This window comes from Gavia stellata, chromosome 34 (genome assembly GCF_030936135.1).
Source record: "Gavia stellata isolate bGavSte3 chromosome 34, bGavSte3.hap2, whole genome shotgun sequence".
In the NCBI taxonomy this organism is placed as follows: Eukaryota; Metazoa; Chordata; class Aves; order Gaviiformes; family Gaviidae; genus Gavia; species Gavia stellata.
In genome coordinates, this window is record NC_082627.1 from 2,583,472 (window position 1) to 2,654,138 (window position 70,667).

Consider the following 70,667-nt stretch of genomic DNA (forward strand, 5'->3'; position numbering starts at 1 on the left):
TTCATGGGAAACTGCCCTGGAGGACTGTGCTGGTTTTGGCTGGGATAGAGTTGTCTTCCTTCATAGTTGCTAGTATGGGGCTATGTTTCGGATTTGTGCTGGCAACAGTGTTGATAAAGAAGGGATGTTTTAGTTACTGCTGAGCAGTAACACAGCCACTTGCTCACTCCCCCTCGGTGGGGTAATGGAGAGAATTGGACGAGTAAAGTGAGAAAGCTCATGGGTTGAGGTAAGAACAGTTTAATAATTGAAATGAAAAGAAATTAAATAATAATATTAATGAAAATAATAATAAAAAATGTAATGAGAAGGACAATAACAACAACAACAAAATAAAATCCAGGTAAGACAAGTGATGCAAATGAAAACAATTGCTCACCACCATCCAACTGATGCCGAGCCTGTCCCCAAGCAGCGGTCCCCCGGCCAGCTTTCCCCCTAGTTTATATACTGAGCATGACATCATATGGTATGGAATATTCCTTTGGTCAGTTGGGGTCAGCTGTCCCAGCCGTGTCTCCTCCTAACTTCTTGTGCACCGCCAGCCTCCTCGCTGGTGGGGTGGTTAGAGAAGCAGAAAAAGCCTTGACTCTGTGTAAGCCCTGCTCAGCAGTAACTAAAACATCCCTGCTTTATCAACATTGTTTTCAGCCCAAATCCAAAACACAGCCCCATACTAGCTGCTATGAAGAAAGTTAACTCTATCCCAGCCAAAACCAGCACATTCTCCACCCCTTATTCCATACCATTCATGTCATGCTCAGGTAGCACACTATCCAATACATTCTCATTACCTACCATCATCTTTCCCATCCTTTGATATAGTACACAGATCATTCCCTTAGTCTATGATCACCCCTGTGAAATGTCTGTAAAATGTCCACAAATGTTCACAAAATGTCCATTGAGTTCATTTAGTCTTTGACTTTGGGCTCCATCTCTTATGGTGGTCACTCAGGACAGGAGAGGTGGTGTGTTGCGTGGAGTTATTGGGCACCAGAGCCAGTTCAGGTCAGGTCACTGCTGCACTTGCACTGCTTCTTGTAAGGCTTGTCCTCCATTGGTTCAGGCAGTCCCTGTTATAGTAATTTCTATAACATGCAACTCCAATCATGGGTTACAACAACTTAAATGTATTTCCATGATAATCTCTACCCCTGGTCCCCTTGGGCCAGGTTTTAGGGTTTAACATTGCAATGAACTCTTCCCCTTGCCCCTGCTCCAGCCTGGACTTACCCACAGACTGCAGTCCCTTAGGGGTGTACCTGCTCCAAGTGGAGCCTTATCTATGAGCCACAGTCTCTCCAGGGTATACCCGCTGCGGCATAGACTTATCCACAGCCACAGTTGCTTTGAAGTGCACCTGTTCCAGCGTGGCCTTATCCATGGGTCACAATGCCTTCAGAGATATAGCTAGCTGCTCCAGCGTTGCCTTACCCACAGCCACAGTCCTTTCAGAAGTAAAATTGCTCCAGCGTGGCTTTACCCATGGCTGCAGTCCCTCCAGGGATGTACCTGCTCTGTCGTGGGCTTATCCATGGCCACACACTTTTGAGGTGCTCCAGCATGACCTCATGCACAGCCACAGATGCTTCAGGTGTACCTTCTCCTGCGTGGGCTTACCCTTGGGCCACAATCCCTTCAGAGGTACACCTGCTGCGGCACAGACATAACCATGGCCACAGATGCTTCGAGATGTACCTGCTCTGATGTGGACTCATCCACGGACACAGACGCTTCGGGGTGTCCTGCTCCCACGTGAACTCATCCACAGGTCACAGTCCCTTCGACTCCAGTTCACACTGGAGTTCCAGCCTGTCCAGTACAGCAGCACAGAACCAGCAGCGATGCCCTGGCCATCTGCCAGCCCAGGCGCATGGCCATTGCTGTTATCGACATGTTCCCAGGCACAGCAGAGGGAGATGTTCAGCAGTATGGCAGTACAGTGAGCAGCAAAAAGCAGCCACTAACGAGCACTAGACTCCAATATACAGTGAGGCAAGCAAGCCCCATGGCAAGCCCAGGAGCCTGCCGCTTAATAGCTGAACAGCAATAACAGCTATAAATCCGATCTAGCACATTCCAATCGAACCGGTCGTTATCTTGAACCCTTCGGGCCCTACGTTGGGCACCAAAAAGGACTGTCGTGGTGTTACCCCAGCTGGCAACTAAGCACCACACAGCCGCTCACTCACTTGCCCCCAGGTGGGATGGGGGAGAGAATCGGAAGAGTAAAAGTGAGAAAACTCATGGGTTGAGATAAAGACAGTTTAATAGGTAAAGCAAAAGCTGCACAGGAAAGTAAAGCAAAACAAAGAATTCATTCACCACTTCCCATCGGCAGGCAGGTGTTCCGCCATCTCCAAGAAAGCAGGGCTCCATCACATGTAATTGTTACTTGGCAAGACAAACGCCATCACTCCAAATGTCCCCCCTTTCCTTCTTCTTCCTCCAGCTTTAATTGCTGAGCATGACATCATATGGTATGGAATATCCCTTTGGTCAGTTGGGGTCAGCTGTCCCAGCTGTGTCCCCTCCCAACTTCTTGTGCACCCCCGGCCTCCTCGCTGGTGGGGTGGTGTGAGAAGCAGAAAAGGCCTTGACTGTGTAAGCCCTGCTCAGCAATAACTAAAATGTCCCTGCTTTATCAACACTGTTCCCAGCACAAATCCAAAACACAGCCCCATGCTAACTACTGTGAAGAACATTAACTCAATCCCAGCCAAAAGCAGCACGGTCATGCACATCTCCTAGAAGTTTTGGTTTTGGTTTTTTTTTAAATGTATTTATGTCAAATGTGTCAAGTATTGTACAACTCAATGCAAACATCATACCAGGGGATGATGATTTTCAGGCCCTTTAATTTTCCTAAACTGATTCCATCCAAGGACACTCTGGATAGTCACTGGGGTCTAGTAAATGATTTCTCGACCTGAGAGTAGTCATCATCTCCTTGGATGTGTCCCCCTCTAATCGCTCTTGACTGCTTTGACTATTTTCCTTTAATGGTATTGGCAGCTTGGGCAGACACAGCTTCAACAAGCTATTTGCAGTCAGCTCTCCAGGGGAACTGAAGATGTTCTGAAGTATGAAGATATTTAGATGGAACTATCAGAGATGACAGGAATGCCCCAGGAGACCTGTCCCCTTCCTGAGGAGGATCATAGCCAGGCAGGACATTGATTTTGTCTGAGCTAGTATGAGACAACCAAATACCTTGTTGGGACTTCTGGTGCTATTTAGGCATATTTCACATACTCTGCAGTATCACTTTCTCCACAGGAGTCTCTTCAGGGCACGTCTCACTTCCTTATTCTTTAGACTATAGATGACAGGGTTAAGCATGGGGGTCACAATTGTGTAAGACAGGGCAAGGTATTTGTCAGTATCTGCAGAGTCACCTGACCGTCGTTTAAAGTACACAACCATGACCGAGCCATAGAAGAGAGTCACCACGCCAAGGTGTGAGGAGCAGGTGGAAAAGGCTTTGTGTCTGCCCAGAACTGAAGGCATTTTCAGCATAGCCCTGACAATTTGAGTGTAAGAAAAAACTATCAAGGAAAAGGGAAGGACTGCAAATACCAGGATAATGGTGTGTAGCATCACTTGATTCCAGAAAGTGTCTGCACAGGCCAGTTCCAACAGAGGGGGGACATCACAGAAGAAGTGATGAAGGTCACGGGATGCACAGAAGGGCAAAGTGAACACCTGGTAAGTCTGCCCTACTTGTACTGGTATGACAGCCACCCATGACCCCACTACTAGTCTGACACAGAGCCCCCCATTCATGATGAGGGTATAGTGCAGGGGGTCACAGATGGCTACATAGCGATCGTAGGCCATGGCAGCCAGGAGAAGGCTTTCGGTGCTGCCCAGCAAAACCAGGAAATACAGCTGGGCAGCACAGCCAAGGAAAGAGATCCTGCCATCTTCCGTCAGGAAAGCCAGCAGCATTTTGGGCAGAGTGATTGATGTATAGCAGATTTCCAGGAAGGATAAGTTCCTCAGGAAGAAATACATGGGGCTGTGGAGGCTTGGGTCTACCCCAGTGATGAGCACGATGAGGCCATTCCCTACGAGGACCATGAGATAGATGAACAGGAAGACTGTGAAGTGCAAGTCTTGCAGGTTGGCATGGTCAGAAAATCCCAGAAGAAGAAATCCATGTCCGGCTGTGTGATTCTGCAAGCCTTGTCTTTGGGGCATTTTCTGTCTACAGAGCAATCGAAACAACATGCTCACTGGACAATGGCAGTGGCCCATCCACCAGGACACACCCCTCTAGCCCAGTGAAAGACTAAAGGCATCAGCACAGGTGTGACTGCGGTATTAGGAAAGCCCGAACAAGATCTGCATGGCTGTATCGGAGTCTAACACCAGTTGCTTGTTGACAAAAGGCTTCTAAGAAGAAAAGAGAACAGAGCCCTTCAGTTGAAACGATGGGGTTTGGTTGTAAGGACCAGAACAATTTATTCTTCCTTCTTCAGAGGAGGCTTAATAAAAGCCAATGTCTCGTGATAGATGAGGGAAGGCAAGGCAAGGCAAGGCAAGGCAAGGCAAGGCAAGGCAAGGGAAATGCAAGATTTCACTCTTAGATTTTAGTGAGAGAGGTTCATCTCAGGTCTTTTCAGAGACAAGAACTCATCTCCTGAAGGTCTGTCCAGACACAGAGAGCAGGGAGACATGCTTTTGATCCAAATTATTCATTTTCATATGTCTGATGGGTGAAGTCTATCAGAAAGAAGACAGATTTCTATCTGTCAGTGAATCAGGGACATTCATGCACCTATGGGGCATTTCACCAAGGCAGAGAAGTTGCTATTTGTCCATATATCACAAGCTTTCAGGGTACTGAAAGGAGGCATTATGCAAACAATCACAACACCATCTCAAAGAGTTTTCAAAGCGTCTGAAGAGGACGATGATTAAAGGTGGAAGAGTGGGTGATCTCCCCAAGATACCTAGTTTTCCTGAAAAGTCTTTTACAGTTTCTGAATGACATCTGTCTAGTTCCCTGTTCCTGACCTTGATGCTCTGTTGCATGGATTTATGGCAGTTTACAAATGAAACCAAGGGCCGCTCTGAAGCCAACCCAGTAATGTTTCCAAATCCCCTGCAAGCCTGAGAAAGGAAGGGAAGGGAAGGGAAGGGAAGGGAAGGGAAGGGAAGGGAAGGGAAGGGAAGGGAAGGGAAGGGAAGGGAAGGGAAGGGAAGGGAAGGGAAGGGAAGGGAAGGGAAGGGAAGGGAAGGGAAGGGAAGGGAAGGGAAGGGAAGGGAAGGGAAGGGAAGGGAGAAGAGAAGAGAAGAGAAGAGAAGAGAAGAGAAGAGAAGAGAAGAGAAGAGAAGAGAAGAGAAGAGAGAAGAGAAGAGAAGAGAAGAGAAGAGAAGAGAAGAGAAGAGAAGAGAAGAGAAGAGAAGAGAAGAGAAGAGAAGAGAAGAGAAGAGAATATTTCAGTTGGAAGGGACCTACAAAGATCATCTAATCCAACTGCTTGACCAATTCAGGGCTATGCTCTCATTGTCTGGGAAACTGAGCCTTCCCTTTTGCATTTCCCATTTCCCAGAGCACAAAGACTTCTCGCGGATCACACTTGAAGGATACAAGCCATTAGCTAGCAGCTCGGCGATAGCAGGTAGCTTCTTATGAATAACAGACTCAACTGAAAGGGTTTTTAAAATCTCAGTTGAATGTGGAGAAGATATGTTCTCTTCCAGGCAGAGAGAACTGAGGATGCTGGCTGGGTCTCTGCAGCTATCGCTAACTGCCTTCGAGAAGTGGTCTTCAACTCTAATGAATCAATAATGAGAGCAGCTGGTTAGAAAACATGTCATAAAAGCATTCACATTAGCCAAGTGAAAAACACAAGATGTTTTTTTCAAGAGAACCCTTGATTTCACAGAGACATGCAGTCTTAAGAGCATGATTTTTTTTTTTTTTTTTTTTACTTTTTTCCTACTATTCCTGCCTATTTCTGTAAGTCCTATCTTTGAAGTTCTCCTAGAGGTGCCATTCAAAATCCCCAAGATAAAACTAGGGTTTATGTGAGGGAAAAGTGACCATGATCTGTTTCTTGATCTCCCAATTTAAGCATGCAAGTGCGTAGGAAAAGGAAATACTTTTATTTCCATAAGTGCTGTCAGAGACTTGCATTTATTGTACACAAATTTTTAAATGAAAGCAACCGTTTATAGGAAGGTTTTCCATAATCAGCATTGCCTGCTTGTTTAAAACTCCCCCCAAACTGACAGCATATTCTTTTTAATGCCCAGATATGTTAGTACTTCACAAGATCACAGAGTGCACAGGTTCGACTAGCTTTGCTTGTGGGAAACTGCCGGAGTACTCCTTACACAGTGACTGTCTTATCAGCAGCATTTCTCCAAGCTGAATAAAACCTGCTCCTCTGAGCCCAGCCAAGCCACACAGATGCTGACAGCTGCTTTTGGCAGTGGTTGTGCTGCCATGGTGTCTCAGCACTTCAAAGCATGCCGAAAGGGATTTACCATTGTCAGAAGCCACAATGCAGGAACGCGCTCCTCAGTCCATGATGCTGCAGGAGACGGTAGTTAGCTCTTTTCCTCTCTGTCACTTCCCTGGAAAACACCTGGATGGGGTTCTCTGGACACGTCTCCTCCACTCGTGTTCCTACCTGGTTATAAGTCAGTTAGTGAGCGATCCCAGGAGAGAAGACAGCAATGCTAGTGCTACCAGTGCTCCTCCCCAGACACCCACAGCACATCCAAAGCTGTTAATGAAACAGCGATGGAAAGACTGTCAGAATAATGGGCATTTGCATGATTAGCAGGGTCTGAGCAACTTCAGGAATATGACTTTCGAAAATAGAGAAATTGAGAAATGAGATTTAGCTGCTCAGAGGAAAAACACTAAGCTTGTGAGAGAAAAAAAAAAAAGGGAAGGAGGGAGCAGAAAATTCGCAAATTCGGTCTGTGTTTAGCTTTAGTTTGCATCAACAGAAAAGGCTGCTCCACAACACCTCCTCCCTGGGTCTCCATCTTGGCTGTGCTCCACATTAGCTCCAAGGTGGAGGTGGCCTTGAGAACTCAAACTCCAGTTGCTCATACTGTCTGTGCTCAGGTTCACATCCGAATAGTGCCTAGAGAGAAAGCTCAGGTTGGAGATTCATGGGAAGGTAAGAAGGCCTGTGTCCTGTCACTCCACTGCAGATACCCATGTTTGTACAGATTAATACGACCCCAATGCCTAAAAAATGGATGACTGAATCTGATCAAGGCAGCCTTCGGTGGCTTTATAGCCAATAACTCAAAAAACCTTTCCAGAGGAGAGCATCTCCTGCCCTTGTTCATGCAATCCTTGATTGCTTACTCTGAAACCTTACACATAATCCAACAGCCTCTGTCTTTTAAGGATACCCAACAAAGGCAGGATCAGGACCACTTATGGTCAAATAGTCAGAAAGGCTACAGAGAGTCAATGCTGTGAGTTGGAGCAATCATGGCCAAATCCAGGCACTGCAGGGTGATTTCCATCTGTGAGAGCTGTAGGATCATAAATACAGGGAAAGATTAGGGTGAGTAGAGCTACTCCAATAAGTCATGGCATGAGAAGTGTCCCATCTGCAGCCTGGATATCTTGGTAAGCAAGATCCTGTTTGCATCAACAGAGAAACAGTCAATATAGTCTATGAGACTGAAAGACGCTTGATCTGACCCAAGAGTCTGACCTGGGTGACACACAGTGGTGCCTACAGTGCTGCCAGGCCTTGAACCAGCACTGACAAGGTGATGACAGGATGCTCACGTGTCTGTCCCGGTTGTGCTACCTCTAGATCCAGATTTGGTTTTTCTGATGCTGTTACCACAGTAGGCTTGCCCTTATGATATTATGATATTACAGATTTGGTTACATTGGTGCTGTTGGCTTTGCAGGATGCGTTAAAGCAAGGGTAAGGTATGAGTTAGTTAGGGTTAGGGTTGGAGTCTGGATTAGAGTTTCCAAGGCGTTCAACATCCTCTTCCGCATCTTCCTAAGAATATATTGGTTTTGAGCAATATTTGATTCCCCATTGATTAAGGATGGAAATGTTGGACTCTGTTTCCTTGCTGTACCAATGTGCCAGCTGTTCTTCTCAAACCAGTGCTCACAAATCTCTATGTGAGCTATTCACCAAACCCTGTTGACCCTTGACTCCAGCTCTTCTTTACATGGAACCGAAGAACTTTATAGTCCAGGCACAGATTTTTATTGTCTTCTTTTTTCATGTTTCCCTTTAAAGGGATGCTGTTAATACCTCACTTGAAATTATGCATTATAGGGTGAACTTTTTTCAGAAAGCAAATAAAGTGGTTGAGATCTTGGTACTAAACCTGATTAACCTGATCTCCTTCTACGACAAAGTGACCTGCTTAGTGGATGAGGCAAAGGCTGTGGATGTTGTTTACCCGGACTTTAGTAAAGCCTTTGACACTGTTTCCCACAACATTCTGCTGGAGAAACTGGCTGCTCATGGCTTGAAAGGGCGCACGCCTCGCTCCGTAAAAAACTGGCTGGGTGGCCGGGCCCAAAGGGTTGTGGTGAATGGAGTTAACTCCAGTTGGCGGCTGGTCACAAATGGTGTTCTCCGGGGCTCAGTACTGGGGCTAGTTCTCTTTAATATCTTTATCAGTGATCTGGACGAGGGGGTCGAGTGCACCCTCAGTAAGTTTGCAGACGACACAAAGTTGGGCGGGAGTGTTGATCTGCTTGAGGGTAGGAAGGCTCTGCAGAGGGATCTGGACAGGCTGGATGGATGGGCCCAGGCCAATTGTGTGAGGTTCAACAAGGCCAAGTGCCGGGTCCTGCACTTGGGTCACAACAACCCCATGCAACGCTACAGGCTTGGGGACGAGTGGCTGGAAAGCTGCCTGGCAGAAAAGGACCTGGGGGTGTTGATTGACAGCCAGCTGAATATGAGCCAGCAGTGTGCCCAAGTGGCCAAGAAGGCCAAGGACATCCTGGCTTGTTTCAGAAACAGTGTGGCCAGCAGGACTAGGGCAGCAATTGTACCCTTGTACTCGGCACTGGTGAGGCTGCACCTCAAATCAAGTGTTCATTTTTGGGCTCCTCACTATGAGAAAGACATTGAGGTGCTGGAGCCTGTCCAGAGAAGAGCATGAAGCTGGTGGAAGGATCTAGAGAGCAAGTCCTACGAGGAGCGGCTAAGTGAACTGGGGTTGTTTAGTCTGGAGAAGAGGAGGCTCAGGGGAGACCTCATTGGTCTCTACAACTACCTCAAAGGAGGTTGTAGTGAGGTGGGTGTTGGTCTCTTTCCCCAGATAACAAATGATAGGACAAGAGGAAACGGCCTCAAGTTGTGCCAGGGGATGTTTAGATTGGACATTAGGAAATACTTCTTCATGGAAAGGGTTATCAAGCACTGGAACAGGCTGCCCAGGGAAGTGGTTGAGTCACCATCCCTGAAGGTATTTAAAAGAAATGTAGATGTGGCACTTAGGGACATGGCTTAGTGGTGGACTTGGCAGTGTTAGGTTAATGGTTGGATTCAATGATCTTAAAGGTCTTTTCCAACCTAAATGATCCTGTGATTCTATGAATAAGGTTAATCCAGATGAATCCCATCCTGAGTTTGCAGGACACTCAAACAGGCACAAGGTTATGTCATCCTTAATTAATCCACAGTCTAAAGTAGAGTTGTCTAGATACAGGTGAAGACTTTGATATGAAGAACATGCAATGCTTTCAGGCCCTGAGTTGGAGCAAGTCTAATTCCTCAACCAAAGCGGTCAGTACTTTTTTAGAAAGTTCACAAAATACTTATTTTAAGGCAAAAAAACCCCAAACCCAAAACCCCCCTTGCCACCTTTCAGATTTGAAGGGCCTCTGGCAGCACTAAATCTGAGTCTAAAGAACTCCAGGTAGACCTTCAGTCCCTTAATGCACAACACTGCAGGATATGGGACATGCAGGATCATGCGACAGGGAGAACCCTCTCCCAAGCTGTGATGCGATCATCCCCTCATGTCAGACTCTGGGACCTGAAAATGAATCACAAACATCAGCTGTGTCTCCATCACAAGGGTGGCACATGAGGTGCTGAGACCACGCGGGACACTGGGCCAGACCCAGTCTGAGCCAGCACCGTGCAATCCCCCAAACACCGAATGACCCAAAATCTCAGCTACTCTTTTAGTTTTGATTCTCTAGTGAGAGCAGAGCGCTGGGCAATTCCCTAGGACACTTCACCCTATTCAAACTGTGCTTCTAAATGGATGGATTGAGTAATACTCATCTGATTTTTTTCAGAAGCATGCACATGAAGTATCAGGACTCCTCCTGTGTTTCCTCTGAAACCCGACAAGAAATGATGAAGGAAACAGAGAAGAACTACTCATCAAGAGCTATGTCATCACCTAGGGCAAAGGGAAACCAAACCACTGGGCATCAGCTTCTTGTAGTATTGGAGGATTTTCCAATTGTTCCTTCTTTTGAGTCTGATCTCTAGACTCTGTTGCCAGAGGCAGAGTAAAAAATCATCTTTCAGGTTTTCCTGAAAAAAGTAAAAGCAGTAAAAGATATGCCTTCTCAATTTTGTTTGGGTTTTTTTGGTTTCCTTTCTATCTGCACATGAAAATGACATCACCCAGCCTAGTACTGATAGCTACACTTCCAGCTGAGCATCACGTTTGCTGTCACTTTAAAAGCACTCCACAAAGAACCACAAACTTCTCCACCATAATTTGCCTGAGCTTTTTAGACTTGTACCTTCATGAAAAGATAACTGAGTCCTCGAATATCAAGATAGGAGAGATGACGCATCAGGTGTCCAATCCCAAAGCACTTTTCTGGTCTTCTTTTGACTGCTAGTTTCTGAGAGATTGGGAAAGAACACCTCTAGAGCGTAGCAGCAGCGTGAAGAAGGAAAGAGTTGACTTATTAATCCAAAGGGAGTTATTCTTCTCTGGGGCATGTGGGCATGGTGGAAGGCAGCCTTTGTGGTAGGTCTCACTCTCCCCGGCTTTGTCAGTATTAGCCCAGTTATGTGGATGGCTCTGGTATGTGCATTAAAGCTTCAGAAATTCAGGTCCCAGTGATCCCAGAATCACATCTCCTTGGTGACCCAGTGAATATCAGCCATCATCTACTTTCACAAGCCGCTCTCCTGAGCTCGGTGTAATCCTTCCTTAGCTACTCTCATGGGGTTCAGTCACATCCAGCCTCTCGGGGCTGTTTCGTCTTCTGTCAAGTACGTTCTTTCTCATACTTCAAACCCCAACATGAACATCTGCTTAGTGGCTGAGAGAGCTAGATGTGAAAATGAGCTCCAGCACGGAGACAGCATGATGAAGCAGGTAAGTTCAAAGTTCAAAGAAGACAGAACGACCCTGTGATTAGTAAAATGTTGGGTAGGATTTGGTTTGAACATGTGCAATGTATAGATGTAATGGAGTAATTTCTGTTTCCTTTGTAGCCACTGGAGGACGTCTTTAAAAGTCGGATTTCTTAGACTCATCCCTCCGTACTTTTCTGAAACAAATGGACATTTCCATTGGAGAAAACCATGCTCTTGGAGATATTCTCCGCTAGAAGGGGTTATTTGTGCTGTAAAGCTGTGGAAGCAGAATAAAATCTCCTGGCTGAAGTGTTGGATAGCTCAAGTATTAGGAATACAAGGGTGTATCATGCACAGACAAACATTTTTCATTTGCAGAAAGAACAAGACCGTTCATGGGTTATTCACTTGTGTTCGCACTCAGAAAGAGTGTGGAGAGAAATCTCATGGTTGAGAAGAGTGCATGGGAAGGTAAAAAAGGACCTTTTCATGTCACTATGCTGTCTGTCTGAGAAATGGATGACTGAGTCGGACCAGGGTAGCCTTACACCACGTTATAGCCAACAGCACAGAGAACCCCTTCCAGAGGAGGTAATTTCCAGCAAGATGATTTTCTCCAATGGAAGTGTCCATTTGTTCAGCTCGTTCAGCCTGGAGAATAAAATGGCCTTGGAGTTACATGCTGAGGAATCTTTTTTTATCAAATACTTTCATATTTGATTTTTATTAAATTCAAAATCATGAATTTGATTTGCGATTGAGATGAATATGTTTCTCGGTGTTACATAGAGCCACCCAAAAAGACAGGGGAGGGTGACCTAGCAGACAGTTGCCTCACACAGCAGATAGCAACCTGTCCAAGGCCGGTGAGATAAATCTGACTGGGATGGTGGGGTTTGCTCCTGGGGTGCCAGAGAGAAATGTCAGGGCTCTGTCAGGTGTGCGCATCTGAGCTGGCCTCGTGCACTCCTCATGCACCCAGGGGTGATGAGAGACAGGAGTCCTTCCCCTGCACATGCAAAGGCAGTACACTGCAGCAATTGTAGTGTCTCTCTGGCTTCCTGCTGCCATTCCCAGAGGGTGGGAGGCACCTCAGCCCTGCGGTATGTCACCCTGCTCTGCACTCGTCTCAGGTACCCCACGGCACAAGGAATGGACACGGGGTCCTAGATGCAAAGCAGCACATTCCCGTGGTGGTTACCTGGGGGATGTTTCTCGCAAACTGCAGGGGCCTTGGGAAACCATCTGCCCCACACGTCTTCAGGGCACCCCGAGGAACAGCTGATGGCACTTCTGTTCACTCAAGTTCATCTCATCGCACGCATGAGATGTGCAAGCAAAGTCTGTGATGCAAGAACAAACTTCTGACCTAGCCTTTCGGTGTCGCTCTGCGGAGGGACAAACCACCTCTCTGAGCCGGGGCGAGCGGCCAGTGCTGGCACGAGGGGCTGTTCTGTGACAGTTGCCCTGGGGCAGCTTCCCCGGGGTGTCCAGGGAACCGACCAGGTCCTGCTCTGCCGGTCCTCGTGTGTCTGCCAGGAGGCCTGTGACACACGGCTGTGTGTCCCCATCCTGCACACTCACACAGTTGACCTCTACACTGGTGTTTTCCTCTCCTGAACACTTTCCAGCCCAACCCCTCCCCAGATCTCCCCCACCCCTGCCCTTACCCCAGCTCAGCCCAGCAGAGCAGCCCAGTCTCGGCTGGCCCCCCAGCAGAGCCCCCCATAGGGTGCTGCAGATCTCTGGGCACTCACCGCACAGCCCCTCTGAAGGGCACAGGAGCTCCTGGGGGAGGGAAGAGGAGGATCAGCCTCCCCATCAGCCCCAGGGGTGGAGGTTGGACATGGCCCAAGGAATTGGTTCGATCACTCCTGGTGTTTCCTACTCTCCTTTCCGGAATAGCCCTGAGGAAGGCTGTGCTCCTTCCCCCTCGCCGTGCCCCGGTGACACAGGAGCTTCCCTGAGCTGGTGCACAGAAAAAACATGATTGCCCTTCCGATGTCTTGTTTCTCACACACACATGGAGTCCCACTCTTCTCCAGAAACATCCCTGCTCTCCAGAGAGCCTTTCCCCAGGTGAGCATGTCCGTGCTGTCCCAGCTGGCTGTTCCTGGTTCCTTGCCCATGGTCCCTGCAGCTCCCGAGATGGAGGTGCTGCTCTGCAGACCAAAGGGTCTGTTGTGGCCCGGGACCACGGGGTGACCCCACACTTGCCGTGCTGGCCAGATGACTTCTCCTGAGCCCCTTTCCATCTCCCTGATGGGGCTATGGACGAGGAAGGTGCTTGGTGGGACCGTGGGGCATTTGCAATGTACAAGAGGCACAGGGGCATTGCACTAGCGCTGGCATGTGGTGTTTCAAAAAGGGTTGCTGAAGCCCTTCAGGGAATTACAAAGCCAGAGGACCTGCAGTCGCTGCTCCAGAGAAGTTATCTCCATCCCTGCTCAGAGGGGAAGCTCAGAAGATCTGCGCATAGGACAGCACCATGAAAACAAAACACAGAAAGAATAAAAATGTGCAAACCACAATAACCCCAACTTCCCTCAGGTAGTCTGAGTCTGAGCAGGAGAGCTTGAGGATCTGGGGGATTTCACAGAAGAACTGGTCCACAAAATTGCCTTGGGAGAGGGGTAGTGAAAATGCGTTGGCCATGTGCAGCAGAGCACAGAGAAACCCACTGCCCCAGGCAGCTGCTGCCATGTGGACACAAGCTCTGCTGCCCAGGAGGGTCCCGTAGTGCAGGGGTTTGCAGATGGCAACATAGCGGTCGTAGGACATGACAGTGAGAAGAAAATACTCTGCTGAAATCAAAGAGAGAAAAAGAAGGACCTGGGCAGCATACCCAGAGTAGGAAATTGTCCTGGTGTCCCAAAGAGAATTGGCCATGGCTTTAGGCACAGTGGTGGAGATGCAGCCCAGGTTGAGGAGGGAGAGGTTGAGGAGGAAGAAGTACATGGGGGTGTGGAGGTGGTGGTCGCAGGCGATGGCGGTGATGATGAGGCCATTTCCCAGGAGGGCAGCCAGGTAGATGCCCAGGAAGAGCCAGAAGTGCAAGAGCTGCAGCTCCTGTGTGTCTGCAAATGCCAGGAGGAGGAACTCGGTGATGGAGCTGCTGTTGGACATCTCGTCCCTCTGGGCATAAGGACCTGTGCAAGGAGAAAAAAACACAGACAATTTCGTGGAGCCTTCTCTGAGCATGTCTGACATGGGGTTCCCTTTGTTCAAAGGAGGAAAGCACACTCATAAGTTGGGGCTGCTCTGAGGATCTCTTTCCATTCCAAGTCCCTGATTCCTCCCCTCCACTCCCCCTCAAAGACGCATTGGCTTTTGTCCTTCCTTTCAGGACCTTCATTCATCTCCCTGCCTTGGGCTTTTTCTTTGTGCTGGCCAAGTGTGTCGTGAGGAGCAGGGCTCTGCCCAGTAGTTCCTGAGGAGTCAGCTCTGCTCCTCAGCAGTTGGCACCTGGGAACGGGCCTGACAGCTTCTGAAATTCACCATTTTCCTCATCCGTAATCCACTTTTAATGAAGAAGGGCTGCTCAGCATCTTCCAGCAGGAGAACCCCAGGGATTCTCCTGAACAAGGGCAGCACGGACAGGAGAGGAAGATGGAAAAATGCCCCAATGTTCCTGCTGAAGGAGGACGGGGACACACAGAAAGCACTTGGGAGTTTCTCCTCTTCGGAGCTTGGATGCTGAGGAGGCAACTCAGCCCACGCCTTCGCAGTCTGGATAGCAGAAGTTCAGCTGGTTCGGAGAGGAGACCAGGGCTTTTCCCAGGGAAAGGCATCTGCAGTGCAAGGGGTGTCAGGGAAGGGACAGAGCATTTCTGGTGGCAGTTCCGTCCCGGTCTCTGCCCATGTCTCTGCTGCCTGGAGCTCTCCCTGCCAGGAGCTGTTTCTCTCTTCCCACATCTCCTCTTTGTCACCGCTCACAGACCCCATTCCACCCTCTGAATGCTCAGCTCTGCCCTGAAGAAAACTCCGGGCAGCAGGGTACTGCCCGAGGGTATCTCTGTGTTGGCAAGTCCTAAGGATCAGGTCAGCTGAACCCTGAAGAGACCACAAAGGTGATGTTGGTGCTTTCTGTAGGCTGAGCTGCACGAGAGGACTTCACCAGGTTCCTTGAAGAGCGATTGATTAATGCTGTAATGGTGAAGTCTTGGTCTCTTGTCCAAACCTGACAGCTCCATTACCATTCCCCCCACAACCACAGCAGGAAACTGGAAGTACAGATCCTGCAAAGCACCTTTCCTTCCAGGTTACCCCTGCCTTGATGTCCTTGAAAAGTGCCCTTGGAAATGTCCTGGGATGATCTGCAGCTGTGAGCAGCCCTGACCCACACAGCACCCAACAGCAGAAGAACCGCCCCTGGCTAGCGGTCACTCCTTCCACCCTGAGCTTCTCCCCGCAGTGCCCTGGGGAGCTCCCTGGGCAGGCTGAGTGCTGACCCTGGCAGGCAGCGGAGTCCCTGCCCCGGCTCACAGTCCCCTGTGGTGCAGGGACCCTGCTCTGAAGGACAGCCCTGGGCACCCCTGGATGCACACCCACCTTTACACCCCTGCAGCCATCCCCGGGAGAAGGCAGCCATCATGCCCTGTCCCTCGGACAATGCAGGGAGGAATCCCTGCTGTGGAGCACATCCTTCTCCTCTGCACTAGAGAAACTGAGAGTTTCTCTCTGTCCTTGCAGCTGTGGGATGTGTCAGCTTTAGGAGATCCCTCCAAGGACTGCAGCTGCCTTGCTCTGCACCCAGAGACATCCCTTGTTGAGCACTGTGAAGACTTCTCCTGCAGTGAGCTCTGAGCATCCTTCCACTCCCAATTGCCTTTAACCTCTCTCTGCCTCGTTCCCCTCCCCTCAGTGCCTACGGGCAGTGCCCTCAGCCCTCTGCGCTTGGCAGAGGAGCTGCTCCTCGGCAGAGCTGTCTCTCTTTAGCACTGCCCAGTTGCCAGGAGCTCCCTCCATCCCAGGAGCCGGCTCAGGTCAGCAGCAGAGGACCAGCCCAAGGCAGCACTTCCTCTGCTCCCTCTGGGCTCTGGGGGAACCTGCTGTGAAACAGGCTCAAGGAATCACTGATGATCCCTTCCTCATCTGGGGAGAGACGCTTCTTTCTAGCAGTGCCATTGCTCCTATTAGAAAAAGAGTTGAGCATAAGAATTCCTTCTTTTGTCCCATATTTAGGCAGGACACCAGGAAGGTGACAGAGAAGGATCTAATTTCTCCCAGATGGGGGGATGTCTTCACTTGAGTGAATTTAGTCATTTCATTTTGCATTTGTAGTCCTAGGGCTAGAAAGACATACAGCTCTCTCCTGTCCATGCCATGTCTCTGCTCTGAAGCAAAACCTTTGACCGTAGGGGTCTGGGACACGGTACCACGTTTCTTTGTGGCAAGAGTGAGCTTGCTTCATTCCACAGCTGAGATGCTTCAGCCCAAACATGCAGCAATGCCCTCAGCCAGGGGCACGGACTGGATGAGCTGGATGGATCCATTAATGTCGGCAACAGAGCTGTGACACTGATGGAATAAACTGCGAGGGCGCGGTGGCAGAGCTCAGTACAGCTTGTCTTCAAGGACAGCGTCCTCCAAGCACAGCAACAGTCCAGGCTGAAGGTCAGTCTAAACTTGAAAAGCAATTCAAGGGCACCATAACGCGTGTTCACTACTTCAGGAACAGTTAAGGAAGCGACATTGTGGCCACTGCTGAATTTAGTAAGAGCGAGTGTAGGTAGATCTGAGAAGCTCCATGCCCTCTTTGCCTCGGTCTTCCCCAGAAGGGTCTCCCAGAGCTCTGTGACTCAAGGCAGAACTCCAGAGGAGAACAACCAGCGGTGGATGGGGATCAAGTCAGGGGTTCCTTGAGCAAACACAATCCTTTACAGCCTATGGGACAGGGGGTGCAACATCCCAGGGAGCTGAGAGAGAGGGCCAATGTCACAGTGAGGCCACTCTCCATCATCTTTGAAAGGTGATGGAGATTGGGAGAACTCCTGGACGATTGGCAGCACCCAGATGTTCAAGGTACCTTTCAAAACTGGCCAACAGATGAGCAGGGGAAGGAAAGTCTGTGCTCCACAGCATTTCCACTCGGATCCAATTTCTGGGTGTCTGAAAGAGAAAGTGGTTGGATTTACCCAGGGGACATTGTGTCTGGCCATCCTTTTGGCTTTCTGGGATGGACGCAGGAAAGCAGCAGTGGTCTTTTACCTGGAAGTCATCAAGGCTTTCAGCATTGTCCCCCACAATTTTCTTGTGTCCAAGATAGGATATTATGGTCTGCATGGGTGGATGGGTAAAAAACAGCTGGACACTCGTCCTCGGAGTGACGCGGTTAGTTCATGGTACTCTGGCTGGAGGCGTCTAGCTAGTAGCGCCCTGGAGGGGTCTATCCTGTAACTTGCCCTGTCTAACGTGTCTTTAATGACCCAGAGAAGATGAGAGAGTGCTTTTTCATAACATTTGCGGATGACATCACATTGAGGAGAGCAGACACTGCACTGGAGGGCAGGGTTGCCATCCCAAGGGACAATGATAGAGACTGCGGGAAAGGCTGTGGTGGTCCTTGGTTACATTAGGTAAAACCTGAGCCAGCAGCAAATAAGGCCAACAGCATCCTGGGCTGTATGAGCAGGAGCACAGTCAGTCTGCTCAGCCCATTTTACACCCTATCCAGAATACTTCCCTAGGTTTTGACACCCTACAATGCCAGAGAGACCTTGACAAACTGGAGCCACTTCAGTGGAAGGCCACCAAGCCCAGTGGGAGAACTTGTGCTGTGAGAAGAGGCTTAGAGAGCTGGGCTTGTTCGGACAGGAGTAGAGAAGATCTTGGGGGGAACACGTAGCAGCATTGCACGGTTCCCAAGAGGGTCAAGTGACGCTTACGTCCATGGTGGAAGGCACAAGGACAAGAGGCAATGGGCTGAAACAAGAGATCGTCAGGCTAGATATAGGGAGAAACTTGTCCAGCTTAAGGATAGTCAAGCACTGGAAGCTATTTCCCAGGGAGTGTGCACCGTGTCTATCCTGGAATGTGATCGAGGCGTGTTTGAATAGAGCCCTGAGTATTCAGGTCTGACCCTGCTTTGAGCAGGTGGTTAGTGAAGACACCTACTGAGGTCCCTCCCAGCCTGAATGCCTTTAATCCAGGAATCCGTATGCCGTGTCTCCTGAGATTCCTGGGAGGATCTTAGGGAGACCTAATCTTTCTGTCCAGAGAAGTGTGATTCCTCTTTAGGTGCCCGGGTCTACGTCTCCTGGCCCATGCAGTGCTTTAGGCTGTGAAGATAGTGAAACGAACCTTTTGACTAGGTTAGTTTCATTTTCCATGCTAAATGCAGGGCAGATGAAGGGAGCTCAGAGCTTCCAGGCTCTCTGCTGCAGAGCTAGCACTTCAGAGAGGGGAAATGCAGGTAATGGTGTGCACCATATGAACCACTGGGTACACCACACAAAAATTCTGGCTTCCTTTGTGCCTTTGCACTCACTTGGGATCGGTCCTTTGGTCATCTTTGGCTAAAAAAGAAACATTTCCTGTATTCCACCTCCCCCTCCTCCCAAAAATAGGGAGAAAAGACAGAACAGGGATCACGTAGGGGCCAATCTGTCTAAGAGGTGTAATCTTGAAATGATAACAAAGAGGTAGCAGTGAAAGGAAAACCACTGTTCTAAGAACTTCATGCCAGAGGCTAGCTACTGAGAACTTGTAGCTATTTTGTCAATGTAGAATAATAACTGTTGGGAAGGAAATGAAAGAGATTTAGTTCATCATCATCATCAACATCAAGAAAAAGAAGGCGTTCCCTTACAACACTCTCCTGTTACTGCTATTGGTGATAGTACCACTAATTCCAAAACGTCCTTGAGAGTTTCTTTACTTCATCTTGGTTCCAAAGCTCAGCCTGGTCAGACCTTGAAAGGACTGCCTCAAAAATCTCTGCAACCCAAATCTCTCCACCCTTCTGTCAGCCACGCTCTTTTAACCCAGGAGACTTCTCCCCATCGCTTCAGCACACTGCCCGGTCTGCTTTTAGCTGTGTGAAGTCAGGGTACTCCCTTGCACAACCTCCCCTACAAAAGTCTTGTCTATGTGCTGATCCCACTTGTATCACCTCATCTGCTCCTTCTGCAGAGCTCCACGGGATGGGCAGTTTTCCTGTTTCTTTCACGCCCATTCACCTTCACAACCTTTTTGTGTTGTATGCATACCAAATACTGTCTGAAGCGACACAGCTTCACCCATTTCCAATTGCAGGCTGTGTTATTTCCCCTCTTGGAGCACACATTCTGAAAAGCTGCTCCATATCTGGAAACACACTTCAATACTGCAAACACAGCTGGGTTTAAAAAGAAAAAAGCCATGCTGGGCTAGTTTTTCAAAGAGACAGTTTCAGAGTGGCAAAGCATATTCAATTCATTAATTCTGAGGGCCGAGTTACAAAGAGAGAGGAAAAAACCGGTGAAGCTGTATTGTCCAAACTCACAAGTTCTCTGTCTTTAAAGAGAACGTCCCACAGCCTCTGTTATGTTTTCATTAGTTGGCCCCATAGTAAGTTGGGTTTATTGGACCTCTTGGCTAAAGCCTGCTGCATTCACGTTTCTAGCAAGGGGAAAACCTCCAGTTCAGTAGTTAAACATTTTTCTTGCCCATCCCGCCTGGATATCCAGGGCAGTTGTGTCACACAATAGCCAGTGTCAGGGGGAAGATGGAGGTACTGTGAATTTAATACATTTGGCCTCAAATGGAAGCTCAAATCCTGAGCTGGCAGGACAACATTGGCTGCAGTTAGACATAACTTTCTTGACATGACTGTGAGTTCAGACCTAGTTGATGGTTTTTCTCGCACATATCAATGAGGAGGGCAGTGTGTCAGGAGACAGGGAGAAGAGTGCACGCTTCAGCTTCCCCAATCCCATGACAGTGCCCAAACCATCCTTCCCTCAGCCTCTGGCATCTCATTTCTTGAGATGCAAACCTCGTGGGTCTTCTGTCGATAAGGCATCCATAATCCTTCAGGTGTTTCTGTGATTTTCCTAAGAATGGCAGTATCTATGGAAAAAAAGAAAAAGTAGCAGTCTGCTTCTGTAGTAGCAACTCTGGGCAATGCCAATTAAATCAGTATTTGCCATATAAAGCATGATAGCCCATCCTGAAGATCACAGCTAAAGCAGTTCAGATGAAGGGTGGTCTTGCAAATGTCACCCTCCTTGTCCCCACGGTGGCATGGACACTGCTGGTTTCCCTCTCCAGAGAGTGGCAGAGGCTGGATCCCCTGCTCAGGACAGAGTCCTTGCCAGGAAGGCACAGCTGTGGGTGTAGCTCGTCAGGTTCTTAGAACATTCCACTGGGCATCAGTTTTGATTTATTTGGTGCTTTACTGTGACTACTCTTTCTGCCCAGAAGATCATCAAAAGACAACCGTTTCCTAAGAGATGGTCATAAAGGCCCTGTTATGGCCATGAAAGCTCACCATGAGCTCTGGAGCGAAGAGGAGGAGGAGGACAAAGAGGTTTGTCCCTGGAATAAGGCCAGAAGAAGAGCCCATTTTGTTCAAATCATGGATGATACAGCTGTTTCCATCGTGTGTGCATGACTCAGCCTGGCAGACGGGGAATGCCCACTGCTGGGGGTGGCTGTGCTTGGTCATACCCCATGAGCTGATGTTGCTCTCTTCCCCTCCTTCACCCCCACACTTGGATGGACCTCAGGAAACATCCCTGAGCCTGGAGGATGCACGAACCTCCTGAGTGAGGTACCATCACGTGAGAGCTTTGGCATCTCATGTAGCACTACAGGCCTGTATTTCACCAAGAAATTGAGTAGCTTCTATGAATTAGAGTAGGCAATGTGGGGATGTTCATGAAATCACCATTATTATAATCAATGGCGAACTACTAAACCCGGCTGGTGAAAAAGAGAGAAACTTTGATCTCCTTAGGGAACATGACTCCATTGGATCAACTGAATCCCTGCGTAGGCTGCCCAGAACATAAAAAAATAGGTACAGGTTCAGTCATCCTAAATGTGGGCATCTGCTGTCATTTCAGTCAGCCAAAGGGATTCCCCACCAGCCTCCAAGACAGTGCCCCCAGATGCTGCCCTGTCTCTCAGCACTGCTCCACTAGAGCATGAAGATAGCTACACATATCTTGGACCACCTCTGGCATTTCAAATGTCACCAGGTGTTTGTGTCTGAACAGCTCACGGCTGCCATCCATCACCATTAATTCCCAGGGGAGCTGAGACAAGGAGCTCACATGCAGGTGCCTGTTTTGTGCACACCTGAAGTGAAGTGAGAGGAATCTCACCTCCTGTGGGTTTGTGGTGTGCATGGGAAGGAGCTGAGTCCCCTTCTAGCCCCAGGACTGCAAACCTGGGATGTGATGCCGCAAATGAGTCAGCCGAATCCCTTCCCTCAGCAAGGGTAAAGGAGATCCCTGCCCGTCACTGTCTGGGTGTCCTGCCTAATGATGGGTTGAGGAAAGGTGATTATTAGTCCTGACTGTTTTTCTGATATGAGAAGTTACATTGCTGGAATGAAGTGTCTCTCCCCAGCTGAGGAAGGGAACATCAGTGATTCCTTCAGCCTGTTTCACAGCAGGTTCCCCTGGAGCCCCAGGGACACCTGGAGGGACCCCAGAGGGGGCAGAGAAAGTGCTGCCTTGGGCTGGTCCTCTGCTGCTGAGCTGGGCTGGGCTCTTGGGACAGAGGGAGAGCTCATGGCAACCAGGCAGCTCTGCAGAGAGACAGCTCTGCCCAGGAGCAGCTCCTCTGTAAAGCACAGCAGGGCTGAAGGCACTGCCTGCAGGCGTTGATGGGAGAGGAGCGAGGCAGAGAGAGGTTAAAGGCAGTGTGGAGTGGGAGGATGCTGAGAGTTGACTGGAAGAGAAATCTTCACAGCCCTCTACATGGTAAGTCTCTGGACGTAGGGCAAGCAGATGAGTGCACAGAGGGCTCTTCCAATGTTGGTAAATGTCACAGCTTATAGGACCTTTCAGAACTGCTCTCCCGATTTTTCTGGTGTGGAGAAGGATGACATGCTTCCTAGCCAGGCTTCCTTGCTGGACCGTCAGAGGGACAGGGCATGACGGCTGCCTTCTCCCGGGGATGGCTGCAGGGGTTTGAAGCTGGCTGTGCACCCACGGGGCTGTGTGCCGGGGCAGGGACTCTGCCGCCAGCCTGGGTCGGTGCTCAGCCTCCCTGGGGAGCTCCCCATGGCGCTGTGGGGAGAAGTTGAGTGGAAGGAGCAACCCCTGACCGAGCAGGGCAGAGCAGGGTCTTTTCACTGTCAAGAGGGTGCTGCGTGGGTCAGGGCTGCTCACTGCTCCAGATCACTGCCAGGACATTTCCGAGGGGACTTTTCAAGAGGAAAGTCAAGACTTGGGCTGCCTGCATCAGCGTGTGCATTCCTGAGTCTGAGCTTTCATTTTTATGGTCTTTGGAGAGGAGGGAGTGGTAATGGATCTGTCATGCTTGGAACAAGGCTCTGGGGAGCCGTCCTTCTGCGCTGTGAGATCCTCGCTCCAGCTGACCCAGCTTATGTTTCCAGAGGAGACCTTCCTAAAGGAAGGTCAATGAAGTTGCTGCTTGAGAAAAAACCTTCCTTTCGGAACCTCTGTTTTTAATTTTCTGCCCTTTGATTGGGAAGGGGGAAGTGAAAATGATTGAGACTCCTAAACCACCTCTGTAAGAGATCTATAGGTCTGCAGGGAACCTCGGCAAGTCCCTCCCCTCCCTCACATGTAGACAAACCAACCTGACCGTTCAAGCTTCAACAAGGCTGTTTCCACATACCTGCAGATTATCAAACACTGAGGTGCCTCTGGGCAGTGCCCTGCTGCTGTGGGGTTTCTGCAGGGCAGAGCTGGTCACACAGGGGCTGGGATGGGGTTTGTGAGCCCTGGCATGGAGGAGACGTGGGGACAGAGAAACAGCTCCTGGCAGGGAGAGCTCCAGGCAGCAGAGACATGGGCAGGAAGGGATGAAACTGCTGAGGGAAACCCTGTTACAGGGGGGATATGGACACCTTCTGGCCATTCCCTGCAGTACGGATACGTTCCCTGAGCAATCCCCCTCATTTGTCCTCTCCCACCCAGTACAGCCCTTGGCCCACACATCTGCAAAATCCTGGGCATGAGCTGCCTCCTGGGCAGCCAGACCCCCAGAAGAAGAAATGTGTGCTTCTCCTGCCACGTGCCCGTTTCGCTCTGCCCAGCAAAGGGCTGAGAGCAACCGCTCGGCGATGTCGCTGCCTGGGAGACAATGTGCCCAGCTGGGCAAGGTGAAATCTCTTCTGTTTGCCTGTCTGCCTCACCTCTACCCTCACCTGGCAATACGATCATGGTATTTTTACTTTTCATTCCACCTCACCGTGTTGCTCTGACTCTGAGGCTCTTGGGTATGTCAGTGTGGAGGGGTGGAGGGGATGGGGTTCAGCTGAAGTTCAGACACTGACCCTGAGGGTCCTGCAGAGGTGCCCAAGACCCCTCCAAACGTGTGGGGCTCTGGGCAGCGCAGTCAGTGGTGCTGGGAAATGATCTGGCTCTCCCTTCCTCAGTCCTGATCTTTAGGGCACTTCACTATCTCCCAGAGGTGTCCTTACAGGCATGATGCTGCTGACCAGAGGGGAACATAGGATCTCTCTCATAGGCTCTTTGAGATACCCAAGAACCATTTTGAGAAGCCACAGAGATGCTAAGGCTGTGAACAGCCTGCTGGGAAGCTTCATATATATGCAGCTGGTAGGAACCCTGGCACATCGTGAAGTCCTCGGTGTGCTCATTGGAATGAGGAGCCAGTTCCTGCCCCACCAGGAAAGGTTCATTTTCCCGTCTACAGGGTGTTGCATGGGTGATGGCTGCTCCCAGCTCCAGCTCACCCATGTCCTGAGGGGATCTTTCAAGAGGATGGAGAAGGCAGGGATTACATTAGCAGAAGGATCCTTCCAGAGGCTGTGCTTTCAGTTTCCTAATTGCTGCAGGGGAAAAAGAGAAATACATTTTTGTCTGTGAAGGAGGTGGAGACTGCAGACAGCTCCAACTTCACCTCTCCAGCCTCTCCAGGGTGGGTCTGAGCAGCTCCTGCGGTGCCTCAACCCCCGAGATGCCCTGGGACAGTGCTATTCAACCAGGAGGTGTCTGCAGGGCAGCGCTGAGTGCTCAGTGTATGGGATGGGGTCTGTGAGCACTGACAGGGAAGAGACGTGGGGGTAGAGGAACAGCTCCCAGGTGTGACTCCAGGCAGCAGGGATGTGGTCAGAGGGAAAGGGAACTGCTATGGTATGCTGGGGCAGGTGGGAGCATCACTTTGTCCTCTCCATTGCAGATGCCTTCCACTGAGCAAACCCCCCTTATCTCTCCTCTCCCACCCAGCAACGCTCTCTACCCTCATGGCCATGGGATCCAGGGCAGCCAGACCCCACTGTTGCAGAGGTGCTTTTCTCCTGCCACGTGCCCATTTCCTGCTGCCCGACAAAGGGGCTGAGTGAAACAGCCCTTCGTTGTCACCACCTGGGAGGTGGGGGGCACAGCTGGGGAAGGTGAACACTTTCCAGAGTGCCTGGCTGTCTCTCTTCCCTTTCCTCCCTTAGGAAAAAGGGTCTTGGTATTGCTCCATGTTTCCCCACCCATCCATCCTTGTCCTTGTGTCATAGTTGTTCTTCAGAGGGATTCCAGACACCACCCCTGAGGGTCCTGCCGTGCGGGGATCTGTGTGGGAGCAAGGAGTCCAAGTCCCCTTCTATCCCGTGAGGCTCCGAGCACGCACTGTGTGAGGGGTGGGGAACGAGATGGTTCTCCCTGGGCTATCCAGTCCAGGGGCCAGCTACCCTCCCGAAGGCCACAGCACTCCCTTGTGATATTTACTTGTAGCTGAATGTTGCAAAGATATGATGCAGAGGTGTAAAGGTCATGGAGATGCTGCCAGGCAGCTGTACGTAGGCAGCCTGAAGAAGTGCCGTGGCTCCTTGCAAGAATGTGAGTGCTGAGACCTCCCTCAGCTGTCAGCACCCACATCCCAGAGCCTCCTTGGTCTAGTCGTTGGAGCCAGGAGGTGTGTCACCCTCTCTCCATCACCCTCTGCACGCGAGGGGCGAGAAAGAGGAAGGAGCTTGGGGATCTCCCTTGGAAACCACAACCTCCCACCCTCCCAAACATCCAGACAAGTCATCTCTCCAGACTCTGCAGTGAGGCGCAGAGCATCCATCCATCTCTCGGGACTCACTAGTGTATTCACCAGTGTTTATTCTGAGAGCAGTGGAAAAGCCAAGGCTTTCTACCCCTTCAAAAAACATGCTCCCGGTGTGATGGGAACATCTGAAACCTACGTAATTGCACCAGTATGCAATGACTGACCCGGTGTTGCAGCCCATCTTCTGAAGAATGGGCTATGAAGCTATGGAGCAGCCCTTCTGCGTGATGGGTGCACTTCACCTAGGCGAGGAGGTGTTCATAGTGACAGTGCTGTTTCCTCACCCTCCACCCCCCTCACTCATACTACTACGCCTGGAGATGCAGTACAGGTGACAGACTGAGGTGAGAAAGGGTCTTTCTCAGTCGTTACTGACTCTTGGCTGTGCGAGAGGGTGAAGGTGAAGGAGATGAATCCCTCACAGGGATCTTGTCTCTCAGGGGCAGATGAGCACAGGTCCCAATGTCATTTTTCACTATAGGGCTTGGAGAGTATTCCCAGATAGTCACTGCTACAAATCCTCTTCTCTCGCCTCAGAGCGTCCGTCTGCAGGAGCCATCCCCAAACCATGAGCTGTTTGCAGCCTCCAGGTGTCCACTTCTGTAGAGCAGGGCTGAGTCCTCAGAGTTAGTGCGCTCACCCAGCACAGAGCAGAGCTCAAGGCAGGGAGCTGCAAGTGTGTCGTCCTGAGAAGGAGACACTCAATCTGTGTGCAGGCTGTCTATGAGAAATGGAGAGGGCTTTGCTCAGAGACCCTGTCCTGACTTCTCTGTGTCTTTTCCTTCTTGGACAGGCCTCCATGCACATGTCCAATGGCAGCTCCATCACCGAATTCCTCCTCCTGGCATTGGCGGACACAAGGGAGCTGCAGCTCTTGCACTTCTGGCTCTTCCTGGGCATCTACCTGGCTGCCCTCCTGGGCAATGGCCTCATCATCACCACCATAGCCTGCGACCACCACCTCCACACCCCCATGTACTTCTTCCTCCTCAACCTCTCCCTCCTTGACCTGGGTTTCATCTCCACCACTCTCCCAAAGTCCATGGCCAATTCCCTGTGGGACACCAGGGCCATCTCCTATGGGGGATGTGCTGCTCAGATCTTTTTCTTTCTCTTCTTCATTGTAGGGGAGTACTGCCTTCTTACAGTCATGTCCTACGACCGCTACGTGGCCATCTGCAAACCCCTGCACTACGGGACCCTCCTGGGCAGCAGAGCTTGTGTCCACATGGCAGCAGCTGCCTGGGGCAGTGGGTTTCTCAATGCTATGCTGCATGTGGCCAACACATTTTCCCTACTGCTCTGCCAAGGCAATGCAGTGGACCAGTTCTTCTGTGAACTTCCCCAGATCCTCAAGCTCTCCTGCTCAGAATCCTACCTCAGGGAAGTTGGGGCTACTGTCGTTAGTGTCTTTTTTGGTTTTGGATGTTTTGTTTTCATTGTGCTGTCCTATGTGCAGATCTTCAGGGCTGTGCTGAGGATTCCCTCTGAGCAGGGACAGCACAAAGCCTTTTCCACCTGCCTCCCTCACCTGGTCGTGGTCTCCCTCCTTACCAGCACTGCAATATTTGCCTATGTGAAGCCCCCCTCCATCTCCTCCCCATCTTTGGACCTGGTGCTGGCAGTTCTCTACTCGGTGGTGCCTCCAGCAGTGAACCCCCTCATCTACAGCATGAGGAACCAGGAGCTCAAGAATGCCATTAGGAAAGTGGTTGCATGGATGTTTTTCAATACTGATAAACTTCCAATCTCTGTTCACAAATGAATCCCAAATTATCACATACCAGGCCCATGCTTTTGTGGTATTTTTGGCTGTTTTTTCTCTGTATTTTTTGGTTTTTCTTGTCATTAGTGATAATGTTATTTGTGAATTTAATAATCCTAGAGAAATATTTGGATTTTCTTCACTTCACCCGAAGCATGAACCTACAATATCTCACCTGGAACCCATATAAAAATGTGTCTAACACTGAGTCAGAGCTGAGACCCCCCTCTAGCATCTGTGGAATTATTGCTGGAGGTGACTTGGAAATTAAATTTATATTTGCATTTTAAGGAAAGGTACAGCATTGAAGGAACTTTGGGGTGGAGTATGGCAGTTACAGAAGGGTTCCATCCCACAGAAGCTCCCCAGGCAACCTTAGGTGTTGGCAACACCAGGGGAGCTTGGTGTGCTGACTCTAAGAGAAACTGTACGGAGGGTGGAGCGGAGTGAAGACACCGCGGCCAGGCTCTGTGATAAGACGGGAACTGGAAGGTACTATGGAACATGGAGGTGGAGGCTCACTCTGGTAACTAGGATACGTACCTGGTCAAAGACAATGCTACTGTACAAGGACCTTTCGAGTATACAATAACCTATTTAGTGTGTGTAATGGTGTGTAGTGAACTATATTAGAATTTGATAAATGTGCATTGATTTTCCTGGAAATGGGCCAACAGTCTGTCATTTTTTGAAAAAATACTATTCTTTGGGTGAACTTGGCTCATTATAATCTCATTATAATACCGAAACACACCTCCATCCCAAAAGCTACCCGCCTCCAAGGTGCGACCACCCCTCACTGAGCCTGCGCTCTGAAATTTTGCTAGTCTATACCTTTAAAAGCAAAGCAAGAAACTTTTACACCACTTACAACAAAGATATGTATGACTAGAGTCACTCAAACTCCACCTGAAATGTGAAAATGGTAAAAAATGCCTTAAGAGGGGAGGGATGACCGGGACACAGACCACCTTTGACACTTGGGATCAGTCGACAGGCTGAGCCTCTCTTACCCCACAACAGGGACACCTTTGGGTAAGATCTGAACACTTGGTTATACCGAGTGCTTCCCCGGCAGACAGAAATCTCTATAGAGTTGTTCTGTAACTTAATGCATTTGTAGCCAGGCTGTATTACTCATCTTCTTGGTATGTGCACATGCTTTGCAGGCAGTAATTCTATCACCGGCAATCCAAAAGAACTTGTGCATCTGTTGCTTCAATGAACTGCACTATTCATTAATCTAGCCGAGTGAGTTCTCATTGAATGCAACCAAATTCCTTAAGTGTGGCTGTGCTAGTTCATGGAGTGCAACTAGGCTGAAAGTGTATGGTGTTACGAGTGCATCCATAATCGTGAGAGTTCAATACATTGAATGCGACTGGGATTGTAACACTGAATTGGGCATCACTCAGAATCTAAGCCCAGCCGCCCCCAGCCCCTCTGATACCTGAGGACAAGCTGGAACGCAGCGGGGTTTCTTTTCTGCCAAATTGCTTTGCCCTTTAACGCAACAGCATCTCGGTAATAAAAAGGGATCTCCCCATGTACTGCCTGATGGCTGGGCTCCTCCTCAAAACTTGGTGTCAGGAACAGATCCAAGGAATTGCGTCCCAGAAAGGGCCCTTTACTCTCTGGGTTCAGGGGCAAGAAGCTCATTGTCATGTTGTGACCTCTTAGAGATGGAGGTTGGATTTAACATTCAGCTGTTGGTGTCTAGTGGCGATAGAGCTGGTGACTGCTCACTGAAGTACGTACCCAGGTCTCTCCCACATGGAACATGGCAGCCGATGTCCTTCAAGAGAGGAATCCCGAGCCACCTGGAGAGCCTGGGGGATCTCCATGGACAGCCTGTGCCTAGCGTGGGAAGAGAATGGAGCTCCCCAAAGTGAGAGTGTGTCCAGGATAGTGTCACCCAAAGGTAAAGTGTTAAGTGCCCAGAGCACTGCAGCACTCTGCGGTCAGCACTGCCATGGGGCTAGGGGAGTGGGGAGAGCTGGGGAGGTATTGGGCTGGGCTGGAGTGTGCTCAGGAGAGGACAATGCTGGTGTAGAGCTAAGCTCTGTGAGTGTGCAGGGTGGGGCACAGAGCAGGGTGCTCATGGTGCAGAGCAAGGTGACACGGTGAAGGAAGCAAGGCACCATAGGTGCAAAAGAGAGGGTCCCCGTCGGTGTCAAGTTCCCTGGACACCCCAGGGAAGCTGCCCCAGGGAAATTGTCCCAGACCAGACCCACACACTGGTCATTTCCATCATTTCCATCTCTGACCATACACGCTAGCCCTGAGGAGGGGACCTTTGCTGCATGGTCACCTCTGTCATCCTTCGGGGCTCAGTGATACCCAACTCAACCACCATTATTAAGAAAAAGGAAACTGGTTTCCTACTGACTCTCATTACACGCCAAGTCCCAGAGCTCGTGCCACAGCTGGTCTCTCAGCCAAGCCCATTCCCAGAGAGCTCCAGCTAGATCAGGTGCTCATGCCTTGTCTCTACGAATTTTGAAAAACTCCATTGACTGAGATCCCACCAGTCATCCTCGGTCTTTGCTCCAGTGTTTGGCTCTGAGGGATTTCTCAAAACCCCAGCTCTCTCAGCCTCTCCTTGCACATAATGTCCTCCAGGCCCCAATCACCCTTCTGGCCTCTGCAGGACTCGCCCCAGTCTGTCAGGGTCTTTTTTGTGCCAGAGAGCTCCCTACTTGATACAGCAGTCCCAGTGCTGTCCTGTAGTGGGTTAACTTTGGCCAGCAGCCAGACACCCACCTGGCTGCTCACCCACTCTTCGTACTCAAAGGGACAAGGGGAGCAAATAAGACAGAAAACATGATGGGCCAATGTAAAAAAGGGAGTTCACTTAGTCATTACTATAATGGGCAAAGAAGAGTTGACTTGGGGAAGGTCAATTTAATTTATTGCCAATTAAAAAAGATTTAGTGAGTTAGAACTATGACAAAAATCTTAAAGACCATTCCCCCAGCCCACTCCTTTTGCCCAGGCTCAAATTATTCCATTATTCCCAATTCTACCCATCCCAACCCAAAGAGGAGCAGTGGGGATGGTGAATGGGGGGTTACGGTCAGTACGTAACATCTCTGCCATTCCATCGTTCTCACAATTCTCCTCTGCTCCAGCGTGGGTCCTCTCCATGGGATCCCATGGCATTTGTGTTCAGGACTATGTGTTGTTCATTTCTTTCAGTCTTACTATTCTCCTCCATACTCAAAGAGTCACAGAATCATTGTGGTTGGAAGGGACCTCTGGAGATCATCTAGTTCTGAGGCAGGGTCAGTGATGGCAAATTGCTCGGGACCTTGTCTAGGTGGTTTTGGAATATCTCCATGGATGGAGACTCCACCACCCCTCTGGACAACCTGTTCCAGTGTTTGACCACCCTCACAGTCAAAAAGTGTTTTCTTGCATTCAGATGGAATTTTGTGTAGTTTTAGCTGTGTCCGTTCCCCCTTGTCTTGCCACTGGGATCTACTGAGAAGACTTTGGCTCCCTCATCTTCATGCCCTCCCGGGTATTTATACACATTAATAACCCCTCCCCTTAGCTTTTTCTTCTCCAGAATGAATATTCCCAGATCTCTCAGCCTTTCCTCCTGTGAAGGATGCTAGAGTCCCTTACACCAGCTTTGGGGTCCTTTGATGGACTTGCTTTATCAGGTCAAACGACTTTCTTGTACTTGGGGGCCCAGCACTGGACACAGCACTCCAGGTATGGCCTCACCAGTGCTGAGGAGAAGGCGAGGGTCACCTCCCTCAATATGTCAGCAATGCTTTTCCTGATGCAGCCCAGGAGGCTGTTGGCCTTTGCTGTGGGGGTGCATTGATGGCTCATGCTCAGATTGTTGTCCTCTGGGACCCCAGGTTTCTTCTCTGCAGAGCTGCTCTCTAACCAGTCAGCCCCCAGCATGACGTCCTCCCCAGTGACTTTCTCAGCAGCAGCCGCTTGTCGTTGGAGATGGGCTTCGCCTCCGTCACAGCCCCCACGGTGCTGCAGAGTCACCTGGGACAGCAAAGCCCTCTCCTGCCAGGGCTGCACAGCCCAGGCCTGTTTCTCCCTGGCCTTGGGGACTGCAGATTTGCTCTCTCTGTGGGAACCTCATTCCTCATTAAGTTGCCACCTGCCGTCCTCTCCGGCATGCCTCTGCTCTGAAGCAAAGCTTTGCCACACAAGGAGCCCAATCTCTTGGTACCAGCTTTCCATGTGACAAATCTGCCCTTGGCGCTGATGCCACATCTGAGGTACCGCAGCCCAAATGGGCACCAGAGCCCGCAGCCGGGGGCACAGAGAGCAGGAGCCCTGTGTGCCATAACAAAGCTGTGATGTTGGTGGAATAAGAGCTGAGGTGGGAAGGACAGCTCACACAGCTTTTGTGGTGGGTAGAGATGCAGCATCTTTCGGAGAGACCAACAGGGAGGACAAGGAGGGCGGGATGTCCTGGGTGACGACAGGGCAGCTCAGATATATGGAGCTCCTCTGTGGGACAGGCAACGGGTTAGGGGGGAACTTCTGTGGGTGGGTGTGACTCTTCATTCCACTCCTGCTTAGACTGTGGCTAACCCAGCTCGTGCTAAGGCCTGATGTATGCTGGGAGCAGCGCCATTAGGTCAAAGCGAGAGCACCACGGAGGCAGGACAGGTGGCCAGAAAGAGCTAAAAGGCCACGATGCAGCCATTATCACCTGCATACTGCTGTCTCCAGCAGCCATTATCTTTTGTCTGGCAGTTTCCTCAGAATCCACTAACTTATAGAAATGTTATAGACCAAACCTCCAAGCTGGAGGGTATAAAACACCCTCTTACCCCAAAAAGGTTTTGAAGTGGATCCAACAGCAGCTGGACTGCTGAGGCTTTCATGCTTCCCGATGCAATACAGGGGATGCCCACACGGTGACGGACAAGGAAGGATGAGCAGTCTTACTCAGCTAGGTAACTAATTCTTTTCCTTTTGCTCATAGGTGCATGATACTAAGAGTTACAGGTTATAAGTTTTATGACTTGAATGGTGAATAAGTGAACTGATGTGATAGACTAGTCTGGTTGAGAGGCGATTGAGACCGTTTGTCATGTTTGTTTATCGTATTTCCAAATGAGCTCATGAAATAAAGTTTAAATCACAGAGGACATTGTCCTGTAAATTTGAGAGACCCAAATGGACTGTAACAGTGGGTCAAAGGAGAGGCCAGAAAGGATGACACTGTGGTACATATTCAGTTTGGTTTGAAGCCAGCCAGCAGCTAAGCACCCACAGAGTCATTTGCTCCCTCCTCCCTGCCCCCACCACCCCCAAAGAGATGGGGGAGAGAATCAGAAGCACACAAGAGAGAAAACTCATGGGTCAAGACGAAGACAGTTTAATAGATGAAGCAAAAGCTGTATGTGCAAGCAAAGCAAAATGAGGAATTCAGGGGCTACATCCCATTGGCAAGCAGATGTTTCGCCATTTCAAGGAGAAGGGCTTCATCACAGGTATCAGTTACTTGGGAAGACAAATGCCATGACCACGACTATCTCCCCTTTTTCATTTCTTCATTGAGGGTTGGGGTTTTTTGTGTTTTGCTGAGGCTAACATCATAGGTATGGAATATCCCTTTGGTCATTTTGAGTCAGCTGTCCCAGCGGTGCCCCTGACAACTTCTTGCATAGCCCCAGCCTACTTTCTGTGGGGGCAGAGTGTGAGAGAGAGAACGCCTTCACGCTCTGCAAGGACTGTTCAGCAACAGCAAAAACACCGGTGTGTTATCAGCACTGTTTATAGTAACAAACCCAAAGCACAGCACCATATGTGCTGCGATGAAGTAAATTAACTCCCTCCCAGCCAGATCCAGGACCGAGTTACAGCTCATAGAGTCAGGGTGAGGAATGAACAGTGTCTTATTTAAATGACCTGAGGAAATCTGTGGATCGCAGAACCTGGCTTTTATGGGGGACTCCCATTGGTAGTCACTGGTCAAGTGAGACGGCAGGATGCAAACCATCCAGGAGGTTTCTTGTGGTGTTTGCAGAAACGTTCTTAGCACAGCCGCCAAACGGTCCTTTCAGTCTTCTGCTCACCGGGACCTGGTAGTCCCAAAAGAGGAAGAGATGGTCAGGGCTGTGAAGAGCAGTGTTCGCCTTGACTGTGGTGACCATGAAATTGTGATCTCCCGCATCCCCGGGGATGTGGGAAGGAGAGTAACAGAGCAGAGACCCTGGACATCAGGGAATGAGACCTTGGCCTATTGGGGGCACTGGCAGGTGGGATCCCATGGGGGCAGTGCCAAGGCCCTGAGAGCATCCATAAGGCTTCATGACCCTGACCAGCCTCACCTGTGGCCTCGACCCACAACTCCGTCCATGGGCCCAGCAGACCATTTAAACCCAGGCCCGAGTTTCAGCCCCAGCTTGTTCTATGCTGTAGGTGTACAGACACAGCCACAGACACAGCCTTGCCAGACCATGGACCTTGTTGTTTTGGGCTTGGAGACTCACTTCCCAGCTTGGTTCTTTATGGGATGTTCAATGACATGACACCGTGGCCCTCCAAGTGCCAGACTCCAGCTGATTGGGATCCTAACATCCAGGCTCAAAGATTGTTATTATCTGAATACCAGCGACTGATTTTGTATGGTGTCCGGAATGCAATTCCAAAACCAAAGAATTGGTCTAAATTGTATCAGGTCATTCAAGGAAAGAATGAGGATCCCTCTTCTTTCTTTGAAAGATTCATGGAGGCTGCGAGAAAATATACTGATTTGAATGCAGACAATGAAGCAGATGTTGTCTCGTTGATCCGCATCTTTATGGAACAGTCTAATGCGGACATAAAATGGAAATTACAGAAACTAGAGGGAGCAGACGGTCGTTCATTGGATAAAATGTTAGAGCATGCCTGGAAAGTGTATAACAACAGGGAAAACGTGGAGGAAGTGAAGCAGAGAAAAGAAAGGCTTAAAGATAATAAGATGCTGTCAGTAGCCATAGCCCAAGAAACTAGCAAATTCACAGTCCCTGTAAAGGGAAAAAGATTTCCTGGTGGATTGCGAAGGGTTGAAGTACTGCTGGAGGTGGATCAGTGTGCTTACTGCAGGCAAAAAGGACGCTGGAAAAGGGAGTGCCCGCAGCTGAAAAGACAGAGTCATAAGGAGATGCCAAATCAGGCTGCTAAAATGATGACAATAGATTCAGACTGAGGGAGACTGCGGGAAAAATCAGAACCCGCCCCAACAGAACCCCTGGTTATAGCAAAGTTGGGGAATGAAAACGTAAAATTTTTAATAGATACGGGGGCTACTTATTCGGTATTAAATACATGTGAAGCTAATTTGAGTAATCAGAGTACTTCTATTATTGGTGCCACACGGCGGAGAGAAAATCGGCTGTTTTTCCAGCATTTAAAGTTTAAAATTGAGAAAAGGGTGTTAACCCATCAATTTCTTTATATCCCAGATAGCCCTGTGCCGCTATTAGGACGAGATTTATTAAGCAAATTAAATGCACAAATTACTTTCAAAGAAGGAAAAATCCAAGTTCATGTTCCTGAAAGTAAAGGATTGGATGCTCAAGTTTTTATGTTACAGAAGGAAGTTGAGAGTGTGCACATACCAGAAGAAGTTGAACAGGCTGTAACACCTCTAGTATGGGCTTCAGGAGTACCAGGACGATCCCTAATGGCGGAACCAGTAATCATTCAGTTGAAACCAGATGCCAGACCGGTAAGACGAAAACAGTATCCAGTTAAATTAGAGGCAAGAAAGGGATTAGAACCTTTAATAGAACGATTTATAAATTTTGGATAGTTAAAGGAGTGTCAGTCAGAATACAACACCCCAATAGTGCCAATTAAAAAACTGCATTCAGAAGAATAAAGACTGGTCCAGGACCCAAGGGCTATAAACCAAATTGTACAGGATGTTCACCCAGTAGTGGCAATTTCACACACTCTCTTGACCACTTTGAAGGAAACAGACAAATGGTGCACTGTACTGGACTTAAAAAATGCTTTCTTTTGCCATCCACTAGCAACCGAAAGTCAAGAACTGTTCGCTTTTGAGTGGGAGAGCCCTAAGGCAGGTAGAAAGACCCAGTTGTGTTGGACAGTATTACCACAAGGATTTAAGAACAGTCCTACAATCTTTGGAAATCAATTAGCCAAGGAATTAGAGGATTGGCAAAAGATGCATAAAACATCACCTCGCTACAATATGTAGATGACATACTGTTAGCCACAAGTGACAAGAAGAATTCCATACGAATGACTATAGAGCTCCTAAACTTTTTTGGGGTCAGCAGGGTACAAGGTGTCCCGGAAAAAGGCACAAATCGCCCAGCAAGAGGTATTGTATCTAGGGTACACAATTTCCCAAGGCCAACGTAGTCTTGGAACTGAAAGAAAAGAGGCCATCTGCCAGATCCCCGAACCAAGATCAAAACAAGAGCTTAGAGCATTTCTGGGAATGGCCGGGTGGTGTCGCCTGTGGATAATAGACTTTGGACTCACTGCCAAACCCTTATATGAAGCTGTACAAGGGGAAGGAAATCTCCTTGTCTGGACTCAGGAGTGCAGAGATGCATTCATAAAATTGAAACAGGCCTTAATGAATGCTCCAGCTTTAGGCCATCTGAATTTGGAAAAACCATTTGAACTGTTTGTGCATGGAAGGCTGCATATTGCCTTAGGGGTATTGGCCCAGAAGTTGGGATCATGGAAAAGGCCCGTGGGGTATTTTTCAAAACAGTTAGATAATGTTAGCAGAGGATGGCCAGCATGTGTCCGAGCAGTGGCAGCTACATTATTATTGATCCAAGAGGCCCGAAAAATTGACACTTGGGCAGAAATTAACCGTATTTGTACCCCATGCAGTTACAGTAGTACTGGAACAAAAAGGAGGACACTGGTTGTCACCAAGCCAGATGCTGAAGTATCACAGAATCACAGAATCACTAAGGTTGGAAAAGACCTGTAAGATCATCAAGTCCAACCATTAACAAAAAAAAAAAAAAACAAAAAGCAAAAAACCAAAACCCTACACCCACCACATACCACACAGCACCATGCCCATCAAGCCACGTCCCACAATGCCATATCCACACACTCCTCGAATACCTCCAGGGAGGGTGACTCTACCACCTCCCTGGGCAGCCTATTCCAATCTTTCACTACTCTCTCAGTAAAGAACTTTTTCCTTATATCTAGCCTGAACCTCCCCTGGTGCAACTTGAGGCCATTTCCTCTAGTCCTGTCACTAGTCACTTGGGAGAAGAGACCAGCACCCACCTCTCTGCAACCCCCTTTCAGGTAATTGTAGAGAGTGATGAGGTCTCCCCTCAGCCTCCTCTTCTCCAGACTGAACACCCCCAGCTCCCTCAGCCGCTCCTCATCAGACTTGTGCTCCAGACCCCTCACCAGCTTCGTCGCCCTTCTCTGGACACGCTCCAGCACCTCAATGTCCTTCCTGTAATGAGGGGCCCAAAACTGAACACAGTATTCGAGGTGCGGCCTCACCAGAGCCGAGTACAGAGGCACGATCACCTCCCTGCTCCTGCTGGCCACACCATTTCTGATACAGGCCAGGATGCCGTTGGCCTTCTTGGCCACCTGGGCACACTGCTGGCTCATCTTCAGCCGGCTGTCGATCAACACCCCGAGGTCCTTTTCTGCGGGGGAGCTTTCCAGCCACTCATCCCCAAGCCTGTAGCGTTGCCTGGGGTTGTTGTGGCCGAAGTGTAGAACCCGGCACTTGGCCTTACTGAACTTCTTCCAGTTGGCCTGGGCCCATCGATCCAGCCTGTCCAGATCCCTCTGCAGAGCCTTCCTACCCTCAAGCAGATCAACACTCCCGCCCAACTTGGTGTCATCTGCAAACTTGCTGAGGGTGCACTCTATCCCCTCATCCAGGTCATCAATAAAGATATTAAACAAGACCGGCCCCAAAACTGAGCCCTGGGGGACTCCGCTTGTGACCGTCCGCCAACTGGATTTCACCCCATTCACCACAACTCTCTGGGCTCGGCCATCCAGCCAGTTTTTAACCCAGTGTAGAGTGCACCTCTCTAAGCCATGAGTCGCCAGCTTCTCCAGGAGAATACTGTGGGGAACAGTGTCAAAGGCTTTGCTGAAGTCCAGGTAGACCACATCAACAGCCTTCCCCTAGGCAGGTCACCTGGTCATAGAAGGAGATCAGGTTGGTCGAGCAGGACCTGCCTTTCATGAACCCGTGCTGGCTGGGCCTGATCCCTTGGTTATCCTGCACGTGTCCCGTGAGCGCCCTCAAGATGAACCTCTCCATAATCTTCCCCGGCAAGCTGTTCTGGAACAAGACGATGTGGAGCTGAAAGTAACCACAATTCTGAATCCAGCGACCTTCCTAACTACTGATCCTGGTGGGGAAGAATTAGCAGATGACTGTTTGCAAACTGTGGAACAGACATACTCCAGCAGACCAGACCTGAAAGACCTACCAATGGAAAATGAAGACTGGAACCTGTTCGTAGATGGTAGTAGCTTTATGCATAACGGAACACGAAAATCAGGTTATGCAGTAGTAACTGTTAAGGAAGTAACTGAGGCTAAAGCTTTGCCATCTAATACCTCAGCCCAGAAAGCAGAAGTCATAGCCTTGCTGAGAGCTTTAGAACTGTCAAGAGGCAAAAGTGTTAATGTCTGGACAGACTCAAAATTTGCCTTTGGAGTGGTCCATGCTCATGGAGCCATTTGGAAAGAAAGGGGACTTCTAACATCTCAGGGATCCCCAATCAAATATGGGCCAACAATCCAACAAGTACTGCAGGCAATTAATTTACCTGGATTTGTGGCAATTATGCATTGCAAGGCACATCAAACTGGAAATAGCCCAATGCATATAGGGAAACGTATGGCAGATAAAGCTGCCAAAGAGGCTAATTTTGCCAGAAAAAGTTCAGAACTTGGGACCTAAAAGTCCACAATATACACCAGAAGGTAATCAATTAGCTGACCTACTGAAGGCAACCAAAACCCAAGAAGGATGGTGGGTAACCCCTTCACACCAAGTAATAGTTACCCAAGAGATCATGCGTGAAATAGCCAATAGAAAACACCAAGAAACTCACTGGGGAATTGAAACAATGGTCAAGGCATTAAAACCACAAGTGCTAAGTGTTCGAATGACTGCAATAATTAAGAGCATTGTAAAGAAATGTGAGTTATGCTTAAGGAATAATCCTCACTTACCCTGAAGGCCTTTACCAGGGGTGACTAAAAGAGGAAACAGTCCAGGAGACTTCTGGCAAATAGACTTTTCTGAATTACCGCGGCAGAATGGGTACTGGTATGTTTTAGTAATGCTAGATACTTTTTCAGGGTGGCCAGAAGCTTTCCCTTGTCACACCAACAAGGCAAAAGAGGAAGCAAAAGTGCTACTTAAGGAAATAATACCAAGATTTGGGGTACCCATAGGACTATCTTCAGATAGGGGCCCACACTTCATAGCAGAAGCTGGTCAAAGTCTAACTAAGGCATTGGGGATAAAATGGGATCTCCATACCCCATGGAGACCTCAATCAAGTGGAAAGGTAGAAAGAATGAACTGAAGTTTAAAAAGACAAATCAGTAAAATTTGTCAAGAGGCTCAGATAAAATGGCTCGAGGCTTTACCCTTAGCTTTGCTACGGATGCGCATCCAACCTAGATCTAAAGAAAAGGTCAGTCCTTTTGAGATCGTGTATGGTAAACCTTATCAAATGACTGAAACAGGAGTTAATCCTGACATTGCAGAGAGACATTATTTAAAAGGATATGTTATGTCTCTGGGAAAAGTTTTGTCCTCTCTTCACAGATACGTCTCTGTGAGGGCGCCACTATCTTTGGACATGCCTGTGCATCACTACCAACCAGGGGACTGGGTGTAGCTGAAGACATGGTCAGACGAGCTGTTAAAAGAGAAGTGGAAAGGACCTCTTCAAGTTTTACTCACCACCTACACTGCTGTCAAGCTTGACGGAGTCGCTCCGTGGATACATCACAGCAGGATAAAGCCAGCTGCATCACCACAATGGACAGTTACACAAAAGGGACCTTTACGTTTAAAATTAACATGGGAATCCTGAAGTTCTGGGTTATATCTCTTGCAGCGATGTCAGGAAATGCAGAAATCGATATAGATGAAGAGGTCAATACAGATTTGGATGAAAACCTCCTTCTAACTTTAATACAAGGGTTTGGCAAAATGCATAATCTTGCCAGTGTTACAGCATGCATTCCGATCCCTCACTCGGCCAGTCAGCCTATTCCACGGGGCACTATACCAGTGAATTTATCTTTACTAGAAGACTATGACAATATCACAGGAGCCTTTAAACAGGCCAATGTTTCTTATTATTTGGACAAAGACAATAAATGTAGACAAAGAGGAAACGATGTTTTACAAGATGCTACTTCTTGGAGATCAGGGGACAGCAGAACAGTATTTGGGAGAGGCTCAGAAAAACAATATCACAGGAGCCTTTAAACAGGCCAATGTTTCTTATTATTTGGACAAAGACAATAAATGTAGACAAAGAGGAAACGATGTTTTACAACATGCTACTTCTTGGGGATCAGGGGACAGCAGAACAGTATTTGGGAGAGGCTCAGAAAAACAATGTCCCAAGGGATCGCATCCCTTAGATGCCCAGTTTCTCCAAATAGCATTGGCAGCCTCTGGTGGGCAGGCTGCAGGATTACTGAAACTTTGTGTCACTAATAAGAGGGTACCCAATGTAACCACTGTTCTGGAATGCAACAACCTTAGAACAAAACTCAAAACTTGGACTAGACCTTTGGAGGGATACTGGAACTATACAGGGAGTGTGGATTGGTGCTTTAATTGGGGAACGAAAGTCACTTATGTTAGCCGAACCAATTGGATGTGCTCCAATGTTTTAAATTCTAGTAAAATATCAATCCTAAATTCTACCTTAACAATGATGAAACATTGCAAAAGTCAAAATTTTTCGATTAATGATTGCAAACAAGATATTCCTTCCCCAGGCTACACAACCTGGATTACATCAGATGGATATTGGACTACCCAATTACGACTTAGTACAACAACTAGACAAATAACTTTAAGATTACTGACCCTATGTCCCATACGGAAAAAGAGTCCAATCAAAGCTCAATATTGGGGATGAGTTAAAAGAAATACTGAGACAGAAGAAGATTCCGATATTTGGACGCAGCCTTCCACAGCAGTGCAATGTGAATGGGGACTTCAAAGTTACCAGGGCTGATGGCTTTAGAAAATCAAATGTTAATAGAAAATCTAACTTGGCAGGTGGAAGCCTTATCGAGAGCCACTCAAAAAAGATTCCAAACTGTAAACAAGCAAATTCAAACTAACACTAAAATACCACTCCAGAATAGACTGGTCTTGGATTTACTATTAGTCAAGGAACAAGGAGTATGTGGATATCTTAAGTTAGACCAAGGACACTGCTGTATCAACATCCCTAATATCACTGGAAATCTGCAAGAACAATTAGACAAAATGAGAAAGGTAGCAAGAGATAGTAGCGCAACAAGAGAAGTAGCTGAAAATAATTGGTTCAACAAAATTCTCCAAGAATTAAGTGGGTGGTCTTTGAAAGGATGGTTAGCTACATTGTTAGAAGGAGTAATATAGGTGATCGTGATTGCGATTATTATAGGGATCTGCATAGGCTGTACTAAAAGGGCCATTGAAAGAAACATATGGAAATAGTGAAAAATTGACTGCTTCAAAAGAGAGGATTGAAACCTAAGAAAATTTGACTAACCCAAAACATGACTACTACAAACAATCACTTTGACTGCATCACAAAACTGATATAATAATACCAGAACGTCAAACTGAGCTAGTATCTGAATCACTGAAAATTTCCATACTAACTATGTATAAGATAACTGATTTTTCCATAAAATGACTTCTACAAGGCTCTTTAATAAGATAAGAATATTGATAAGTAATAGTATTTGACAAGTGTTAAGAAAATCGATAGTGATAGTATTAATGGTATTATTGCATGTTTAATGAATTAGGTTAAGAATTAAAGTATTTCATATTCTATTAGATTATAAGAAAATGAGATAGATCTAAGACTGTGTGGTAAGATTAATCATCTTCTAATTGATGAAATCTAAGTAAAAAGTGAGACTTATGAGATTATAGAATATATCCACAAGTCTCAAAGAGGGGAAAGTTACAGGACATCTTGAAAAATGAGTGTTAAAAGCAAGCAAGAACATCTTGGGAGAGAGTGTGAGAACGTCTTGGGAAACAAGTGTCGAAAACAAGTAAGAAGAATGTAGAGAAGATGCTTCATAACAACTGCACCTGCGATTAGAGATAAAGACTGCATTCACTAACTCTCTGCTAACATGCAATAATGATTAACACAAGGACAAGTCTTAGAAAAATAGAATGGACTGCCAAAATAGTGCCCTAGAGTAAACTTGGTTCATTATAATCTCATTATAATGCTAAAGAACACACCTCCTAGCTAGAAAAGCCCCCAACCCAGTTAAGCCCCCGACTCTCTGAGCATGCGTGGTGAATTAAAAGAGAACTGTAACTTTAAGATGAAGTAAGAAAAGTATTAACCAATAGTTAATTAAGGGGTAGAACCAGTAGGCATAACTAACTTTGTTAATTGTTTAAATACCTGTCATGATTTTTACCCTGGTGTGCATATGAGGAGGAGAAATCCCCCATGCACCCAGCGCTGCGATAAACCAATGTCGGCTTTCTAAACTATCATTTGGCTTGGACGGTTTTCTTCGTTACGATTTTCGGTAACACCACCACACCTTGGCAGTTCTTCCATCAATGTGGCACTTCTGTGATGGCACGCGGGGCTCCAGCTCCTCCTGTCTGTGCCCCAGGCTGAGGGCATTGGTACACATGTGGGCTGCTGCACCTCAGCTGCTGCCCGCTGGGGCCCACCTCAGACTTGTCACAAACTAAACTGGAACTGAGTCCCAAGACCCCATATATGTAAAGGCTTTGCTACATGGCAGAGATGTGCTCGGAATGGATTGCAGATGGCAACGTAAAAGATGATATGAGATGTAGGTGCAGCTGTAGATGTAGATGTAGATGATGAGAAAAGCGACATGAGGTGCCCACAGAGTGAGCAAACCCTGCTGCCACTGAATCCAGATGGAAGAGGGCCTGGGCTGCGCAGCCCTGGCAGGAGACCATGAGACACCATAGTCATCACCATACATCCAGGTGATGGAGAAGAGAAAGAGAGAAACTTAGCTCTCCTGGTGCAAAATAACTCCACTGGGGCAGATGAATACCTCTTTAGTCTGCCCTGTCCATACCGAGTGGGGACAAATTTCATTCTCCTAAATGTGGCCATCTGCTGTCATTTCAGTTGGCCAAAGGAATTTCCCAATGGCCTCCAAGATGGACATTGCCCTGTCCATGAGAATTGCTCCACTAGAGCCTGCAGTTTCCTGCACATACCTTGAGCCACCTCTGGCACCTCAGATGCCACCAGGTATTTGCATGTGAAGCACTCACTCCTGCCCTCCATCTCCATTAATTAGCAGGGGAGCTGAGACTAAAAGCTCCCATGCAAATGTCCATTTTTGCACACCTGAAGAGAGGCAAGAGAAATCCCACCTCCTGTGGGTTTGTGGCAGTCATGGAAGGGAGCTGAGACCCCTTCCAGCCCCAGGACTACAAACCCAGGATGAGATGCCTCGATTGCCTCAGCTGAATCTCCTCCCTCAGAAGTGGTAAAGGAGATCCCTCACGCTCACTGGGTATTCTGCATACTGATGGGAGAAGAAAACGTGATATTTAGATTGAACTCTCTCTCTGAGCAGGAAAACGACAGTGCTGGAAAGAAGCGTCTCTCCCCAGCTGAGGAAGGGAACATCAGTGATTCCTCCAGCCTGTTTCACAGCAGGTTCCCCCAGAGCCCCAGGGACACCTGGAGGGAGCCCAGAGGGGGCAGAGAAAGTGCTGCCTTGGGCTGGTCCTCTGCTTGCTGAGCTGGGCTGGGCTCCTGGGATGGAGGGAGGGAGCTGATGGCAAGTGGGCAGTGCTGCAGAGAGACAGCTCTGCCCAGGAGCAGCTTTTCTTCAAAGCACAGCCTGGCTGAGGGCACTGCCTGCAGGCACCGAGGGGAGAGGAGCGAGGCAGAGAGACTTCAAAGGCAGCGTGGAGTTGGAGGACAGAGGAGAGTTCACTGGAAGAGAAATCTTCACAGCCCTCTATATGGTATGTCTCTGAGCTGCAGGACAATAATAATGAGTATTCTGCAGGGGTCTCCTAGACCTGGTTCATCCCATAGCCTGTGCGAACTCTCAGGAGGACTCTCACAGATTCCCTAGTATAGAGGAGAAGGATGTGCTCCACAGCAGGGATTCGTCTCTGCACTGTCAGAGGGACAGGGCACAATGGCTGCCTTCTCCCGGGGACGGCTGAAGGGGTGTAAAGGTGGGTGTGCATCCAGGGGTGCCCAGGGCTGTCCTTCAGAGCAGGGTCCCTGCACCCCAGGGCACTGTGAGCCAGGACAGGGACTCCGCTGCCTGCCAGGGTCAGCACTCAGCCTGCCCAGGGAGCTCCCCAGGGCACTGCGGGGAGAAGCTCAGGGTGGAAGGAGTGACCGCTAGCCAGGCAGGGTCCTTCTGCTGTTGAGAGGGTGCTGTGTGTGTCAGGGCTGCTCACAGCTCCACATCACCCCCAGCACATTTCTGGAGAGGATCTTTCAAAGATGACAGTCAAGGCAAGGCTTTCCTGCTTCAGCTTGTGCATTCCTGAGTCTTTGCATTAAAGATTATACTAGTTGGATGGGTGGGAATGGAAATGGATCTGTCAGGTGTGGACAACCCTCTGAGACACCTTAACTGTTACACTGAGAGATCCCAGGTCGAGCTCACCAAGTGACCCTTTCCAGAGGAGACTTTGCCATAGGAAGGTCAATGAAGTTGCTCTTTGAGACAGAGTTGCTTTCCCGACCCTCAGTTCATGTCCTGCACTGCGGGAGAGGAGAGAGGGCAGGGAAAGAGTAATGGAGGTGTTGAATTTGGACAAGACACCGAGACTCCCGGAGCATTGCACTGAGAGATGGGTAGGTCTGCAAGGAACCTCATCTAGTCCCCTAAGGCACTGCTCAGCCTACAGACAGCACGACAGCATCACCTCGGTGGTCTCTGTGGGACTTGTTTGAGCTGCTCCTTAGCTTCTGCACAGACAGAGATGCCCCTGGGCAGTGCCCTGCTGCCAGGAGGTGTCTGCAGGGCAGAGCTGAGCACACAGCGGGTGCGATGGGGTCTTGAGCACTGGCAGGGAGCAGACACATGGGGACAGAGAAATAGCTCCTGGCAGGGAGAGCTCCAGGCAGCAGAGACATGGGCAGGGAGGGAGAGGGAGCTACTCTCAGAAACACTGTGGGAGGAGGAACTGGGTACCTCCCTGCCATGCCCTGCAGTGCAGAAACCTCCCCTGGAGCACACACCACCCCCCATCAGGTCTCCTCTCCCATGTAGGTGAAGCACAGCCTGTGGCCCCAAGGCCATGGGATTTCAGGCTGAGTCACTCCTTCGCAGCAGGGCCCCTCATGAGGAGAAACCCCCAGGTACCCATTTGTCTATCCTGATGCTCTTGACAGGAGCGTTGGGGCATTTATCCATGTTTCCTCTCCTGTCCATGCTGCCTTTGTTCCCACCTCAGTTGGAAGCTCTGGGCAATGAATTTTGTGGGGCTGGGAGAGAGCCAATGCTGCTTTTGATCGCCTCATCTTTAGGACGTTTGACTCTTTCCCTGGGGGGTCCTGCTGGGCTGCAGGGTGCCCTCCAGAAGGGCACAGCTCACCCATGGCATCTCTGTGTTATGCAGGAGCCCCATGGAGAAGACAACTCAGCCCTAAGGCCACAGAAATGCTGCTGGGTGGCTCCACCCAGGCAGCGGCAGTGAGCCCTCTGTGCCTCTGGCTGGGAGGGGAGAGCTGAGCTCCTCCTTGGGTACGCTGAGGCAGGGTGAGGGATTTGGAGGTCTGCACTTGGAAACTGCATTTCTTTTGCTCTCAGCAGCGTCCAGTTTCATTTGGGGAGAACACTTGAGTGCTATCGACCAGGGACACCCTCAGCCAGCACCAACCAGAGCTCACAGAAGGGACCTGCCAAACATCTTCTTGATTAGGGACGGGTGGTTTGGGGATTTCTGTAAGAAATGGAATATATTTTGCTCAGAGAAAGCTGTCCTAACTCACTGATTGATTTTCCTCCATGAACAGGCTCCCATGCCATGAAGGACCAAAAGTCCAATGGAAGCTCCATGACTGAGTTCCTCCTCCTGGCATTGGCAGACACACGGGAGCTGCAGCTCTTGCACTTCTGGCTCTTCCTGGGCATCTACCTGGCTGCCCTCCTGGGAAATGGCCTCATCATCACCACCATCGCCTGCGACCACCACCTCCACACCCCCATGTACTTCTTCCTCCTCAACCTCTCCCTCCTTGACCTGGGCTGCATCTCCACCACTGTCCCTAAATCCATGGCCAATTCCCTGTGGGACACCAGGGCCATCTCCTATAAGGGATGTGCTGCTCAAATTTTTGCCTTTTTCTTTCTGATGTCAGCAGAATATTTTTTTCTCACAGTGATGGCCTATGACCGCTACGTGGCCATCTGCAAACCCCTGCACTACGGGACCCTCCTGGGCAGCAGAGCTTGTGTCCACATGGCAGCAGCTGCCTGGGGCAGTGGGTTTCTCTATGCTGTGCTGCACACAGCCAATACATTTTCTCTACCGCTCTGCCACGGTAGTGCTGTGGACCAGTTCTTTTGTGAACTTCCCCAGATCCTCAAGCTCTCCTGCTCAGAATCCTACCTCAGGGAAGTTGGGCTTCTTATATTAAGTTCTTTTTTAGTTTTTGGCTGTTTTGTTTTCATGGTGCTGTCCTATGTGCAGATCTTCAGGGCTGTGCTGAGGATCCCCTCTCAGCAGGGGCGACACAAAGCCTTTTCCACATGCCTCCCTCACCTGGCTGTGGTCTCCCTGTTTGTCAGCACGGGCATCTTTGCCTATGTGAAGCCCCTCTCCTTCTCCTCCCCATCCCTGGACCTGGTGCTGGCAATTTTGTACTCAGTGGTGCCTCCAGCTGTGAACCCCCTCATCTACAGCATGAGGAACAAGGAAATCATAGAAGCCCGGCAGAAACTATTTGAATACGCTCGACTTCAGATTAATAAGGAGCCCATTATCCCACTAGGGCTCCCACTGTATCTTAGGAAAAGCCAGGTCTAACTTTTCTTCATATGTGTCTTTATTTTTACTTTGTGGTTGTTTTTTTTTTTTTATTTTGCATTTGATTTTTGTTTTTTACCTGTGATGTTGTTATTCTTGGCCTTCTACTTGTTTTTTCTTGACCCAAATACTGCATGTACATGTGGATCCAGGCTCTCTCTTTAGATAAGCTCAATAAAGGAAGCAGTAGAAAATTATTTGTCACAGTTACTATCTCCCACATCTCCTCTGGAGCTGGGAGAGCAGCCCCAGTGTGCAGGAGGGGTTCAGGAGGCGAATGCCCAGCTGCCCCATGGAGGAGCAGCCCCCGTGGCCATTGGGGCTGCCCCTCTATGCCTCGGTGGGCACTCCCTCTCTGCTGCCTGTGAGTCGGGGCTGCTGATTCCCTGGAGCCATGGCCACGGCCAACAGCGGAACACGGCCTTTCCAGTGCTGGTCTCTCCTCACTTCCACGCTGTCCTGCTGTGTCCTTGCCTTTGTGTCACCCTGAAGGTCTCGTGTAACTTGTGACAGTCCTTTTTGTTTCTACAGGGCCATCCCTGTGGCTGAAAGCACGGGTGGGCCATGGGAACCATTGTGTCAGAGCTGGCCTCTCTTCTAGCACCACCATAACCAAAAGGGCTCCTGAGGACAGGGCCAGAAGGCTGGCCAGCCCTTCCAAATCTGGTGTCAGGAATAGACCCAAGAAGCTGCCCTCTCAGAAGGACTTTAGCTCTTCTGGGTTCTTGATGGATTCTGAGGGACAAGCTCAGAGTGCCAGGGGGATCTGTTTGTGACCAAGGGCTGGATGAAGACCTCCCTTCTTGGTTGCACATGTCAACTCAGAGAGCAACGGGTCTTTGACTTATCTGCCAGGCACTGTCCCACCTGCAGTGGGGCTGATAGCAGATGCCATCCTGGAGAGGAATCTGGAGCTGCCAGGAGAAGTCAGGGCATCTCCAGGGACAGTGTGTGAGTCTGGGTGGGCAGTGAGTGGCACCTCATAGAACAAGTGACAATTCAAGGAGGAGTCTCGCAGAGGAAATGTGAACCTGAGGAGACCATAGGTTGACAAGGGCTCTGCAATGCCAGGAGAGGCTGTGAGGAGCCAGAAGGCAAAGGGATGTGCGACTAGACAGTGATTCTTCACACTCTGATGGAAAGCCTGTGGGCTGGATCTAGTGCAGCCCTCCCCTGCCCTTAGTGCCATTGGAGACGCCCCATTGTCCTACCAAGCAGTGTCCTTGGCTACTGAGCCGACAGGGAAGATGGAAAGGGGCTCAGAAGCAGTGACCTCCTCCGGCTGGGTCTGCTTCCCACTCTGAGCAGCATGGCCAGTGCAGGGTCACCCCATGGCCCCAGGGAACCACAGCCCCCTCACTCTGCAGAGCAGCACTGCCAGCTTGGGGCCCTGCAGGGAGCATGGGGTGGGAACCAGGAATAGCCAGCCAGGCCAGCACAGATGTGCTCACCTGGGGAAAGGCTCTCTGGAGAGCAGGGATAACTCTGGAGAACAGCAAGGGAGCATTTCTGTACCTGCAGGGAGGAACCAGTGAGAAAGAGAAACCTCTTTCTGCAGGCACCCACTCAGGGCAGCCTGCTCTGTCCCCTGGCCAGGACTCCTGTGGTGGTTTGGGGAGAGGGGCTGACATTGGGGGTGCATGTTCATTCTGTGGTGGGGATCTTCTGGACTTGAGAGCAGGAGTCCTGCAGTTTCATTAACCTCCCTTTCCTCATGCCATGGTGAGCCTCCAGCCTGGGGGCTGATGGGGAGGCTGAGATCCCTCTCTGCCCCCCAGCAGCTGCTGTGCCCTTCAGAGGGGCTGGGGCTGTGGGCTTAATGCCCAGAGCTCTGCAGCACCCTGTGGTGGGCACAGCTGTGGGGCCAGCCCAGACTGGGCTGGGGAGCAGGCAAGGGAGGTGGGAAGAGGTGGGGAGGAGCAGGGCTGGGCTGGAAAGTGCCCAGGAGATGACAGCACCAATGGTTGCTTAGATGTTTGACCATGCAGGGCGAGGACATGCTCCAGTGGGTGTGTGGTGCAGAGCCCGATCTCCTGGTAGGGAGCCAAGACATGCAGGTGCAGGAGAAAGGAGCCTGGTCTGTGCCCTTGGTTGCATGAAGAGACAGAGAAGGAAGAACAATTGTCCCTTGAATTGCAGGTTCATCCTCAGTGGGTGACAGATGTCAGCCTCTGTCCATCTCTTCTCTCTGAATGTATCTCCATGACTTTCAAGGAGCCTGATGGTCCCAACAGATGAGAAGAGCAGCCCAAGAGGGCAGGATGGTGGCACAGTGGCTCTGAGCAGCCCCAGTGAGCACAGCAGGCAGCATGTCCTCAGTCATGGCCACCAGCCACAGTTTGACGCATCCCCTTGGAAATGTTCTGGGGGTGATCTGGAGCTTGGAGCAGCCTTGACCCACACAGCACCCTCTCGACAGCAGAAGGACTCTGCCCTGCTCTGCTGGGGATTGCACCTTCCACCCAGAACTTCTCCCCACATCCCCGTGGTGAACTTCCCAGAGAAGCTGAGTGCGCACCCTAGCAAGGAACAGTGTACCTGTCCCAGCTCACAGCCCCCTGGGGACCCTGCTCTGAAGGACAGCCCTGGGAACTGCTGGCTGCACACCCACTTTTACACCTCTGCAGCCTGCAGCCACCCTTGGGAGAAGGCAGCCGTCACGTTCTGTCCTTCTGATGGTGCAGTGGAATGTCTCTGATCTGTAGCACATCCTCCTCCTCTACAATAGAGAAACTGAGTCTTGAATTTCTAGATCCCATAAGCTTTGGGATGTGCCATCTTTAGGAGATCCCTCCGGGAATCACAGCTGCATTGCCCTTCAGCCAGAGACTTACCGTGTTAAGGGCTGTGAAGAATTCTCTTTGAATCACCTCTCAGCATCCTCCCACCCCAGACTGCCTTTAACCTCTCTCTGACTCGCTCCTCTCCCCTCGGTGCCTGCAGGCAGTACCCTCAGCCCTGCTGCGCTTGACAGAGGAGCTGCTCTTGGGCAGAGCTGTCTCTCTCCAGCGCTTCCCGCTTGCCATCAGCTCCCTCCCTCCATCCCAGGAGCCCAGCCCAGCTCAGCAGCAGAGGACCAGCCCAAGGCAGCACTTTCTCTGCCCTCTCTGGGCTCCCTCCAGGTGTCCCTGGGGCTCTGGGAGAACCTGCTGTGAAACAGGCTGAAGGAATCACTGCTGTTCCCTTCCTCAGCTGGGGAGAGACACTTATTCCCAGCACTGTAGTGTCTCCTATGAGGAAAGGATTTGGACAAAAGAATCACCTTTCCTTGTTCCATCATTAGACAGGACACACAGACAGTGACAGGCAGGGATCTCCTTTACCCCTCTGAGCAAAGGGATTCAACTGAGTGAATCGAGGCATCTCATCAAGCACCACCAGAGCCGTTTCCACAGAGTGGCCAAACCCAGAGGGCTGTGGTCATGGGCACAAAGCCCATCTGGAGGCCAGTCATTAGTGCTGTGCCCCAGGAATCAATACTGCATCAAACAGAGTTTAACTTCTTCATGTCCATTGTTTCACCTTCCCTTTTCTTTTCCCCTCTTTTCACCCACCCAAGTCCTTCGCTTTGATCATCCTTGTACACACATGCAAACAGCCAACCTCTGTTTGCCCTTTCCCCAATGGCCCTGGCTTTGCTTGCTTTGTAGCTGTTTCTGAGATCATCACCATGGTAAATCCTACTTTGGAAGGAAATTCCATTGAAGCACTACCTCCTCTTAGTATTTGTAGTTCTCTGGAACACCTCATGGCATTACCTTGTGACAGATGCCACAATCAGGGTAAGCCATCTGCACACTAACATTCACAGCTGACCAAATGGAGGTTCAGTCCGGGGAGACCTTGAGAAACTTTGGGCTTTGGCCAACAGAAGTGTCCTGAAGTTCACAAGGAGAACTGGCCAGTCCTGCCTCAGGGGAAAGAATAACCCCGTACATCAGGAGCTGGGACCTGACGTGCTGAGTAGTGACCCTGAGAAGAAGGGCCTGGGCACTATGACGGAGACCATAGGAGCCAGAGGTGCCTGCTCACCATGAAGAAGGCCAGCTGCATACAGGGCTGCATTAGGAGGAACGTGGCTGCCCAGACAAGAGGAGTTACCATCCCCCTTGACCCAGCACGGCTGTGGCCACAGCTAGACTAGGGTTTCTCTCTGTGGAGCTTCATGATCTAGGCAAATGGGCGGAACCTGAGGAGTTCCCAGAGGAGATCTGCCAAGATGTGATTCGGGGACGAGTGCACGTGCCCTGTGTGGGGAGGCTGAGGGACCTGGGCTTCTTCACTCTGGTGAAGTGGACGCCCCGGGGAGGAGAGTAGTTACCTGTGACTCTTTGAAGGGTGCTTGCAGAGAGGACGGAGCTTTCGTTCTCAGTGCAAAACCACGTTACAAAGGAATAGTGCCACAAAGTGCATTTGGGAGGTAGGGATTGGCCATGAGGAGAAGGAAAGAAATGGCAGTCAAAGGGCAGTGCTGTGGTACAATACGCCACCCAGCTGGAGTCTGGATCAGCCCATCAGACATCTTTCTCTCCATTTCTTTGTTGCTTCATTTTTTTGGAAACGGTCTCAACATTTCCATCATACTGAGGCCCACAGTATTGAAAAGAGAATCTTCTGCCTTTCACAGAGCCCGTTGCCCCAAAAATCTCCCTGCCCAGGACTGTCCATGCCACCACTCACTCTTGGCACAGAGCAAGTCATGCTCTTAGGTTTCCACATCTCTTGCGTGACAGAGGAATGCAAGGTACAAACCCTCAATCAAACGCACTATTTTTGAACAGCCAAATTTACAATTTACATCAAATCTGTGCTATCTGTCTTCCTCTGTGAGTATATATGCAAGTCTCTCTGTATCTATAGGTATATCTAAACATATCAAAAAAAAGTATAGGTGTGTACAGTTTCTCAACAAAATGCATTTCCTACCAACACTCTGAGCAGAGAAAGTCTGTCTCACCATTTCCAGAAGAGCTTTGGCTTTCCTGGCTCCACCTCTGCACCCCCACGCCAGGTTTCTATCTGTCTCCTGGGTAGCCTGTTCCTCCTCTACCTTCTCTGCACTTCCTTCTGGTGTGTGAAATCCCATATCAGGGGGTCCCTGTTCATACACACCGACCTCCTGCCAGGTCCTGCTCTGCTCCCTCCACATCAGACTGATGTGTTCCCAGGCTTTGAGGATGTTGTCCCTGAGGAGCTAAAAGGGCCTCACAGCCCATTTGCCCTCCAGTCAAAGTCCAAGCAGACCCTCCGCCAACTGAAATCAGCTCTCCTGCAGTCCTGCACTGTGATTCTTCTGGTTGTCCTGCTTTGATACCATCTCACAGTCATTACAGCCATGGCTGCCCTCAGAGTTCACATCCCCATGCAGAACCGCCTTGTCTTTGAGTAAGATACCAACTCTAATCAGCTCATTGACCGTCTGTGCCGAAATGTTGCCTTCAACACCCTCCAGGAACCTCCTGGGTTGCTTGTGCCTGGTCCTACTGCCCTTCCAGCAGGCTGCGGGGTGCTTCAGCTGCCTGTGGTTTTGAGGAGCTGTGACCATGAGGCTTCCTCCAAGGCAAGGCTCTGTGCACACCAGCCTTCCCTTTGCCCCGAGCTCACCTCCACCTCCTCACCCTCCTGCCTGCCTTCCTGACAAGCCATCACCACCCACGGCTTCCCTCCCACCACCCGAGCTGTCCACCACGACTCTGCAGTCCCTGTGGGCGAGTCCGTTTCTGCCTGTGCAGCAGCAATGACAGCACCGGTGAGGGGAGAGGAGAGGCCGGCAAAGGGGAAGTGCCTGGGAGTTTGGCTGGAAGGTTACTTCTGTTGCTTGAACAGGGAGATGCAAGGAGAGGCAGCCATGAAATGGGTTTGAAGGCACTTTTTTTTGCAACAACTCAATTGGTCAGGTGCTGAGGCAGGTCTAGTGATGTCACCTGGAGTATCAGAAAACCTCCCCAGCAGTGCTAAGAGCTGAGGAGAGGGGAGAGGTAGAAGAAGGTGAAGGTGACATGGCTGGAAGGTGGAGTGTGATGCCATTTCTATTGCAGTAACCTGGGTGACTTGCAGGGAGATACCATGACACCATCAAGCACACCAGAAACCCCAGTGTGACACAGATGACACCTCAGAGAGGGGAGAGGGAGAGAGGTGGCTAAAGCCAACAGAGTTGGGCTGTTGCCTGTGAGGTCATCTCATCACAGCAATGTGATTGGGCAGGAGCAGTCAGGCATCATGAGGTCCTAAAGAACTCCAGAGGCAAAAGCTGCAGGCAGATGAGTAGGCCCCTGGTGAGGTCCTGCCCTGGGGTGAAGCCACCTGTACAGGACATGGGAACCTATGGGCCATGGCATGAGAAATTTCAGGATGTGGCAGAGAAGAGCGTGAGAAGGGACCAGAAGTACAGGCAAGACCATGTGCCCCGGCTGGATCTCACATTCCATTCATTAAACTGTAGAGATGTGAGAAGCAGCCAAACAGCACTGACAACTGGAGAGGAGTGTTGAGGAGCTTCTAGGCAGACAAGACTCGAAAGGCCAGCAGTGCCAAGGCAACCCCTCAGTGGTGCCATTTAAGGCCCAGATGGCCAAGGCAATGGTATCTGAACCAGCAAAGGAGGGTACAACTGGTGAGGGGTATTAAATGTGGAGGAGACTGGGGCAGAGAGAGGGAGAGGTCAAGATGGACTGGGAGGAAGAAGCCTGATCACCATAGTCTTGCTTTCTTATTAAACTCTGCTCCCGGCTATTGGTTGAGTGAGTGTAGTCACTGTTGGGTGTGTGTTTGGGGTGCATGTATGTACATGTTTTTCTGGCCAGCTCCAGGTGGGGCTGGCTGGAGAAGGAGGACACCAGGAACTGGAGAGACCTAGGGCTGGAGCTGCCAAGTGAGAAACAGCCCTGAGCCTGGTCAGGGCTGCTTGAAGGCCCCTATCGGGGTGGTGTACAGGACCCCAGGTTTTCCTCCACATGCTCCCTCCTCCTACGGCTCTCACAAAGACCACCAGCCCCACAGAGAAGCCAAGAAAGGGCTCATCCTCCCCATGATCACAACTGAATCCCAGACCTCTAGCTCAACCCCGTCTGAGAATCACAGAACCACGGAATTACAGAATCACAGTATCAAAGAATGGTTGAGGTTGGAAGGGACCTCTGCAAACCTCCCTGCTCAAGCAGGGCCACCTAGAGCCAGATATGCAGGATCATGCCCAGAGGCTTTAGAATATGTCCAAGAATAAAGAATCCTCAACATCCCAGGGCCACCTCTGCTGGTGCTCCTATGTTTCTTTTTATGCCCATTACCTCTTGTTCTGTCGCTGGGCACCACTGAGAAGAGCTTGCGCCACCCTCTTTGCACCCGCCCTTCATGTATTTATAGCCAATCATAAGATCCTTCCAGAGCCTTCTGTTCTCCAGACTGAACAGTCCTGCCTCTCTCAGCCTTTCCTCATAGGAGAGATGCTACAGTGCCTCCCGCGACCCATCCCCTTCCTCGACCTGCTGGCAATACTTCAATGCAGGCGAGGATGCTATTAGCCTCCTTTGTCACAAATGCCCATTGCTGGCTCAGGGTCAGCTTGGTGTCCACCAGAAACACCCCGGGCCTTCTCTGCCAGGCTGCTTGCCTGCTGGGTGGCTCTGAGCATGGACTGGTGCCTGGGGTTACTCCTCCCCAGGGGCAGGACATTGCACTTCTCCTTGTTGACCTGCATGAGGTTCCTGTTGGTCCATTTCTCCAGCCTGTCAAGGTGCCTCTGGTTTGCAGCACGACCCTCTGGTGTATCAGCCACTCCTCTGCCCCATCACTCAGATCATTGCCTGGAACCAGTATTGACCCCTGGGGTGAACCACTAGTTACTGGCCTCCAACTAGACTTCATGCCACTGATCACCACGCTCTGGGCCCAGCCATTCAGCCCATTTTCAATCCACCTCCCCGTCTGCTAATCCAGCGCACACACTAACAGCTTCTTTACTAGGATCTTAGGGCAGACAGTGTAGAAAGCCTTCCTGAAGCCCAGGTAGATAATAGCCACTGTTCTCCCCCTCATAAGATTATCAAGTAGGTCAAGCATGACTTCCCCTTGATGAATCCATGCAGACTCTTCCTGATGACCTTCCTGTCCTTCATGTGCCCAGAAATGGTTTCCAGGATTAGTTGCTCTATCAGGTTCCTAGGGATCGAGGTGAGGCTGACTGGGCTGTAGTTCCCTGGGTCCTCCTTCCTGCCCTTCTTGTAGATGGGGGTAACATTTCCTTTCCTTCAATCTCCGGGGACTTCTCTCAGTCTCTGGGAGATCAGTCTCTGGCATTGATCAAAGATTATCGACTATTGCCTCAGAACAACATCTGCGAGGTCCCGCAAGACTCGTGGGTGCAGCCCATCTGGGCCCATGGACTTATGTCTGTCCAGTTTTCCTAAGCATTCCCAGACCGGTTCTCCTTCCACCAAATGCACATCTTCCTTGCTCCAACGTTTTCCCCTGGTCTCTGGGACCTGGGATTACTGAAGGCCAGTCTTGCTAGCAAAGACTGAGGCAAAGGTGGCACCCAGTACCTCAGCCTTTGCCATGTCCTGTGTAATCAGGTCTCCTGTCTTGTTGAGCAATGGACCTACACTTTTCCCTAGTCTTCCTGCTGTCTCCCATGTCTTTACAGAAGCCCTTCTTGCTGTCTTTGATATTCCTGGCCAGATGTAATTATTGAATTCCTTTGGGGTTTCAGCTTTTCTGTGTTACTCCCTGGATTCTCAGACAATGTCTCTATTATCATCCCAGGTTACTTGTCTGTGGTGGGTTGACCTTGGCAGGACATCAGGTGCCCACCAAACTGCTCTATCACTCCCTTCCTCAGCAGGATGGCGGGGGAGAGAAAAGAAGATGGAAAAAAATTGTGAGTCCAGAAATAGGCAGTTTAAGCCAAGGCCATGCGCAGAAGCCAAGAAAAACAAAAGGTTTATTCTCTACTTCCCATCAGCAGGAGATGTCCAGCCACTTCCTGGGAAGCAAGGCTTCAGTACGCGTAGCAGTTGCTCTTGACGACAAACGTCATAATAATGAATACTCCCCTCTCCTCCCTCTTTCTCTTAGCTTTCATTGCTGAGCAGATGTCATATGGTGTGGAATATCCGTTTGGTCAGTTTGGGTCACCTGTCCCAGCTATGTCCCCTTCCAACATCTTGCCCACCCCCAGCCGAGTGGCCTTTGGGGGTGAGGGGGGAGAATGTTGGAGAGACAGCCTTGATGCTGTGTGAGCACCACTCAGCCAAAATACTGGTGTGTTATCAACACCTTTCAAGCTATCAAAACAAAGCACAGCATTATGAGGGCTCCTATGGGGAAAGCTAACTCCATCTCAAGCAAGCAAAAAAAACCTGCAGATCTGCACCTCCTTCGTCACCTAACGTCCCCTCACACTCTCACTCTCGCCAGAGCCCAGCTCCAAAATTGAAAACATCCAGCAACCGCTCCCACATGGAAGGTTAAAGCACTAAATGCTGTTGCTGGTCCTCACCTTCCCTTGGCAGCGCTTCTTTCCTCTACTGGGGACTGGATGCCCCAAAGTCAGTGCAGTGCTGTGTGTGTGGTCTAGTGAAGACTGGATAGAGGGGGACAATCCCTCCCCCTCATCTCCTGGCCTTGCTCCTGTTCATACAGCCAACATGCTGTTGGCCTTCTTGGCTGCCAGGCCTCACCACCTACTTATTTGCAGCTTTATGTTCCCCACGACTCTCAGGGCCTTTTCTGCTGAGCTGTGCCCCAGCCAGGGCTGTTGCCCAGGGTTAGGCAACCCCAGCGGGGAGACTTCGAATGTCTCCTTTCTGAAATGTAGTAGCTTCTTGTTGGCCCACTCTTCCAAGCTGTTGAAGTTCCTCCCGAAGGCAGCCCTCCAGTGTACACAGTGGTCCCCTGCCTCAGTTTTGTGTCATCTGCAAACTCTGTCAGCTCCTCGGGGACATTGATAATGTCATTAAGTCACAGGAGAGACCCCAATGCATTCAGTCAGTCTTTTACTCGCCTTTTTGCCCAGCCTCAACTGGACAGGGGAGACAAAATATAATGAAAGGCTCATGGGTTGAGATAAGGACAGGGGTATCACCCAGCAATCACCATCACAGGCAAAAGAGACTCGACTTGGGGACATTAATTCACATCATTGCGAATCAAAACAATTAAAGTAATGAGAAAATAAAACCAAAAATTAAAACACCTTCCCCCCACCCCTCCCTTCTTCTTGGGCTCAAGTTACTCCTGATTTGTCTACCTCCTCCCCCAGAGTGGCACAGGGGGATGGGGAATGGGGGTTGAGTCAGATCATCACATGTTCTCTCTGACGCTTCTTCGTCCTAACACTCTTCCCGTGCTCCAGAGTAGGGTAGCTCCCATGGGAGACAATCCTCCAGATACTTCTCCAGCGTGGGTCATCTCCACAGAGTTCACTCCTTCAGGAACAGACTGCTCCCGTGTGAGGTCCCCACGAGGTCACAAGTCCTGCCAGCAAACCTGCTCCAGTGTGGGCTCCTCTCCCCATGGGTCCACAGCTGCATCCAGGAGTCTGCTTCAGCATGGGCTCTCCACGGGTTCACAGCCTCCTTTGGGTGCATCCACCTGCTCCGGCAAGGGGTCCTCCATGGACTGCAGGTGGATATCTGCTCCACTGTGGACCTCCATGGGCTGCAGTGGGACAGCCTGCCTCACCATAGTCTTCACCAGGGGCTGCAGGGGAATTTCCGCTCCGGTGCCTGGAGCACCTCCTCCCCCTCCTTCTTCACTGCCCTTGGTGTCTGTAGAGTAGTTTCTCTCAGGTATTCTCACTCCTTTGAGTGACTTGATCCCCACCCACTGATAGCTGTTCTCCATGGGTTCTGCCTCAAGGCACCAGGGTCTGGGAGACCTTGCTGATGAAGGCTGAGCCAAAGACAGCATAGAGCACCTCAGACCCATTTACACCTGCTCTTGCTAAATTCTGCAGTGGCCCCACATGGTCTTGGTTTCTTCTTTGACTCTAACGTCAGTGGTAAGAGCTCGTCTTGGTGCCATTGAATTCCCTTGAGAGAGTCAACTGACTGTCCGTATGGGCCATTGCAGGAGGCTGTCCTTAAAGCTCTGCTCAGTGCGCAGTACTTGTGCTCCTGCCCTTCAGTGCTCCTGCCTGTAAGTTCCCCAACTGAAAACCCCCAGAACAGGCCACAGTTTACCCCTCTGAGGTCTTGCGTCTGCACTTGTACTCTCCTTTTAACACTCTGCTCAGGAGCTGGGACCCACCCCTCTTTCATGGTCGCTACAACAGAGTGTGACTTTGGTTTTCACATCCCTGACCAGCTCTTCCATGTTTGCAAGTACCAGACCCAAGCAAGCATCACCTTTGTTGGGCTCCCTGGCAGCTGTGAGAAGAAGTTTTCCCAAAAACCTCCAGGAACCTCCTGCACTGTGCTCCCAATCCACTGAATGTCAGGGTCTTTGAAGTTCACAGTAAGACCCAGTGTCATTGATCCAGAGAAATGCTCAGGTTTTCAAAGAAGGCTTTGTCCACTTCCTTGACCTGACTGTAGTTTCTTTATGTCCTGCCACAATATCACCCTAAATGGCCTCTCCTCTGGCTCTCACCCACAAGCGCTCAGCCCACCTCTTGCCCATCCCATAGTGAAGGTCCATACTTCCCAGCAGCTCCATCAAACACATGACGTGTGTCTCCTGAAGAGCCTATGTCCATCCTGCACACCCCCCGAGTTGTGCGAGCTGTCCCACCACACCTTGGGAGTTCTTCCATCAATGTGGCACTTCTGTGATGGCACGCGGGGCTCCAGCTCCTCCTGTCTGTGCCCCAGGCTGAGGGCATTGGTGCCCATTTGGGCTGCAGCCCCTCAGCTGCTGCCCGCTGGGGCCCACCTCAGACTTGTCACAAACTAAACTGGAACTGAGTCCCAAGACCCCATATAGGTAAAGGCTTTGCTACATGGCAGAGATATGCTAGGAGTGGATTGCAGATGGCAACGTAAAAGATGATATGCGATGTAGGTGCAGCTGTAGATGTAGATGTAGATGATGAGAAAAGCGACATGATGTGCTCAGAGAGTGAGCAAACCCTGCTCTCGCTGAATCCAGATGGAAGAGGGCCTGGGCTGCGCAGCCCTGGCAGGACACCATGAGACACCATAGTCAATGCTGATCTAATACATATAGGTGATGGAGAAGCGAAAGAGAGAAACTTAGCTCTCCTGGTGCAAAATAACACCATTGGGGCAGACAAATACCTTTATAGGCTGCCCTGTCCATACCGAGTGGGGACAAGTTTCATTCTCCTAAATGTGACCATCTGCTGTCATTTCAGTTGGCCAAAGGAATTTCCCAACAGCCTCCAAGATGGACACTGCCCTGTCCATAAGAATTGCTCCACTAGAGCCTGCAGTTTCCTGCACATACCTTGGGCCACCTCTGGCACCTCAGATGCCACCAGGTATTTGCATCTGAAGCACTCAGTCCTGCCCTCCATGTCCATTAATTAGCAGGGGAGGTGAGACAAAAAGCTCACATGCAAATGTCCATTTTTGCACACCTGAAGAGAGGCAAGAGAAATCCCACCTCCTGTGGGTTTGTGGCAGTCATGGGAGGGAGTCGAGTCCCCTTCCAGGACCAGGACTACAAACCCAGGATGAGATGCCTCGATTGCCTCAGCTGAATCTCCTCCCTCAGAAGTGGTAAAGGAGATCCCTCACACTCACTGGGTATTCTGCCTACTGATGGGTCAAGGAAAGGTGACATTTAGACCAAACTCTATCTCTGAGCAGGAAAATGGCAGTGCTGGAAAGAAGCGTCTCTCCCCAGCTGAGGAAGGGAACATCAGTGATTCCTCCAGCCTGTTTCACAGCAGGTTCCCCCAGAGCCCCAGGGACACCTGGAGGGAGCCCAGAGGGGGCAGAGAAAGTGCTGCCTTGGGCTGGTCCTCTGCTGCTGAGCTGGGCTGGGCTCCTGGGGTGGAGGGAGGGAGCTGATGGCAAGTGGGCAGTGCTGCAGAGAGACAGCTCTGCCCAGGAGCAGCTTTTCTTCAAAGCACAGCAGGGCTGAGGGCACTGCTTGTAAGAACGGAGGAGAGAGGAGCGAGGCAGAGAGACTTTAAAGGCAGCGTGGAGTTGGAGGACAGAGGAGAGTTCACTGGAAGAGAAATCCTCACAGCCCTCTATATGGTAAGTCTCTGAGCTGCAGGGCAATAATAATGAGTATTCTGCAGGACTATCCTAGACCTGGTTCATCCCATAGCCTGTAGGAACTTCCCGGAGGACTCTCACAGATTCCCTAGTATAGAGGAGAACGGTGTGCTCCAGAGCAGTGTTTCCTCCCTGCACGGTCAGAGGGACAGGGTATGATGGCTGCCTTCTCCCGGGGATGGCTGCAGGCGTGTAAAGGTGGGTGTGCATCCAGGGGTGCCCAGGGCTGTCCTTCAGAGCAGGGTCCCTGCACCCCAGGGCACTGTGAGCCGGGGCAGGGACTCCGCTGCCTGCCAGGGTCAGCACTCAGCCTGCCCAGGGAGCTCCCCAGGGCACTGCGGGGAGAAGCTCAGGGTGGAAGGAGTGACCGCTAGCCAGGCAGGGTCCTTCTGCTGTTGAGAGGGTGCTGCATGTGTCAGGACTGCTCACAGCTCCACATCACCCCCAGCACATTTCTGGAGAGGATCTTTCAAAGATGACAGTCAAGGCAAGGCTTTCCTGCTTCAGCTTGTGCATTCCTGAGTCTTTGCATTAAAGATTATACTAGTTGGATGGGTGGGAATGGAAATGGATCTGTCAGGTGTGGACAACCCTCTGAGACACCTTAACTGTTACACTGAGAGATCCCAGGTCGAGCTCACCAAGTGACCCTTTCCAGAGGAGACTTTGCCATAGGAAGGTCAATGAAGTTGCTCTTTGAGACAAAGTTGCTTTCCCGACCCTCAGTTTATGTCCTGCACTGAGGGAGAGGAGAGAGGGCAGGGAAAGAGTACTGGAGGTGTTGAATTTGGACAAGACACTGAGACTCCAGGAGCATTGCACTGAGAGATGTGTAGGTCTGCAAGGAACCTCATCTAGTCCCCTAAGGCACTGCTCAGCCTACAGACAGCAGGGCAGCATCACCTCGGTGGTCTCTGTGGGACTTGGTTGAGCTGCTCCTTAGCTTCTGCACAGACAGAGATGCCGCTGGGCAGTGCCCTGCTGCCAGGAGGTGTCTGCAGGGCAGAGCTGAGCACACAGCGGGTGCGTTGGGGTCTCTGAGCACTGGCAGGGAGCAGACACATGGGGACAGGGAAATAGCTCCTGGCAGGGAGAGCTCCAGGCAGCAGAGACATGGGCAGGGAGGGAGAGGGAGCTACTCTCAGAAAGACTGTGGGAGGGGGAACTGGGTACCTCCCTGCCATCCCCTGCAGTGCAGAAACCTCCCCTGGAGCACACACCACCCCCCATCAGGTCTCTTCCCCCATGTAGATGTAGCACAGCCTGTGGCAATGCATTTTGCAGGGCTGGGAGAGAGCCAATGCTCCTTTTGGATGTCCCATCTTTAGGATGTTGGACTCTTTCCCTGGGGGTCCTGCTGGGCTGCAGGGTGCCCTCCAGAAGGGCACAGCTCACCCATGGCATCTCTGTGTTATGCAGGAGCCCCATGGAGAAGACAACTCAGCGCTAAGGCCACAGAAATGCTGCTGGGTGGCTCCACGCAGGCAGCGGCAGTGAGCCCTCTGTGCCCCTGGCTGGGAGGGGAGAGCTGAGCTCCTCCTTGGGTACGCTGAGGCAGGGTGAGGGGTTTGGAGGTCTGCACTTGGAAACTGGATTTCTTTTGCTCTCAGCAGTGTCCAGTTTCTTTTGGGGAGAACACTTGAGTGCTATCGTCCTCCAGCTCAAAGAGGTGCCAGCACAAGGCAGCTGAGACCAGGGCTGATGGACAGACTGGCTGTCCTCACTCTGCACTAAGGGACGGCCCCTTTGCTTCTCAGGACCCACAAGGTTTCACCTGGAGGGCAGTACTAATGTCAAGGATTTCTGACTTAAAAACACTCCTCGGGGGTGGTGGGGCCACTAGAGCAGAATAAACAAAACAAAATGCTCACAGCTCTGCTCCAGGGTTGGGTGACTTGGGAGAGACAGTGGGGAAAAGCTCTTTGATATCACGAGCGGGTTTAACCATAGACCCTGCGTTCCTATTTCCCTATCACTGTAGGGCAGCGCTGGCTCCCCCAGAGCCCACCACAGAGTGCACTGCTGCCAGGGACACCCTCAGCCAGCACCAACCAGAGCTCACAAAAGGGACCTGCCAAACGTGTTCTTGATTAGGGACAGGTGGTTTGGGGGTTTCTATAAGAAATGGAATAGATTTTGCTCAGAGAAATCAGTCCTAACTCATTGATGGCTTTTCCTCCATAAATAGGCTCCCATGCCATGAGGGACCAAAAGTCCAATGGAAGCTCCATGACTGAGTTCCTCCTCCTGGTATTTGCAGACACACGGGAGCTGCAGCTCTTGCACTTCTGGCTCTTCCTGGGCATCTACCTGGCTGCCCTCCTGGGCAATGGCCTCATCATCACCACCATCGCCTGCGACCACCACCTCCACACCCCCATGTACTTCTTCCTCCTCAACCTCTCCCTCCTTGACCTGGGTTTCATCTCCACCACTCTCCCAAAGTCCATGGCCAATTCCCTGTGGGACACCAGGGCCATATCCTATGGGGGATGTGCTGCACAGGTCTTTCTGTTTCTCTTTTTTCTATCATCAGAATATTTTCTTCTCACTGTCATGGCCTATGACCGCTACGTTGCCATCTGCAAACCCCTGCACTATGGGACCCTCCTGGGCAGCAGTGCTTGTGTCCACATGGCAGCAGCTGCCTGGGGCAGTGGGTTTCTCTATGCTCTGCTGCACACGGCCAATACCTTTTCACTACCACTCTGCCAAGGCAACGCCCTGGACCAGTTCTTTTGTGAAATCCCCCAGATCCTCAGGCTCTCCTGCTCAGACACCTACCTCAGGGAAGTTGGGCTTATTGTGGTTAGTACATTTCTATTTTTGGTGTGTTTTGTTTTCATTGTGCTGTCCTATGTGCAGATCTTCAGGGCCGTGCTGAGGATCCCCTCTGAGCAGGGACGGCACAAAGCCTTTTCCGTCTGCCTCCCTCACCTGTCTGTTGTCTCCCTCTATCTCAGTACTAGCATATTTGCCTACCTGAAGCCCCCATCCATCTCCTCCTCATCCCTGGATGTGGTGTTTGCTGTTTTGTACTCGGTGGTGCCTCCAGCTGTGAACCCCCTCATCTACAGCATGAGGAACCAGGAGCTCAAGGATGCCCTGAGGAGACTGGTAACTGCACATCTTTCAGCAGCCATAGGCTGCCTACCTTCCTCTGCAGCTGACTCCCAGTGTACGTCGTGACAGGCCAAGTCTGACTTTCCTACATTTTTTTTTTTCCTTTTCCCTCTTTGGAAGTTGCTGTTTTCAATTAAATATAATTTTTCCTCCCCTTAATGATCCACCTATCTTGTGTGAGCCAGAGACTTTTAATAAATGGCAAACCATTTTCTTTAAGAAAAGAAATGAACCTGCAGCAACTCCTTGGTTTACGATCCATCCTCAGCATAGCAGAAATGAATGGGAAACAGAAACACCTTTACGGCTGCACGAGCTTGGGGCAGGCTGCCTTGTGCTGGGGGGATGAGGAGCTCTTGAGGAATGCAACGAGGAGGGCTCTTGTGCCAGCCTGGGGAGACGGGATGGCACGGAGGGGCTGCAGATCTCTCAGGATATGCTGGAGAGGAGAACAGGGGACACAGGGTGTCACTGACCTCCTAGTCCTTGTGGCACCCCATCTCTGGGGCTGACTCCTCTCTGCCCCCGAGGGTCTGCTGTGCCCTTCAGAGGGGCTGGGGCTCTGAGGTGAGTGGCCAGAGCTCTGCAGCACCCTGTGGCAAGTAGTGCTGTGGGGCCAGACCAGAGTGGGCTGGGCTGGAGAGAGGGCAGGGGAGGTAGGAGGTCTTGGAGGGAGCTGGGCTGAGCTGGAAAGTTCCTGGGAGAGAAAAACTTCAGTGTACAGCTTGTACTGCATGACTGTGCAGGGTGAGGGCTCGCATCAGGGGGCTTGTGGTGCAGAGACAGGGCTCCTGGATGGACCCACACTTGAATGGACCACAGGAAACATCCATGATGCTGGAAAATGCATGACCCTCCCAGAGGGAGGTCCCATAACTGCAGGGGAAGCGGGAATGATTTGTGAGACCCATGGGAGTGCAGGGAGACAGCGGTGTGTGCACAGCTGTGAGTGTGTTAAAGGCAGGAAGAAGACCTGAAGTAGTGGTGGGGCTGAAGGAGGTGCCATGCTGAAGTGAAACAGGTTGATTTTGGATTTTGAGGCAGCAGAAGAAGGAGGACATGCATTTCAGTGCTGGGATATTGTGCTGCTTTTGGCTGGGGAAGAGTTAACTTTCTTCATAGCAGCTAGTATGGAGCGATGGTGTTTGTCTTCCCAAGTAACTGTAATGCATGATGGAGCCCTGCTTTCCTGGAGATGGCTGAACACCTGCCTACCAATGGGAAGGAGTGAATGAATTCCTTGTTTTGCTTTCCTTGCCTGCGCGGCTTTTGCTTTCCCTATTAAACTGTCTTTATCTCAACCCATGAGTTTTCTCACTTTTACTCTTCCGATTCTCTCCCCCATCCCACCTGGGGCTGTGTGGTGCTTAGTTGCCAGCTGGGGTTAAACCACGACAGTCCTTTTTGGTGCCCGAACAGGGGCTCAAAGGGTTCAAGATAACGACAGGTTTGATTGGAATGTGCTCGATCGAATTTATAGCTGTTATTGCTGTTCAGCTATTAATCAGCAGGCTCCTGGGCTTGCCATGGGGCTTGCTTGCCTCACTGTATATTAGAGTCTAGTGCTCGTTAGTGGCTGCTTTTTGCTTTCGCTGCTCTCTGTACTTCCATACTGCTGATCATCTCCCTCTGCTGTGCCTGGGAACATGTTGATAACAGCAATGGCCACGTGCCTGGGCTGGCAGATGGCCAGGGCATCGCTGCTGGTTCTGTGCTGCTGTACTGGACAGGCTGGAAATCCAGTTTGAACTGGAGTCGGAGGGACTGTGACCTGTGGATGAGTCCACGTGGGAGCAGGACACCCCAAAGCGTCTGTGTCCGTGAATAAGTCCATATCAGAGCAGGTACACCTCGAAGTGTCTGTGGCCGTGGTTATGTCTGTGCCGCAGCAGGTGTACCTCTGAAGTGATTGTGGCCCAAGGATAAGCCCATGCAGGAGAAGGTACACCTGGAAGCACCTGTGGCTGTGCATGAGGTCATGCTGGAGCACTTGAAAGTGTGAGGTCATGCTGGAGCACTTGAAAGTGTGAGGCCATGGAGAAGCCCATGACAGAGCAGGTACACCCCTGGAGAGACTGCAGCCGTGGGTAAGGTCATGTTGGAGCAGTTTTACTTCTGAAGGCATTGTGACCCATGGATAAGGCCACGCTGGAACAGGTGCACCGCAAAGTGACTGTGGCTCTGGATAGCTCTGTGCCGCAGCAGGTATACCCCTGAAGAGACTGTGGAGCACAGATAAGGCTCCACTTGGAGCAGGTACACCCCTAAGGGACTGCAGTCTGTGGGTAGGTCCAAGCTGGAGCAGGGGCAAGGGGAGGAGTTCATTGCAATGTTAAAATCTATGGTCTATTCCAAAGGGACCAGGGGTGGAGGTTGTAATAGAAAAACCTTTAAATTGTTGTAACCTGGGATCTGAGTTGCATGTTATAGGAATTCCTATAACAAGAACCCCTTGTTGCTCGCCAGGCTAGGAGCAAGGGGAGGAGTTCATTGCAATGCTAAACCCTAAAACCTGGCCCAAAGGGACCAGGGGAGGAGATTGTCATGGAAATACCTTTAAATTGCTGTAATCCATGATTGGAGTTGCATGTTAGAGGAATTACTGTAGCAGGAACCACCTGAACCAATGGAGGACAAGCCTTACAAGAAGCAGTGCAAGTGCAGCAGTGACCCGACCTGAGCTGGCTGTGGTGCCCAATAACTCCATGCAATACAACATCTCTCCTGTCCTGAGTGACCACCATAAGAGATGGAGCCCAAAGTCATGGACTAAATGAACTCAATGGACATTTTGTGGACATTTGTGGATATTTATGGACACTTTAAAGACATTTCACAGGAGTGATCCATAGACTAAGGGAATGATATCTGTGTACTATATCAAAGGATGGGTGTCGTGGTTTAGTCCCAGCTGGCAACTAAGCACCACACAGCCGCTCACTCCCTCCCCCGAGGTTGGATGGGGGAGAGAATAGGAAAAGTAAAAGCGAGAAAGGTTGTGGGTTGAGATAAAAACAGTTTAATAAGTGAAATGAAATAAAATAAAATAATAATGACAATAATAATAAAAATTGTAATGAAAAGGAAAATAACAACAACAAGCAGGAAAGGCAAGTGATGCAAATGAAAACAATTGGTCACCACCCTCCGACCAATGCCCAGCCCAAGCAGCAGTCCCCCGGCCAGCTTTTCCCCTAATTTATATACTGAGAATGGCATCATATGGTATGGAATATCCCTTTGGTCAGTTGTGGTCAGCTGTCAGCCTTTGACTCCAGTTCATATTGAAGTTCTTGCACGTCTGGTACGGCAGCACTCAGCGGCGGTGTGACTTCGTTCAGGCCTCGATAGTCCACTGTTAACCGCCACTCTCCATTAGATTTTTGCATGGGCCATATGGGACTATTAAAGGGTGAATGAGTCTTACTGATCATTCCTTGACTTTCCAGTTGATGGATCAACTTATGGATGGGAACCAGGGAGTCTCGATTGGTGCGATATTGTCGCCGATGCACTGTCATAGTAGCAATTGGCACCTGCTGTTCTTTAACTTGCAGCAACCCCACCACAGAAGGATCCTCTGAGAGACCAGGCAAGCTAGACAGCTGTCTAATTTCCTCCGTACTCAAAGCAGCTATACCAAAAGCCCATCGATACCCTTTTGGGTCTCTGAAGTACCCTCTCCTGAGATAGCCTATGCCAAGGATGCATGGAGCCTCTGGACCAGTCACAATAGGGTGCTTTTGCCACTCATTCCCAGTTAGGCTCACTTCAGCCTCCAACACAGACAGTTCTTGGGATCCCCCTGTCACTCCAGAAATACAGATGGATTCTGCCCCCTTGTAATCTGATGGAATTAGAGTACACTGTGCACGGGTGTCCACTAGAGCTTTCTACTCCCGTGGGGCTGATGTGCCAGGCCGCCGAATCCACACAGTCCAGTAAACCCGATTGTCCCTTTCCTCCGCCTGACCAAAGGCATGGTCCCTCTACTCCTGGTCTGAGTCTTCATTACTTAGTTTTTGTAAGTTCAAAACAGAAGTTCCTTCCTCAGGATCAAAGGTACAGTCAGCCCTTCTACTCTGCCCAACAGACACTGGAGCAGTAATTGTCCTGGGTGGATGCTTTTTGGCTGTTGTTTTCCCTTGCAGTTCCTGCACCCAAGCTTCTAGTCTCCAGGGAGGTTGACCATCCCACTTCCTCATGTCCTCCCCCTGGTCACGCAGGAAGAACCACAGGGTTGCACGTGGTGTGCGCCACCGGTACCCTTTCCCTTGAGCAGGAAAAGGCTGACTCTTAATAGCTGAGGCTTTGGTTGGAGTGGATGAGGAAATCCTACCCTTCTCAGCTTGCTCAAACATGTTTTGGGTCAGTCTGTGTCTGTCCACAGCCGAGACACAAGCACACATGGAGGGAGCAAGATTATCTTCGTATTCTCGGAGTTGTCTGGCCAGTTCATCTCTAGTTGGTGCCTCAGTGTCTGTCCAGCTCATTATCGCCAGGGTGTGGGTGCATGACGTCGCTGCACTTCGTATAAACTTCCGCCACATGGACCTTGTGCGCTGGATTTCATCCAGGTCTTTGGATGCCTGGTCATTATAGATCACCTCCAACACAGCTAATTCCCTCAGATACTGGATGCCCCCCTCAATGTTGGTCCATTTCCTTCAAGAATTTGCAAGTTCTTCCTTGAAGGGATACCTGTCCTTCACACTTGATAGGAGTCGCTGCCAAAGACTGAGGACTCCTGCCTTTTTTCCAGTCCCTTTGTCAATGGCCTTATCCTTAGCAAGGGATCCCAGCTGCCGGGCTTCCTTACCCTCTAATTCCTGACTACTGGCCCCAATATCCCAGCATCGAAGCAACCAGCTGAGAATTAGTTCACCTTGTTGATGGCTAATATCTTTTTGCATATCTCACAGCTCACTCAGGGATAGGGAGCGGGTGGTTTCTGTCTCATTGATTATCTCAGTCTCTTCCTCCTCCTGTTCTTGTGATTGCTCTACCACAGAACAGGCTGCCTCTTCTGATTCTTCCTCCTGATCCCTCTTAGGAGAAGCTTCTTCATCCCTTACTGAACGAGCTGACTTCCGCTTCTACTGTTTCTTTTTAGTTATAGGGGCGACTGATACAGTGCCTGGTTTATTTCCCGTCTCTTCTTCCTGGGGGTGCTGCATAGTATCGAGCAGTGTTTGGTAGATACTGGCCAGGGCCCAGCACAGCGTGGTAAGTTGTGCCTCTCTGGAGTAGCCACAGCATTTTTTTTCAATCATTCTACCACTTCATCAGGATCCTGTAGTTCTTTGGGAGTGAAGTTCCAGACCACTGGAGGTGAGAAGTTCTCTAGATACCTGCCCATATTCTCCCACATGCCGTGCCACCCATGACCATACTCTCACGGAGCCTGGCTCATATTCCTAAATTGCTTGTTGGCCTTAGACAAAACTGAAGCAATATGTCTAAGGAATACCAACAGAAGTATTTTAACTATCCACGGATGTTCAAGGTACTGAGAAGCCATTGTAACGAGGGAGACAACATCACAGAAGGAGGAAGCAAGGGTGCTGTTCTGTATTTCTTCCACAAAATAGCTCTCAGAGGAAGGAGCAAATCTCCCAGGCAAAACATCACTAATTACTGCAGAGCACAGCAAACTGAAAAAGCGCACAGCAATCTTTAACAAGTACAGCAAAGAAAAGATCATGGTGCAGATCAAATAAACTAATGTTGACCTGTAACTTTTAACAGATAGAAGTTCTGTTGAATCTGTTATTATCTCAAACCCTTTGTGCCCCACGATGGGCGCCAAAAAGAACTGTCATGGTTTAGTCCCAGCCAGCAACTAAGCACCACACAGCCGCTCGTTCACTCCCCCCAGGTGGGATGGGGGAGAGAATTGGAAGAGTAGAAGTAAGAAAACTCGTGGGTTGAGATAAAGGCAGTTTAATAGGTAGAGCAAAAGCTGCGCAAAGAAGCAAAGCGAAAGAAGGAATTTATTCACCACTTCCCGTCGGCAGGCAGATGTTCAGCTATCTGCAGGAAAGCAGGGTTCCATCACACGTAACGATTGCTTGGGAAGACAAACGCCATTACTCTGAATGTCCCGCCTTTCCTTCTTCCTCCCCCAGCTTTATGTGCTGAGCATGACGTCATATGGTCTGGAATATCCCTTTGGTCAGTTGGGGTCAGCTGTCCCAGCTGTGTCCTCTCCCAACTTCCCATGCACCCCCAGCCCACTCGCTGGTGGGGTGGGGTGAGGAGCAGAAAAGGCCTTGACTCTGTGTAAGCCCTGCTCAGCAGTAACTAAAACATCCCTGCTTTATCAACACTGTTTCCAGCACAAATCCAAAACACAGCCCCATACTAGCTGCTATGAAGAAAGTTAACTCTATCCCAGCCAAAACCAGCACACCCCTCCCTCCAGACACTGCTCTTCATCCTCTTGCTCATCATCTACACTGCGACTGTCTTTGGGAACATCCTCATTGTTGTGCTGGTGATGGCAGATCAGCACCTGCACACCCCCATGTACTTCTTCCTGGGCAATCTCTCCTGCTTGGAGACCTGCTACAGCTCCACCATCCTGCCCCGGCTGCTGGCCAGCTTCCTGACTGGGGACAAGACCATCTCTGCTCCCGGCTGCATGGCTCAGTTCCACTTCTTTTCTAGTTTTGCTGGTAGTGAGTGTTACCTGCTGGCGGCCATGTCCTATGATCGGTACTTGGCCATAGGCCAGCCTCTGCTCTATGCAAGCCTCGTGACCTGGAAGGTGAGTGTCCAGTTGGCAGCTGGGCCTTGGCTGGGGGGATTGCTGCTATTTGCAGCACTCACCTTCCTCTTATCTCAGTTGAAGTTCTGTGGTGCCAAGGCAATTGACCACTTCTTCTGTGATTTTAGTCCATTGCTGGGAGCCTTTTCCACCAGGGCACACAGCTGACGCCTCTTCAGCTTCCTCACCAAGAGCCCCATGGCCTCTTCTGCAAAGCTGTTCTCTGACCACTCAGCCCCTAGCTGGCTTTTTGCACGGGGCTTTTGGGTTTACTCCACCCCAATGTGCAGGACTCTGCCCCTGCCTTGGCTGGATTTCAGCATGCTCCTGAAAGTCCCATTCTGCAGCATGTCGAGATCCCCCTCAATAGCGAATCCAGAATCTCAAGCAGCAGCTAACAGAGACCAGAGCTCTTGGGTCACTGGTAGATGGGCACTGAAGGATCCTCCCCTGGTTTAACCTAGGAGAGGCTCAAGAGAGAGTCTGTAACCTTGTCACAAAGGGATAAAATGATCCTCAGTCTTCTGTAAAGAGCAAACTCCTTGTGGGATATTGAACGAGGTTTGTGGGAATTTATAAAGCTTGTTTGGGGGTGTTTGAAGAGGACTGTAGGAGCACACCAAGATTATGCTAGGTGGTTCAGAAGTGCCAAAGGCGGGGAACTGGAGGGATCCAGGTCACTCAGAGAGGAGACAGCATGGGAAACCACAGTGGAGGGCCAATGAAAGGGACCAGCCCCATGTCAACAAGGTACTGATTGGTACACGTGCCTGGGTTAGCCTGGCACCTGATTCCTGCCTTGCTTGAAGGTAGGTGTGACATCGGATTTTTCCCAGTCATCAGAAACCTCCCTGTCATCGTGATCTTTCCACCCTGTTAGAGAACAATCCCACCTTGACATCGCCCAGCTTCCCTGGCAACATTGAGTGCATCCCCTCTGCTCCCAGACACATGTGAGCCCAGTTTGCTTCTGTGCTCTCTACCTTGATATTCCTCCATTGACCAGTGGGTCCCCATTTTCCTTCACCTGTTTTTTTTCCCCCAAAGTGCAAGAGCTTTTTTCTTTGTTCAT

The 70,667-nt window shown here is 50.2% G+C and overlaps 3 protein-coding genes across 3 annotated transcripts; 2 read left to right on the forward strand and 1 right to left on the reverse strand.

Annotated features, from left to right (window-relative positions):
- Nucleotides 1-3,267: 3,267 nt before the first annotated feature.
- LOC132320173 (olfactory receptor 10AG1-like) lies at nucleotides 3,268-4,206 on the reverse strand. Its single transcript, XM_059832444.1, has one exon. The coding sequence runs from the start codon at nucleotides 4,204-4,206 to the stop codon at nucleotides 3,268-3,270; it is 939 nt and encodes a 312-aa protein (XP_059688427.1).
- A 22,098-nt stretch (nucleotides 4,207-26,304) lies between these two features.
- On the forward strand, nucleotides 26,305-27,264 carry LOC132320287 (olfactory receptor 14A16-like). Its single transcript, XM_059832564.1, has one exon. It carries the CDS (start codon nucleotides 26,305-26,307, stop codon nucleotides 27,262-27,264), a length of 960 nt encoding a protein of 319 aa, XP_059688547.1.
- Nucleotides 27,265-61,902: 34,638 nt separating this feature from the next.
- On the forward strand, nucleotides 61,903-70,034 carry LOC132320174 (olfactory receptor 14A16-like). Its single transcript, XM_059832445.1, has 3 exons — nucleotides 61,903-62,820; nucleotides 69,251-69,595; nucleotides 69,966-70,034. Exons 1-3 carry the CDS (start codon nucleotides 61,903-61,905, stop codon nucleotides 70,032-70,034), a joined length of 1,332 nt encoding a protein of 443 aa, XP_059688428.1.
- Nucleotides 70,035-70,667: the final 633 nt, after the last annotated feature.

Bases quoted from the DNA above. Each gene is read 5' to 3' on its own strand.
- LOC132320173 (XM_059832444.1), bottom strand. From the start codon at position 4,206: ATGCCCCAAAGACAAGGCTTGCAGAATCACACAGCCGGACATGGATTT.
- LOC132320287 (XM_059832564.1), top strand. From the start codon at position 26,305: ATGTCCAATGGCAGCTCCATCACCGAATTCCTCCTCCTGGCATTGGCG.
- LOC132320174 (XM_059832445.1), top strand. From the start codon at position 61,903: ATGAGGGACCAAAAGTCCAATGGAAGCTCCATGACTGAGTTCCTCCTC. The intron at 62,821-69,250 runs GTAACTGCACAT...CCCTCCCTCCAG, and splicing joins AGGATGCCCTGAGGAGACTG to ACACTGCTCTTCATCCTCTT. The intron at 69,596-69,965 runs GTGAGTGTCCAG...CCCCCTCAATAG, and splicing joins CAAGCCTCGTGACCTGGAAG to CGAATCCAGAATCTCAAGCA.